We start from the raw sequence: 68,584 nt of genomic DNA on the forward strand, positions 1-68,584 counted from the left end.
AGAAAGTCAACGAGTGAGAGAGAGAGGCAGAGAAAGACAAAGAGTGAGAGAGAGAGGCAGAGAAAGACAAAGAGAGAAAGGGAGAGGCAGAGAAAGACAACGAGCGAGACAGAGAGGCAGAGAAAGACAAAGAGAGAAAGGGAGAGGCAGAGAAAGACAACGAGCGAGAGCGAGATGCAGAGAAAGACAACGAGCGAGAGAGAGAGGCAGAGAAAGACAACGAGTGAGAGAGAGGAAGAGAAAAACAAAGAGCGAGAGAGGGGGGCTGAGAAAGACAAAGAGCGAGAGAGGGAGGCAGAGAAAGACAAAGGGCGAGAGAGGGAGGCAGAGAAAGACAAAGAGCGAGAGAGAGAGAGGCAGAGAAAGACAAAGAGTGAGAGAGAGAGGCAGAGAAATACAACGAGCGAGAGAGAGAGGCAGAGAAAGACAATGAGCGAGAGAGAGAGGCAGAGAAAGACAAAGATTGAGAGAGGGAGGCAGAGAAAGACAACGAGCGAGAGAGAGAGGCAGAGAAAGACAACGAGCGAGAGAGAGAGGCAGAGAAAGACAACTATTGAGAGAGAGAGAGGCAGAGAAAGACAACGAGCGAGAGAGAGAGACAGAGAAAGACAACGAGAAAGAGAGAGAGGCAGAGAAAGACAACGAGTGAGATAGAGAGGCAGAGAAAAACAAAGAGTGAGAGAGAGAGAGGCAGGGAAAGACAAAGAGTGAGAGAGAGAGGCAGAGAAAGACAACTAGCGAGAGAGAGGCAGAGAAAGACAAAGAGAGAGAGAGAGAGGCAGAGAAAGACAACGAGCGAGAGAGAGAGGCAGAGAAAGACAACTATTGAGAGAGAGAGGCAGAGAAAGAAAAAGAGCGAGAGAGAGAGAGAGGCAGAGAAAGACAACGAGCGAGAGAGAGAGAGAGGCAGAGAAAGACAATGAGAAAGAGAGAGAGGCAGAGAAAGACAAAGAGTGAGAGAGAGAGCGGCAGAGAAATACAATGAGCGAGAGAGAGAGGCAGAGAAAGACAAAGAGTGAGAGAGAGAGGCAGAGAAAGACAAAGAGAGAGAGAGAGAGGCAGAGAAAGACAACGATCGAGAGAGAGAGGCAGAGAAAGACAACTATTGAGAGAGAGAGGCAGAGAAAGAAAAAGAGCGAGAGAGAGAGAGAGGCAGAGAAAGACAACGAGCGAGAGAGAGAGAGAGGCAGAGAAAGACAACGAGAAAGAGAGAGAGGCAGAGAAAGACAAAGAGTGAGAGAGAGAGCGGCAGAGAAATACAATGAGCGAGAGAGAGAGGCAGAGAAAGACAAAGAGTGAGAGAGAGAGAGGCAGAGGAAGACAATGAGTGAGAGAGAGAGGCAGAGAAAGAAAAAGAGTGAGAGAGAGAGGCAGAGAAAGACAACGAGTGAGAGAGAGAGGCAGAGAAAGACAAAGAGTGAGAGAGAGAGAGGCAGAGAAAGACAACGAGTGAGAGAGAGAGGCAGAGAAAGACAAAGAGTGAGAGAGAGAGAGGCAGAGAAAAACAACGAGCGAGACAGAGAGGCAGAGAAAGACAAAGAGAGAAAGGGAGAGGCAGAGAAAGACAACGAGCGAGAGCGAGATGCAGAGAAAGACAACGAGTGAGAGAGAGAGGCAGAGAAAGACAACGAGTGAGAGAGAGAGAGGAAGAGAAAAACAAAGAGCGAGAGAGGGGGGCTGAGAAAGACAAAGAGCGAGAGAGGGAGGCAGAGAAAGACAAAGGGCGAGAGAGGGAGGCAGAGAAAGACAAAGAGCGAGAGAGAGAGAGGCAGAGAAAGACAATCAGCGAGAGAGAGAGAGGCAGAGAAAGACAACGAGTGAGAGAGAGAGGCAGAGAAAAACAAAGAGTGAGAGAGAGAGAGGCAGAGAAAGACAACGAGAAAGAGAGAGAGGCAGAGAAAGACAACGAGTGAGAGAGAGAGGCAGAGAAAAACAAAGAGTGAGAGAGAGAGAGGCAGGGAAAGACAAAGAGTGAGAGAGAGAGGCAGAGAAATACAAGGAGCGAGAGAGAGAGGCAGAGAAAGACAACTAGCGAGAGAGAGGCAGAGAAAGACAAAGAGAGAGAGAGAGAGGCAGAGAAAGACAATGAGCGAGAGAGGGAGAGGCAGAGAAAGACAAAGAGTGAGAGAGAGAGAGGCAGAGAAAGACAATGAGCGAGAGAGAGAGGCAGAGAAAGACAAAGAGTGAGAGAGAGAGGCAGAGAAAGACAAAGAGAGAGAGAGAGAGGCAGAGAAAGACAACGAGTGAGAGAGAGAGGCAGAGAAAGACAAAGAGCGAGAAAGAGAGGCAAAGAAAGACAACGAGCGAGAGAGAAAGGCAGAGAAACACAACGAGTGAGAGAGAGAGGCAGAGAAAGACAAAGAGTGAGAGAGAGAGAGGCAGAGAGAGACAACGAGCGAGAGAGAGAGGCAGAGAAAGACAAAGATTGAGAGAGGGAGGCAGAGAAAGACAAAGAGTTAGAGAGAGAGAGGCAGAAAAAGACAATGAGTGAGAGAGAGAGGCAGAGAAAGACAAAGAGTGAGAGAGGGAGAGGCAGAGAAAGACAAAGTGTGAGAGAGAGAGGCAAAGAAAGACAACGAGCGAGTGAGAGAGGCAGAGAAAGACAACTATTGAGATAGAGAGGCAGAGAAAGAAAAAGAGCGAGAGAGAGAGAGGCAGAGAAAGACAACGAGAGAGAGAGGCAGAGAAAGACAACGAGAAAGAGAGAGAGGCAGAGAAAGACAAAGAGTGAGAGAGAGAGCGGCAGAGAAATACAATGAGCGAGATAGAGAGGCAGAGAAGGACAAAGAGTGAGAGAGAGAGAGGCAGAGAAAGACAATGAGTGAGAGAGAGGCAGTGAAAGACAAAGAGTGAGAGAGAGAGGCAGAGAAAGACAACGAGTGAGAGAGAGAGGCAGAGAAAGACAAAGAGTGAGAGAGAGAGAGGCAGGGAAAGACAAAGAGTGAGAGAGAGAGGCAGAGAAATACAACGAGCGAGAGAGAGAGGCAGAGAATGACAAATAGTGAGAGTGAGAGAGAGGCAGAGAAAGACAACAAGCGAGAGATAGAGGCAGAGAAAGACAAAGAGAGAGAGAGAGAGAGGCAGAGAAAGACAACGAGCGAGAGAGGGAGAGGCAGAGAAAAATACAAAGAGTGAGAGAGAGAGAGGCAGAGAAAGATAATGAGCGAGAGAGAGAGGCAGAGAAAGACAACGAGTGAGAGAGAGAGGCAGAGAAAGACAAAGAGCGAGAAAGAGAGGCAAAGAAAGACAACGAGAGAGAGAGAGAGGCAGATAAAGTCAACGAGTGAGAGAGAGAGGCAGAGAAAGACAAAGAGTGAGAGAGGGAGAGGCAGAGAGAGACAACGAGCGAGAGAGAGTGGCAGAGAAAGACAAAGAGAGAGCGAGAGAGAGGCAGAGAAAGACAACGAGCGAGAGAGAGAGGCAGAGAAAGACAACGAGCGAGAGAGAGAGGCAGAGAAAGACAAAGATTGAGAGAGGGAGGCAGAGAAAGACAAAGAGAGAGAGGGAGGCAGAGATAGACAAAGAGTGAGAGAGAGCGAGGCAGAAAAAGACAATGAGCGAGAGAGAGAGGCAGAGAAAGACAAAGAGTGAGAGAGAGAGAGGCAGAGAAAGACAAAGAGTGAGAGAGGGAGAGGCAGAGAAAGACAAAGTGTGAGAGAGAGAGGCAGAGAAAGACAACGAGCGAGAGAGAGAGGCAGAGAAAGAAAAAGAGCGAGAGAGAGAGAGAGGCAGAGAAAGACAACGAGCGAGAGAGAGAGGCAGAGAAAGACAACGTGAAAGAGAGAGAGGCAGAGAAAGACAAAGAGTGAGAGAGAGAGCGGCAGAGAAATACAATGAGCGAGAGAGAGAGGCAGAGAAAGACAAAGAGTGAGAGAGAGAGAGGCAGAGAAAGACAATGTGTGAGAGAGAGAGAGGCAGAGAAAAACAACGAGTGAGAGAGAGAGGCAGAGAAATACAAAGAGTGAGAGAGAGAGGCAGAGAAAGACAAAGAGTGAGAGAGAGAGGCAGAGAAAGACAACGAGTGAGAGAGAGAGGCAGAGAAAGACAAAGAGTGAGAGAGAGAGAGGCAGAGAAAGACAAAGAGTGAGAGAGAGAGGGAGAGAAAGACAACGAGTGAGAGAGAGAGGCAGAGAAAGACAAAGAGTGAGAGAGAGAGAGGCAGAGAAAGACAACGAGTGAGAGAGAGAGGCAGAGAAAGACAAAGAGTGAGAGAGAGAGAGGCAGAGAAAGACAACGAGTGAGAGAGAGAGGCAGAGAAAGACAAAGAGTGAGAGAGTGAGAGGCAGAGAAAGACAACGAGTGAGAGAGAGAGGCAGAGAAAGACAAAGAGTGAGAGAGAGAGAGGCAGAGAAAGACAACGAGTGAGAGAGAGAGGCAGAGAAAGACAAAGAGTGAGAGAGAGAGGCAGAGAAAGACAACGAGTGAGAGAGAGAGGCAGCGAAAGACAACGAGTGAGAGAGAGAGAGGCAGAGAAAAACAACGAGCGAGACAGAGAGGCAGAGAAAGACAAAGAGAGAAAGGGAGAGGCAGAGAAAGACAACGAGCGAGAGCGAGATGCAGAGAAAGACAACAAGCGAGAGAGAGAGGCAGAGAAAGACAACGAGTGAGAGAGAGAGGCAGAGAAAGACAACGAGTGAGAGAGAGGAAGAGAAAAACAAAGAGCGAGAGAGGGGGGCTGAGAAAGACAAAGAGCGAGAGAGGGAGGCAGAGAAAGACAAAGAGCGAGAGAGAGAGAGGCAGAGAAAGACAATCAGCGAGAGAGAGAGGCAGAGAAAGACAACGAGTGAGAGAGAGAGAGGCAGAGAAAGACAAAGAGTGAGAGAGAGAGGCAGAGAAAGACAAAGAGTGAGAGAGGGAGAGGCAGAGAAAGACAAAGTGTGAGAGAGAGAGGCAGAGAAAGACAACGAGCGAGAGAGAGAGGCAGAGAAAGACAACGAGCGAGAGAGAGAGGCAGAGAAAGACAACTATTGAGAGAGAGAGAGCCAGAGAAAGACAACGAGCGAGAGAGAGAGACAGAGAAAGACAACGAGAAAGAGAGAGAGGCAGAGAAAGACAACGAGTGAGATAGAGAGGCAGAGAAAAACAAAGAGTGAGAGAGAGAGAGGCAGGGAAAGACAAAGAGTGAGAGAGAGAGGCAGAGAAAGACAACTATTGAGAGAGAGAGGCAGAGAAAGAAAAAGAGCGAGAGAGAGAGAGAGGCAGAGAAAGACAACTAGCGAGAGAGAGGCAGAGAAAGACAAAGAGAGAGAGAGAGAGGCAGAGAAAGACAACGAGCGAGAGAGAGAGGCAGAGAAAGACAACTATTGAGAGAGAGAGGCAGAGAAAGAAAAAGAGCGAGAGAGAGAGAGAGGCAGAGAAAGACAACGAGCGAGAGAGAGAGGCAGAGAAAGACAACTAGCGAGAGAGAGGCAGAGAAAGACAAAGAGAGAGAGAGAGAGGCAGAGAAAGACAACGAGCGAGAGAGAGAGGCAGAGAAAGACAACTATTGAGAGAGAGAGGCAGAGAAAGAAAAAGAGCGAGAGAGAGAGAGAGGCAGAGAAAGACAACGAGCGAGAGAGAGAGGCAGAGAAAGACAAAGAGTGAGAGAGAGAGCGGCAGAGAAATACAATGAGCGAGAGAGAGAGGCAGAGAAAGACAAAGAGTGAGAGAGAGAGGCAGAGAAAGACAACGAGTGAGAGAGAGAGGCAGAGAAAGACAAAGAGTGAGAGAGAGAGGCAGAGAAAGACAACGAGTGAGAGAGAGAGGCAGAGAAAGACAAAGAGTGAGAGAGAGAGAGGCAGAGAAAGACAACGAGTGAGAGAGAGAGGCAGAGAAAGTCAACGAGTGAGAGAGAGAGGCAGAGAAAGACAAAGAGTGAGAGAGAGAGAGGCAGAGAAAAACAACGAGCGAGACAGAGAGGCAGAGAAAGACAAAGAGAGAAAGGGAGAGGCAGAGAAAGACAACGAGTGAGAGCGAGATGCAGAGAAAGACAACGAGCGAGAGAGAGAGGCAGAGAAAGACAACGAGTGAGAGAGAGAGAGGAAGAGAAAAACAAAGAGCGAGAGAGGGGGGCTGAGAAAGACAAAGAGCGAGAGAGGGAGGCAGAGAAAGACAAAGGGCGAGAGAGGGAGGCAGAGAAAGACAAAGAGCGAGAGAGAGAGAGGCAGAGAAAGACAATCAGCGAGAGAGAGAGGCAGAGAAAGACAACGAGTGAGAGAGAGAGGCAGAGAAAGACAACGAGCGAGAGAGAGAGGCAGAGAAAGACAAAGATTGAGAGAGGGAGGCAGAGAAAGACAGAGAGAGAGAGGGAGGCAGAGAAAGACAAAGAGTGAGAGAGCGAGGCAGAAAAAGACAATGAGCGAGAGAGAGAGGCAGAGAAAGACAACGAGCGAGAGAGAGAGGCAGAGAAAGACAACTATTGAGAGAGAGAGAGGCAGAGAAAGACAACGAGCGAGAGAGAGAGACAGAGAAAGACAACGAGAAAGAGAGAGAGGCAGAGAAAGACAAAGAGTGAGAGAGGGAGAGGCAGAGAAAGACAAAGTGTGCGAGAGAGAGGCAGAGAAAGACAACGAGCGAGAGAGAGAGGCAGAGAAAGACAACTATTGAGAGAGAGAGAGGCAGAGAAAGACAAAGAGTGAGAGAGGGAGAGGCAGAGAAAGACAAAGTGTGAGAGAGAGAGGCAGAGAAAGACAACGAGCGAGAGAGAGAGGCAGAGAAAGACAACGAGCGAGAGAGAGAGGCAGAGAAAGACAACTATTGAGAGAGAGAGAGGCAGAGAAAGACAACGAGCGAGAGAGAGAGACAGAGAAAGACAACGAGAAAGAGAGAGAGGCAGAGAAAGACAACGAGTGAGATAGAGAGGCAGAGAAAAACAAAGAGTGAGAGAGAGAGAGGCAGAGAAAGACAACGAGTGAGATAGAGAGGCAGAGAAAAACAAAGAGTGAGAGAGAGAGGCAGAGTAATACAACGAGCGAGAGAGAGAGGCAGAGAAAGACAACTGGCGAGAGAGAGGCAGAGAAAGACAAAGAAAGAGAGAGAGAGAGGCAGAGAAAGACAACGAGCGAGAGAGGGAGAGGCAGAGAAAGACAAAGAGTGAGAGAGAGAGAGGCAGAGAAAGACAATGAGCGAGAGAGAGAGGCAGAGAAAGACAAAGAGTGAGAGAGAGAGGCAGAGAAAGACAAAGAGAGAGAGAGAGAGGCAGAGAAAGACAACGAGTGAGAGAGAGAGGCAGAGAAAGACAACGAGCGAGAGAGAGAGGCAGAGAAACACAACGAGTGAGAGAGAGAGGCAGAGAAAGACAAAGAGTGAGAGAGGGAGAGGCAGAGAGAGACAACGAGTGAGAGAGAGAGAGGCAGAAAAAGACAATGAGTGAGAGAGAGAGGCAGAGAAAGACAAAGAGTGAGAGAGGGAGAGGCAGAGAAAGACAAAGTGTGTAGAGAGAGAGGCAGAGAAAGACAACGAGCGAGTGAGAGAGGCAGAGAAAGACAACTATTGAGAGAGAGGCAGAGAAAGAAAAAGAGCGAGAGAGAGAGAGGCAGAGAAAGACAACGAGCGAGAGAGAGAGGCAGAGAAAGACAAAGAGTGAGAGAGAGAGCGGCAGAGAAATACAATGAGCGAGAGAGAGAGGCAGAGAAGGACAAAGAGTGAGAGAGAGAGAGGCAGAGAAAGACAATGAGTGAGAGAGAGGCAGAGAAAGACAAAGAGTGAGAGAGAGAGGCAGAGAAAGACAACGAGTGAGAGAGAGAGGCAGAGAAAGACAAAGAGTGAGAGAGAGAGAGGCAGGGAAAGACAAAGAGTGAGAGAGAGAGGCAGAGAAATACAACGAGCGAGAGAGAGAGGCAGAGAAAGACAAAGAGTGAGAGAGAGAGGCAGAGAAAGACAACAAGCGAGAGATAGAGGCAGAGAAAGACAAAGAGAGAGAGAGAGAGGCAGAGAAAGACAACGAGCGAGAGAGGGAGAGGCAGAGAAAAATACAAAGAGTGAGAGAGAGAGAGGCAGAGAAAGATAATGAGCGAGAGAGAGAGGCAGAGAAAGACAACGAGTGAGAGAGAGAGGCAGAGAAAGACAAAGAGCGAGAAAGAGAGGCAAAGAAAGACAACGAGTGAGAGAGAGAGGCAGATAAAGTCAACGAGTGAGAGAGAGAGGCAGAGAAAGACAAAGAGTGAGAGAGGGAGAGGCAGAGAGAGACAACGAGCGAGAGAGAGTGGCAGAGAAAGACAAGGAGAGAGAGAGAGAGAGGCAGAGAAAGACAACGAGCGAGAGAGAGAGGCAGAGAAAGACAACGAGCGAGAGAGAGAGGCAGAGAAAGACAAAGAGTGAGAGAGAGAGTGGCAGAGAAAGACAAAGAGTGAGAGAGAGAGGCAGAGAAAGACAAAGAGAGAGAGGGAGGCAGAGAAAGACAAAGAGTGAGAGAGAGAGAGGCAGAAAAAGACAATGAGCGAGAGAGAGAGGCAGAGAAAGACAAAGAGTGAGAGAGAGAGTGGCAGAGAAAGACAAAGAGTGAGAGAGAGAGGCAGAGAAAGACAAAGAGTGAGAGAGGGAGAGGCAGAGAAAGACAAAGTGTGAGAGAGAGAGGCAGAGAAAGACAACGAGCGAGAGAGAGAGGCAGAGAAAGACAACTATTGAGAGAGAGAGGCAGAGAAAGAAAAAGAGCGAGAGAGAGAGAGAGGCAGAGAAAGACAACGAGCGAGAGAGAGAGGCAGAGAAAGACAACGAGAAAGAGAGAGAGGCAGAGAAAGACAAAGAGTGAGAGAGAGAGCGGCAGAGAAATACAATGAGCGAGCGAGAGAGGCAGAGAAAGACAAAGAGTGAGAGAGAGAGAGGCAGAGAAAGACAATGAGTGAGAGAGAGGCAGAGAAAGACAACGAGTGAGAGAGAGAGGCAGAGAAAGACAAAGAGTGAGAGAGAGAGAGGCAGAGAAAGACCAAGAGCGAGAGAGGGGGGCTGAGAAAGTCAACGAGTGAGAGAGAGAGGCAGAGAAAGACAAAGAGTGAGAGAGAGAGGCAGAGAAAAACAACGAGCGAGACAGAGAGGCAGAGAAAGACAAAGAGAGAAAGGGAGAGGCAGAGAAAGACAACAAGCGAGAGAGAGAGGCAGAGAAAGAGAACGAGTGAGAGAGAGAGGCAGAGAAAGACAACGAGTGAGAGAGAGAGAGGAAGAGAAAAACAAAGAGCGAAAGAGGGGGGCTGAGAAAGACAAAGAGCGAGAGAGGGAGGCAGAGAAAGACAAAGGGCGAGAGAGGGAGGCAGAGAAAGACAAAGAGCGAGAGAGAGAGAGGCAGAGAAAGACAATCAGCGAGAGAGAGAGGCAGAGAAAGACAACGAGTGAGAGAGAGAGGCAGAGAAAAATAAAGAGTGAGAGAGAGAGAGGCAGGGAAAGACAAAGAGTGAGAGAGAGAGGCCGAGAAATACAACGAGCGAGAGAGAGAGGCAGAGAAAGACAACTAGCGAGAGAGAGGCAGAGAAAGACAAAGAGTGAGAGAGAGAGAGGCAGAGAAAGACAACAAGCGAGAGAGAGAGGCAGAGAAAGACAAAGAGAGAGACAGAGAGGCAGAGAAAGACAACGAGCGAGAGAGGGAGAGGCAGAGAAAGACAAAGAGTGAGAGAGAGAGAGGCAGAGAAAGACAATGAGAGAGAGAGAGAGGCAGAGAAAGACAACGAGTGAGAGAGAGAGGCAGAGAAAGACAATGAGCGAGAAAGAGAGGCAAAGAAAGACAACGAGTGAGAGAGAGAGGCAGATAAAGTAAACGAGTGAGAAAGAGAGGCAGAGAAAGACAAAGAGTGAGAGAGGGAGAGGCAGAGAGAGACAACGAGCGAGAGAGAGAGGCAGAGAAAGACAAAGAGAGAGCGAGAGAGAGGCAGAGAAAGACAACGAGCGAGAGAGAGAGGCAGAGAAAGACAAAGAGAGAGAGGGAGGCAGAGAAAGACAAAGAGTGAGAGAGAGAGGCAGAAAAAGACAATGAGCGAGAGAGAGAGGCAGAGAAAGTCAACGAGTGAGAGAGAGAGGCAGAGAAAGACAAAGAGTGAGAGAGAGAGAGGCAGAGAAAAACAACGAGCGAGAGAGAGAGGCAGAGAAAGATAAAGATTGAGAGAGGGAGGCAGAGAAAGACAAAGAGAGAGAGAGAGGCAGAGAAAGACAAAGAGTGAGAGAGAGAGAGGCAGAGAAAGACAAAGAGTGAGAGAGAGATGGCAGAGAAAGACAAAGTGTGAGAGAGAGAGGCAGAGAAAGACAACGAGCAAGAGAGAGAGGCAGAGAAAGACCAAGAGTGAGAGAGAGAGAGGCAGAGAAAAACAACGAGCGAGAGAGAGAGGCAGAGAAAGACAACGAGCGAGAGAGAGAGCCAGAGAAAGACAACGAGTGAGAGAGAGAGGCAGAGAAAGACAACGAGTGAGAGAGAGAGAGGAAGAGAAAAACAAAGAGCGAGAGAGGGGGGCTGAGAAAGACAAAGAGCGAGAGAGGCAGGCAGAGAAAGACAAAGGGCGAGAGAGGGAGGCAGAGAAAGACAAAGAGCGAGAGAGAGAGGCAGAGAAAAACAAAGAGTGAGAGAGAGAGAGGCAGAGAAAGACAAAGAATGAGAGAGAGAGGCAGAGAAAGACAAAGAGAGAGAGAGAGAGAGGCAGAGAAAGACAAAGAATGAGAGTGAGAGGCAGAGAAAGACAAAGAATGAGAGAGAGAGACAGAGAAAGACAAAGAGTGAGAGAGAGAGGCAAAGAAAGACAACGAGCGAGAGAGAGAGAGGCAGAGAAAGACAACTAGCGAGAGAGAGAGGCAGAGAAATACAACGAGCGAGAGAGAGAGGCAGAGAAAGACAACGAGCGAGAGAGAGAGAGGCAGAGAAAGACAACTAGCGAGAGAGAGAGGCAGAGAAAGACAACGAGCGAGAGAGAGAGGCAGAGAAAGACAAAGAGTGAGAGAGAGAGAGGCAGAGAAATACAACGAGCGAGAGAGAGAGGCAGAGAAAGACAACGAGCGAGAGAGAGAGAGGCAGAGAAAGACAACTAGCGAGAGAGAGAGGCAGAGAAAGACAATGAGCGAGAGAGAGAGGCAGAGAAAGACAACGAGTGAGAGAGAGAGAGGAAGAGAAAAACAAAGAGCGAGAGAGGGGGGCTGAGAAAGACAAAGAGCGAGAGAGGGAGGCAGAGAAAGACAAAGGGCGAGAGAGGGAGGCAGAGAAAGACAAAGAGCGAGAGAGAGAGAGGCAGAGAAAGACAATCAGCGAGAGAGAGAGGCAGAGAAAGACAACGAGTGAGAGAGAGAGGCAGAGAAAAACAAAGAGTGAGAGAGAGAGGCAGAGAAAGACAACGAGTGAGAGAGAGAGGCAGAGAAAGACAAAGAGTGAGAGAGAGAGGCAGAGAAAGACAAAGAGTGAGAGAGAGAGGCAGAGAAAGACAAAGAGTGAGAGAGAGAGGCAGAGAAAGACAACGAGTGAGAGAGAGAGGCAGAGAAAGACAAAGAGTGAGAGAGAGAGGCAGAGAAAAACAAAGAGTGAGAGAGAGAGAGGCAGAGAAAGACAAAGAATGAGAGAGAGAGGCAGAGAAAGACAAAGAGAGAGAGAGAGAGAGGCAGAGAAAGACAAAGAATGAGAGTGAGAGGCAGAGAAAGACAAAGAATGAGAGAGAGAGACAGAGAAAGACAAAGAGTGAGAGAGAGAGGCAAAGAAAGACAACGAGCGAGAGAGAGAGAGGCAGAGAAAGACAACTAGCGAGAGAGAGAGGCAGAGAAATACAACGAGCGAGAGAGAGAGGCAGAGAAAGACAACGAGCGAGAGAGAGAGAGGCAGAGAAAGACAACTAGCGAGAGAGAGAGGCAGAGAAAGACAACGAGCGAGAGAGAGAGGCAGAGAAAGACAATGAGTGAGAGAGAGAGAGGCAGAGAAATACAACGAGCGAGAGAGAGAGGCAGAGAAAGACAACGAGCGAGAGAGAGAGAGGCAGAGAAAGACAACTAGCGAGAGAGAGAGGCAGAGAAAGACAATGAGCGAGAGAGAGAGGCAGAGAAAGACAACGAGTGAGAGAGAGAGAGGAAGAGAAAAACAAAGAGCGAGAGAGGGGGGCTGAGAAAGACAAAGAGCGAGAGAGGGAGGCAGAGAAAGACAAAGGGCGAGAGAGGGAGGCAGAGAAAGACAAAGAGCGAGAGAGAGAGAGGCAGAGAAAGACAATCAGCGAGAGAGAGAGGCAGAGAAAGACAACGAGTGAGAGAGAGAGGCAGAGAAAAACAAAGAGTGAGAGAGAGAGGCAGAGAAAGACAACGAGTGAGAGAGAGAGGCAGAGAAAGACAAAGAGTGAGAGAGAGAGGCAGAGAAAGACAAAGAGTGAGAGAGAGAGGCAGAGAAAGACAAAGAGTGAGAGAGAGAGGCAGAGAAAGACAACGAGTGAGAGAGAGAGGCAGAGAAAGACAAAGAGTGAGAGAGAGAGAGGCAGAGAAAAACAACGAGCGAGAGAGAGAGGCAGAGAAAGACAACGAGTGAGAGAGAGAGAGGCAGAGAAAAACAACGAGCGAGAGAGAGAGGCAGAGAAAGATAAAGATTGAGAGAGGGAGGCAGAGAAAGACAAAGAGAGAGAGAGAGGCAGAGAAAGACAAAGAGTGAGAGAGAGAGAGAGGCAGAGAAAGACAAAGAGTGAGAGAGAGATGGCAGAGAAAGACAAAGAGTGAGAGAGGGAGAGGCAGACAAAGACAAAGTGTGAGAGAGAGAGGCAGAGAAAGACAACGAGCGAGAGAGAGAGGCAGAGAAAGACAAAGAGTGAGAGAGAGAGAGGCAGAGAAAGACAACGAGTGAGAGAGAGAGGCAGAGAAAGACAAAGAGTGAGAGAGAGAGGCAGAGAAAGACAACGAGTGAGAGAGAGAGGCAGAGAAAGACAAAGAGTGAGAGAGAGAGAGGCAGAGAAAAACAACGAGCGAGAGAGAGAGGCAGAGAAAGACAACGAGCGAGAGAGAGAGCCAGAGAAAGACAACAAGTGAGAGAGAGAGGCAGAGAAAGACAACGAGTGAGAGAGAGAGAGGAAGAGAAAAACAAAGAGCGAGAGAGGGGGGCTGAGAAAGACAAAGAGCGAGAGAGGGAGGCAGAGAAAGACAAAGGGCGAGAGAGGGAGGCAGAGAAAGACAAAGAGCGAGAGAGAGAGGCAGAGAAAAACAAATTGTGAGAGAGAGAGAGGCAGAGAAAGACAAAGAATGAGAGAGAGAGGCAGAGAAAGACAAAGAGAGAGAGAGAGAGAGGCAGAGAAAGACAAAGAATGAGAGTGAGAGGCAGAGAAAGACAAAGAATGAGAGAGAGAGGCAGAGAAATACAACGAGCGAGAGAGAGAGGCAGAGAAATACAACGAGCGAGAGAGAGAGGCAGAGAAAGACAACAAGCGAGAGAGAGAGAGGCAGAGAAAGACAAAGAGCGAGAGAGGGAGGCAGAGAAAAACAAAGAGTGAGAGAGAGAGGCAGAGAAAAACAAAGAGTGAGAGAGAGAGGCAGAGAAAGACAACTAGCGAGAGAGAGGCAGAGAAAGACAAAGGGTGAGAGAGTTAGAGGCAGAGAAAGACAACAAGCGAGAGGGAGCGGCAGAGAAAGACAAAGAGAGAGAGAGAGAGGCAGAGAAAGACAAAGAGTGAGAGAGAGAGAGGCAGAGAAAGACAATGAGCGAGAGAGAGAGGCAGAGAAAGACAACGAGTGAGAGAGAGAGGCAGAGAAAGACAAAGAGCGAGAAAGAGAGGCAGAGAAAGACAACGAGTGAGAGAGAGAGGCAGATTAAGTCAACGAGTGAGAGAGAGAGGCAGAGAAAGACAAAGCGTGAGAGAGAGAGAGGCAGAGAGAGACAACGAGCGAGAGAGAGAGGCAGAGAAAGACAAAGAGAGAGCGAGAGAGAGGCAGAGAAAGACAACGAGCGAGAGAGAGAGGCAGAGAAAGACAACGAGCGAGAGAGAGAGGCAGAGAAAGACAAAGATTGAGAGAGAGAGAGGCAAAGAAAGACAAAGATTGAGAGAGGGAGGCAGAGAAAGACAAAGATTGAGAGAGGGAGGCAGAGAAAGACAAAGAGAGAGAGGGAGGCAGAGAAAGACAACAAGTGAGAGAGAGAGGCAGAGAAAGACAACGAGCGAGAGAGAGAGGCAGAGAAAGACAACTATTGAGAGAGAGAGAGGCAAAGAAAGACAAAGAGCGAGACAGAGAGAGGCAGAGAAAGACAACGAGCGAGAGAGAGAGGCAGAGAAAAACAAAGAGTGAGAGACAGAGCGGCAGAGAAATACAATGAGCGAGAGAGAGAGGCAGAGAAAGACAATGAGCGAGATAGAGAGAGGAAGAGAAAGACAAAGAGTGAGAGAGAGACAGGCAGAGAAAGACAACTAGCGAGAGAGAGGCAGAGAAAGACAACAAGCGAGAGAGAGAGGCAGAGAAAGACAAACAGTGAGAGAGAGAGGCAGAGAAAGACAAAGAGTGAGAGAGAGAGGCAGAGAAAAACAAAGAGTGAGAGAGAGAGAGGCAGAGAAAGACAACGAGCGAGAGAGAGAGGCAGAGAAAGACAACAAGCGAGAGAGAGAGAGGCAGAGAAAGACAACTAGCGAGAGAGAGAGGCAGAGAAAGACAACGAGCGAGAGAGAGAGGCAGAGAAAGACAAAGAGTGAGAGAGAGAGAGGGAGAGAAAGACAATGAGCGAGAGAGAGAGGCAGAGAAAAACAAAGAGTGAGAGAGAGAGGCAGAGAAATACAACGAGCGAGAGAGAGAGGCAGAGAAAGACAAAGAGTGAGAGAGTGAGAGGCAGAGAAAGACAACAAGCGAGAGAGAGAGGCAGAGAAAGACAAAGAGAGAGAGAGGCAGAGAAAGACAAAGAGTGAGAGAGAGAGAGGCAGAGAAAGACAATGAGCGAGAGAGAGAGGCAGAGAAAGACAAAGAGCGAGAAAGAGAGGCAGAGAAAGACAACGAGTGAGAGAGAGAGGCAGAGAAAGACAAAGAGCGAGAAAGAGAGGCAGAGAAAGACAAAGCGTGAGAGAGTGAGAGGCAGAGAGAGACAACGAGCGAGAGAGAGAGGCAGAGAAAGACAAAGCGTGAGAGAGAGAGAGGCAGAGAAAGACAACGAGCGAAAGAGAGAGGCAGAGAAAGACAACGAGCGAGAGAGAGAGGCAGAGAAAGACAAAGATTGAGAGAGGGAGGCAGAGAAAGACAAAGAGAGAGTGGGAGGCAGAGAAAGACAACAAGTGAGAGAGAGAGGCAGAGAAAGACAACGAGCGAGAGAGAGAGGCAGAGAAAGACAACTATTGAGAGAGAGAGGCAAAGAAAGACAAAGAGCGAGACAGAGAGAGGCAGAGAAAGACAACGAGCGAGAGAGAGAGGCAGAGAAAAACAAAGAGTGAGAGAGAGAGAGGCAGAGAAAGACAATGAGCAAGATAGAGAGAGGAAGAGAAAGACAAAGAGTGAGAGAGAGACAGGCAGAGAAAGACAACTAGCGAGAGAGAGGCAGAGAAAGACAACGAGCGAGAGAGAGAGGCAGAGAAAGACAAACAGTGAGAGAGAGAGGCAGAGAAAGACAAAGAGTGAGAGAGAGAGGCAGAGAAAAACAAAGAGTGAGAGAGAGAGAGGCAGAGAAAGACAACGAGCGAGAGAGAGAGAGGCAGAGAAAGACAAACAGTGAGAGAGAGAGGAAGAGAAAGACAAAGAGTGAGAGAGAGACAGGCAGAGAAAGACAACGAGCGAGAGAGAGAGGCAGAGAAAGACAACGAGCGAGAGAGAGAGGCAGAGAAAGACAATGAGCAAGATAGAGAGAGGAAGAGAAAGACAAAGAGTGAGAGAGAGACAGGCAGAGAAAGACAACTAGCGAGAGAGAGGCAGAGAAAGACAACGAGCGAGAGAGAGAGGCAGAGAAAGACAAACAGTGAGAGAGAGAGGCAGAGAAAGACAAAGAGTGAGAGAGAGAGGCAGAGAAAAACAAAGAGTGAGAGAGAGAGAGGCAGAGAAAGACAACGAGCGAGAGAGAGAGAGGCAGAGAAATACAACCAGCTAGAGAGAGAGGCAGAGAAAGACAACGAGCGAGAGAGAGAGAGGCAGAGAAAGACAAAGAGTGAGAGAGAGAGAGGCAGAGAAAGACAATCAGCTAGAGAGAGGCAGGGAAAGACAAAGAGTGAGAGAGAGAGGCAGAGAAATACAACGAGCGAGAGAGAGAGGCAGAGAAAGACAACTAGCGAGAGAGAGGCAGAGAAAGACAAAGAGTGAGAGAGAGAGAGGCAGAGAAAGACAACGAGAGAGAGAGAGAGAGGCAGAGAAAGACAAAGAGAGAGAGAGAGAGGCAGAGAAAGACAACGAGCGAGAGAGGGAGAGGCAGAGAAAGACAAAGAGTGAGAGAGAGAGAGGCAGAGAAAGACAATGAGCGAGAGAGAGGGGCAGAGAAACACAACGAGTGAGAGAGAGAGGCAGAGAAAGACAAAGAGCGAGAAAGAGAGGCAGAGAAAGACAACGAGTGAGAGAGAGAGGCAGATAAAGTCAACGAGTGAGAGAGAGAGTCAGAGAAAGACAAAGAGTGAGAGAGAAAGAGGCAGAGAAAGACAACGAGCGAGAGAGAGAGGCAGAGAAAGACAACGAGCGAGAGAGAGAGGCAGAGAAAGACAACGAGAAAGAGAGAGAGGCAGAGAAAGACAAAGAGTGAGAGAGAGAGCGGCAGAGAAATACAATGAGCGAGAGAGAGAGGCAGAGAAAGACAAAGATTGAGAGATAGAGAGGCAGAGAAAGACAATGAGTGAGAGAGAGAGGAAGAGAAAGACAAAGAGTGAGAGAGAGACAGGCAGAGAAAGACAACGAGCGAGAGAGAGAGGCAGAGAAAGACAACGAGCGAGAGAGAGAGGCAGAGAAAGACAACGAGAAAGAGAGAGAGGCAGAGAAAGACAAAAAGTGAGAGAGAGAGCGGCAGAGAAATACAATGAGCGAGAGAGAGAGGCAGAGAAAGACAAAGAGTGAGAGAGAGAGAGGCAGAGAAAAACAAAGAGTGAGAGAGAGAGAGGCAGAGAAAGAGAACGAGCGAGAGAGAGAGGCAGAGATATACAACGAGCGAGAGAGAGAGGCAGAGAAAGACAACGAGTGAGAGAGAGAGCGGCAGAGAAAGACAATGAGCGAGAGAGAGAGGCAGAGAAAGACAAAGATTGAGAGATAGAGAGGCAGAGAAAGACAATGAGTGAGAGAGAGAGGAAGAGAAAGACAAAGAGTGAGAGAGAGACAGGCAGAGAAAGACAACGAGCGAGAGAGAGAGGCAGAGAAAGACAACGAGCGAGAGAGAGAGGCAGAGAAAGACAACGAGAAAGAGAGAGAGGCAGAGAAAGACAAAGAGTGAGAGAGAGAGCGGCAGAGAAATACAATGAGCGAGAGAGAGAGGCAGAGAAAGACAAAGAGTGAGAGAGAGAGAGGCAGAGAAAAACAAAGAGTGAGAGAGAGAGAGGCAGAGAAAGACAACGAGCGAGAGAGAGAGGCAGAGATAGACAACGAGCGAGAGAGAGAGGCAGAGAAAGACAAAGAGTGAGAGAGAGAGAGGCAGAGAAAGACAATCAGCGAGAGAGAGAGGCAGAGAAAGACAACGAGTGAGAGAGGCAGAGAAAAACAAAGAGTGAGAGAGAGAGAGGCAGGGAAAGACAAAGAGTGAGAGAGAGAGGCAGAGAAATACAATGAGCGAGAGAGAGAGGCAGAGAAAGACAACAAGCGAGAGAGAGGCAGAGAAAGACAAAGAGTGAGAGAGAGAGAGGCAGAGAAAGACAACAAGCGAGAGAGAGAGGCAGAGAAAGACAAAGAGAGAGAGAGAGAGGCAGAGAAAGACAACGAGCGAGAGAGGGAGAGGCAGAGAAAGACAAAGAGTGAGAGAGAGAGAGGCAGAGAAAGACAACGAGTGAGAGAGAGAGGCAGAGAAAGACAATGAGCGAGAGAGAGAGGCAGAGAAAGACAACGAGTGAGAGAGAGAGGCAGAGAAAGACAATGAGCGAGAGAGAGAGGCAGAGAAAGACAACTAGCGAGAGAGAGGCAGAGAAAGACAAAGAGTGAGAGAGAGAGGCAGAGAAAGACAACGAGCGAGAGAGGGAGATGCAGAGAAAGACAAAGAGTGAGAGAGAGAGAGGCAGAGAAAGACAACGAGTGAGAGAGAGAGGCAGAGAAAGACAATGAGCGAGAGAGAGAGGCAGAGAAAGACAACGAGTGAGAGAGAGAGGCAGAGAAAGACAATGAGCGAGAGAGAGAGGCAGAGAAAGACAACTAGCGAGAGAGAGGCAGAGAAAGACAATGAGTGAGAGATTTCGAGGCAGAGAAAGACATCAAGCGAGAGAGAGAGGCAGAGAAAGACAAAGAGAGAGAGAGAGAGGCAGAGAAAGACATTGAGCGAGAGAGAGAGGCAGAGAAAGACAACGAGTGAGAGAGAGAGGCAGAGAAAGACAATGAGCGAGAGAGAGAGGCAGAGAAAGACAACTAGCGAGAGAGAGGCAGAGAAAGACTAAGAGTGAGAGAGAGAGGCAGAGAAAGACAACGAGCGAGAGAGGGAGAGGCAGAGAAAGACAAAGAGTGAGAGAGAGAGAGGCAGAGAAAGACAACGAGTGAGAGAGAGAGGCAGAGAAAGACAACGAGTGAGAGAGAGAGGCAGAGAAAGACAATGAGCGAGAGAGAGAGGCAGAGAAAGACAACTAGCGAGAGAGAGGCAGAGAAAGACAAAGAGTGAGAGAGAGAGGCAGAGAAAGACAATGAGCGAGAGAGAGAGGCAGAGAAAGACAACGAGTGAGAGAGAGGCAGAGAAAGACTAAGAGTGAGAGAGAGAGGCAGAGAAAGACAATGAGCGAGAGAGAGAGGCAGAGAAAGACAACGAGTGAGAGAGAGAGGCAGAGAAAGACAATGAGCGAGAGAGAGAGGCAGAGAAAGACAACGAGCGAGAGAGAGAGGCAGAGAAAGACAAAGAGAGAGAGAGAGAGAGGCAGAGAAAGACATTGAGCGAGAGAGAGAGGCAGAGAAAGAAAACGAGCGAGAGAGAGAGGCAGAGAAAGAAAAAGAGCGAGAGAGGGAGGCAGAGAAAGACAAAGAGAGAGAGGGAGGCAGAGAAAGACAACGAGTGAGAGAGAGAGGCAGAGAAAGACAACGAGCGAGAGAGAGAGGCAGAGAAAGACAACTATTGAGAGAGACAGGCAAAGAAAGACAAAGAGCGAGACAGAGAGAGGCAGAGAAAGACAAAGAGTGAGAGACAGAGCGGCAGAGAAATACAATGAGCGAGAGAGAGAGGCAGAGAAAGACAAAGAGTGAGAGAGAGAGAGGCAGAGAAAGACAATGAGTGAGAGAGTGAGGAAGAGAAAGACAAAGAGTGAGAGAGAGACAGGCAGAGAAAGACAACGAGCGAGAGAGAGAGGCAGAGAAAGACAACGAGCGAGAGAGAGAGGCAGAGTAAGACAACGAGCAAGATAGAGAGAGGAAGAGAAAGACAAAGAGTGAGAGAGAGACAGGCAGAGAAAGACAACTAGAGAGAGAGAGGCAGAGAAAGACAACAAGCGAGAGAGAGAGGCAGAGAAAGACAACAAGCGAGAGAGAGAGGCAGAGAAAGACAAACAGTGAGAGAGAGAGGCAGAGAAAGACAACGAGTGAGAGAGAGAGGCAGAGAAAAACAAAGAGTGAGAGAGAGAGAGGCAGAGAAAGACAACGAGCGAGAGAGAGAGAGGCAGAGAAAGACAACCAGCGAGAGAGAGAGGCAGAGAAAGACAACGAGCGAGAGAGAGAGGCAGAGAAAGACAAAGAGTGAGAGAGAGACAGGCAGAGAAAGACAATCAGCGAGAGAGAGAGGCAGAGAAAGACAACGAGTGAGAGAGGCAGAGAAAAACAAAGAGTGAGAGAGAGAGAGGCTGGGAAAGACAAAGAGTGAGAGAGAGAGGCAGAGAAATAGAACGAGCGAGAGAGAGAGGCAGAGAAAGACAACTAGCGAGAGAGAGAGAGGCAGAGAAAGACAACGAGAGAGAGAGAGAGAGAGGCAGAGAAAGACAAAGAGAGAGAGAGAGAGGCAGAGAAAGACAACGAGCTAGAGAGAGGGGCAGAGAAACACAACGAGTGAGAGAGAGAGGCAGAGAAAGACAAAGAGCGAGAAAGAGAGGCAGAGAAAGACAACGAGTGAGAGAGAGAGGCAGATAAAGTCAACGAGTGAGAGAGAGAGGCAGAGAAAGACAAAGAGTGAGAGAGAGAGGCAGAGAGAGACAACGAGCGAGAGAGAGAGGCAGAGAAAGACAAAGAGAGAGCGAGAGAGAGGCAGAGAAAGACAACGAGCGAGAGAGAGAGGCAGAGAAAGACAACGAGAAAGAGAGAGAGGCAGAGAAAGACAAAGAGTGAGAGAGAGAGCGGCAGAGAAAGACAAAGAGCGAGCGAGAGAGGCAGAGAAAGACAAAGATTGAGAGATAGAGAGGCAGAGAAAGACAATGAGTGAGAGAGAGAGGAAGAGAAAGACAAAGAGTGAGAGAGAGAGCGGCAGAGAAATACAAAGAGCGAGAGAGAGAGGCAGAGAAAGACAAAGATTGAGAGATAGAGAGGCAGAGAAAGACAATGAGTGAGAGAGAGAGGAAGAGAAAGACAAAGAGTGAGAGAGAGACAGGCAGAGAAAGACAACGAGCGAGAGAGAGAGGCAGAGAAAGACAACGAGCGAGAGAGAGAGGCAGAGAAAGACAACGAGAAAGAGAGAGAGGCAGAGAAAGACAAAAAGTGAGAGAGAGAGCGGCAGAGAAATACAATGAGCGAGAGAGAGAGGCAGAGAAAGACAAAGAGTGAGAGAGAGAGAGGCAGAGAAAAACAAAGAGTGAGAGAGAGAGAGGCAGAGAAAGACAACGAGCGAGAGAGAGAGGCAGAGATAGACAACGAGCGAGAGAGAGAGGCAGAGAAAGACAACGAGTGAGAGAGAGAGCGGCAGAGAAAGACAATGAGCGAGAGAGAGAGGCAGAGAAAGACAAAGATTGAGAGATAGAGAGGCAGAGAAAGACAATGAGTGAGAGAGAGAGGAAGAGAAAGACAAAGAGTGAGAGAGAGACAGGCAGAGAAAGACAACTAGCGAGAGAGAGGCAGAGAAAGACAAAGAGTGAGAGAGAGAGGCAGAGAAAGACAACGAGCGAGAGAGGGAGAGGCAGAGAAAGACAAAGAGTGAGAGAGAGAGAGGCAGAGAAAGACAACGAGTGAGAGAGAGAGGCAGAGAAAGACAATGAGCGAGAGAGAGAGGCAGAGAAAGACAACTAGCGAGAGAGAGGCAGAGAAAGACAAAGAGTGAGAGATTTCGAGGCAGAGAAAGACATCAAGCGAGAGAGAGAGGCAGAGAAAGACAAAGAGAGAGAGAGAGAGAGGCAGAGAAAGACATTGAGCGAGAGAGAGAGGCAGAGAAAGACAACGAATGAGAGAGAGAGGCAGAGAAAGACAATGAGCGAGAGAGAGAGGCAGAGAAAGACAACTAGCGAGAGAGAGGCAGAGAAAGACAAAGAGTGAGAGAGAGAGGCAGAGAAAGACAACGAGCGAGAGAGGGAGAGGCAGAGAAAGACAAAGAGTGAGAGAGAGAGAGGCAGAGAAAGACAACGAGTGAGAGAGAGAGGCAGAGAAAGACAATGAGCGAGAGAGAGAGGCAGAGAAAGACAACGAGTGAGAGAGAGAGGCAGAGAAAGACAATGAGCGAGAGAGAGAGGCAGAGAAAGACAACTAGCGAGAGAGAGGCAGAGAAAGACAAAGAGTGAGAGATTTCGAGGCAGAGAAAGACATCAAGCGAGAGAGAGAGGCAGAGAAAGACAAAGAGAGAGAGAGAGAGAGGCAGAGAAAGACATTGAGCGAGAGAGAGAGGCAGAGAAAGACAACGAGCGAGAGAGAGAGGCAGAGAAAGACAAAGATTGAGAGAGGGAGGCAGAGAAAGACAAAGAGAGAGAGGGAGGCAGAGAAAGACAACTATTGAGAGAGACAGGCAAAGAAAGACAAAGAGCGAGACAGAGAGAGGCAGAGAAAGACAAAGAGTGAGAGACAGAGCGGCAGAGAAATACAATGAGCGAGAGAGAGAGGCAGAGAAAGACAAAGAGTGAGAGAGAGAGAGGCAGAGAAAGACAATGAGTGAGAGAGTGAGGAAGAGAAAGACAAAGAGTGAGAGAGAGACAGGCAGAGAAAGACAACGAGCGAGAGAGAGAGGCAGAGAAAGACAACGAGCGAGATAGAGAGAGGAAGAGAAAGACAAAGAGTGAGAGAGAGACAGGCAGAGAAAGACAACTAGAGAGAGAGAGGCAGAGAAAGACAACGAGCGAGAGAGAGAGGCAGAGAAAGACAACAAGCGAGAGAGAGAGGCAGAGAAAGACAAACAGTGAGAGAGAGAGGCAGAGAAAGACAACGAGTGAGAGAGAGAGGCAGAGAAAAACAAAGAGTGAGAGAGAGAGAGGCAGAGAAAGACAACGAGCGAGAGAGAGAGAGGCAGAGAAAGACAACCAGCGAGAGAGAGAGGCAGAGAAAGACAAAGAGTGAGAGAGAGACAGGCAGAGAAAGACAATCAGCGAGAGAGAGAGGCAGAGAAAGACAAAGAGTGAGAGAGAGAGAGGCTGGGAAAGACAAAGAGTGAGAGAGAGAGGCAGAGAAATAGAACGAGCGAGAGAGAGAGGCAGAGAAAGACAACTAGCGAGAGAGAGAGAGGCAGAGAAAGACAACGAGAGAGAGAGAGAGAGAGGCAGAGAAAGACAAAGAGAGAGAGAGAGAGGCAGAGAAAGACAACGAGCTAGAGAGAGGGGCAGAGAAACACAACGAGTGAGAGAGAGAGGCAGAGAAAGACAAAGAGCGAGAAAGAGAGGCAGAGAAAGACAACGAGTGAGACAGAGAGGCAGATAAAGTCAACGAGTGAGAGAGAGAGGCAGAGAAAGACAAAGAGTGAGAGAGAGAGGCAGAGAGAGACAACGAGCGAGAGAGAGAGGCAGAGAAAGACAAAGAGAGAGCGAGAGAGAGGCAGAGAAAGACAACGAGCGAGAGAGAGAGGCAGAGAAAGACAACGAGCGAGAGAGAGAGGCAGAGAAAGACAACGAGAAAGAGAGAGAGGCAGAGAAAGACAAAGAGTGAGAGAGAGAGCGGCAGAGAAAGACAAAGAGCGAGCGTGAGAGGCAGAGAAAGACAAAGATTGAGAGATAGAGAGGCAGAGAAAGACAATGAGTGAGAGAGAGAGGAAGAGAAAGACAAAGAGTGAGAGAGAGAGCGGCAGAGAAATACAAAGAGCGAGAGAGAGAGGCAGAGAAAGACAACGAGAAAGAGAGAGAGGCAGAGAAAGACAAAGAGTGAGAGAGAGAGCGGCAGAGAAATACAAAGAGCGAGAGAGAGAGGCAGAGAAAGACAACGAGAAAGAGAGAGAGGCAGAGAAAGACAAAGAGAGAGAGAGAGAGGCAGAGAAAGACAAAGAGCGAGAGAGAGAGGCAGAGAAAGACAACGAGAAAGAGAGAGAGGCAGAGAAAGACAAAGAGTGAGAGAGAGAGGCAGTGAAAGACAAAGAGCGAGAGAGAGAGGCAGAGAAAGACAACGAGAAAGAGAGAGAGAGGCAGAGAAAGACAAAGAGTGAGAGAGAGAGCATCAGAGAAATACAATGAGCGAGAGAGAGAGGCAGAGAAAGACAATGAGTGAGAGAGAGAGGCAGAGAAAGACAAAGATTGAGAGAGAGAGGCAGAGAAAGACAACAAGTGAGAGAGAGAGGCAGAGAAAGACAAAGAGTGAGAGTGAGAGAGGCAGAGAAAGACAACGAGTGAGAGAGAGAGGCAGAGAAAGACAAAGAGTGAGAGTTAGAGAGGCAGAGAAAGACAAAGAGTGAGAGAGAGAGAGGCAGAGAAAGACAACGAGTGAGAGAGAGAGGCAGAGAAAGACAAAGAGTGAGAGAGAGAGAGGCAGATAAAGACAACCAGCGAGAGAGAGAGGCAGAGAAATACAACGAGCGAGAGAGAGAGGCAGAGAAAGACAAAGAGTGAGAGAGAGAGAGGCAGAGAAAGACAATCAGCGAGAGAGAGAGGCAGAGAAAAACAAAGTGAGAGAGAGAGAGGCAGAGAAAGAAAACAAGCGAGAGAGAGAGGCAGAGAAAGACAAAAAGAGAGAGAGGCAGAGAAAGACAAAGAGTGAGAGAGAGAGAGGCAGAGAAAGAAAACAAGCGAGAGAGAGAGGCAGAGAAAGACAAAAAGAGAGAGAGGCAGAGAAAGACAACGAGCGAGAGAGCGAGAGGCAGAGAAAGACAAAGAGTGATAGAGAGAGGCAGAGAAAGACAACGAGTGAGAGAGAGAGGCAGAGAAAGACAAAGAGAGAGAGGCAGAGAGAGACAACGAGCGAGAGAGAGAGGTAGAGAAAGACAAAGAGAGAGCGAGAGAGAGGCAGAGAAAGAAAACGAGCGAGAGAGAGACGCAGAGAAAGACAAAGATTGAGAGAGGGAGGCAGAGAAAGACAAAGAGTGAGAGAGGGAGAGGCAGAGAAAGACAAAGTGTGAGAGAGAGAGGCAGAAAAAGACAATGATCGAGAGAGAGAGGCAGAGAAAGACAAAGAGTGAGAGAGAGAGACACAGAAAGACAAAGAGTGAGAGAGAGAGGCAGAGAAAGACAAAGAGTGAGAGAGGGAGAGGCAGAGAAAGACAAAGTGTGAGAGAGAGAGGCAGAGAAAGATAACGAGCGAGAGAGAGAGGCAGAGAGAGACTACAATTGAGAGAGAGAGGCAGAGAAAGACAAAGAGCGAGAGAGAGAGGCAGAGAAAGACAACGAGAAAGAGAGAGAGGCAGAGAAAGACAAAGAGTGAGAGAGAGAGCGGCAGGGAAATACAACGAGCGAGAGAGAGAGGCAGAGAAAGACAAAGATTGAGAGAGAGAGGCAGAGAAAGACAACGAGTGAGAGAGAGAGGCAGAGAAAGACAAAGAGTGAGAGAGAGAGAGGCAGAGAAAGACAACGAGTGAGAGAGAGAGGCAGAGAAAGACAAAGAGTGTGAGAGAGAGAGGCAGAGAAAGACAACGAGTGAGAGAGAGAGGCAGAGAAAGACAAAGAGTGAGAGAGAGAGAGGCAGAGAAAAACAACGAGCGAGAGAGAGAGGCAGAGAAAGACAAAGAGAGAAAGGGAGAGGCAGAGAAAGACAACGAGCGAGAGCGAGATGCAAAGAAAGACAACGAGCGATAGAGAGAGGCAGAGAAAGACAACGAGTGAGAGAGAGAGAGGAAGAGAAAAACAAAGAGCGAGAGAGGGGGGCTGAGAAAGACAAAGAGCGAGAGAGGGAGGCAGAGAAAGACAAAGGGCGATAGAGGGAGGCAGAGAAAGACAAAGAGCGAGAGAGAAAGGCAGAGAAAGACAACGAGTGAGAGAGGGAGGCAGAGAAAGACAAAGAGTGAGAGAAAGAGGCAGAGAAAGACAGAGCGAGGGAGGGAGGCAGAGAAAGACAAAGAGCGAGAGATAGAGAGGCAGAGATAGACAAAGAGCGAGAGAGAGAGGCAGAGAAAGACAACGAGTGAGAGAGAGAGGCAGAGAAAGACAACGAGTGAGAGAGAGAGAGGAAGAGAAAAACAAAGAGCGAGAGAGGGGGGCTGAGAAAGACCAAGAGCGAGAGATAGAGAGGCAGAGATAGACAAAGAGCGAGAGAGAGACAGGCAGAGAAAGACAAAGAGCGAGAGAGGGAGGCAGAGAAAGACAAAGAGTGAGAGAGAGAGGCAGAGAAAGACAAAGAGCGAGAGAGAGAGGCAGAGAAAGACAACGAGCGAGAGAGAGAGGCAGAGAAAGACAAAGAGTGAGAGAGAGAGAGGCAGAAAAAGACATCGAGCGAGAGAGAGAGGCAGAGAAAGACAACGGGCGAGAGAGAGAGGCAGAGAAAGACAACTAGCGAGAGAGAGGCAGAGAAAGACAAAGAGCGAGTGAGAGAGGCAGAGAAAGACAACGAGCGAGAGAGAGAGGCAGAGAAAGACAACGAGAAAGAGAGAGAGGCAGTGAAAGACAAAGAGTGAGAGAGAGAGAGGCAGAGAAAGACAATGAGCGAGAGAGAGAGGCAGAGAAAGTCAATGAGTGAGAGAGAGAGAGGCAGAAAAAGACAACGAGCGAGAGAGAGAGGCAGAGAAAGACAACGAGTGAGAGAGAGGCAGAGAAAGACAAAGAGCGAGTGAGAGAGAGGCGGAGAAAGACAACGAGCGAGAGAGAGAGGCAGAGAAAGATAAAGAGCGAGAGAGGGAGGCAGAGAAAGACAAAGGGCGAGAGAGGGAGGCAGAGAAAGACAAAGAGCGAGAGAGAAAGAGGCAGAGAAAGACAAAGAGCGAGAGAGGGAGGCAGAGAAAGACAACGAGTGAGAGAGGGAGGCAGAGAAAGACAAAGAGTGAGAGAAAGAGGCAGAGAAAGACAAAGAGCGAGAGATAGAGAGGCAGAGATAGACAAAGAGCGAGAGAGAGACAGGCAGAGAAAGACAAAGAGCGAGAGAGGGAGGCAGAGAAAGACAAAGAGTGAGAGAGAGAGGCAGAGAAAGACAAAGAGCAAGAGAGAGAGAGGCAGAGAAAGACAAAGAGCGAGAGAGAGAGTCAGAGAAAGACAACGAGCGAGAGAGAGAGGCAGAGAAAGACAAAGAGTGAGAGAGAGAGAGGCAGAAAGACAACGAGCGAGAGAGAGAGGCAGAGAAAGACAACGGGCGAGAGAGAGAGGCAGAGAAAGACAACTAGCGAGAGAGAGGCAGAGAAAGACAAAGAGCGAGTGTGAGAGAGGCAGAGAAAGACAACGAGCGAGAGAGAGAGGCAGAGAAAGACAATGAGAAAGAGAGAGAGGCAGAGAAAGACAAAGATTGAGAGAGGGAGGCAGAGAAAGACAAAGAGAGAGAGGGAGGCAGAGAAAGACAACTATTGAGAGAGAGAGGCAAAGAAAGACAAAGAGCGAGACAGAGAGAGGCAGAGAAAGACAACGAGCGAGAGAGAGAGGCAGAGAAAGACAAAGAGTGAGAGACAGAGCGGCAGAGAAATACAATGAGCGAGAGAGAGAGGCAGAGAAAGACAAAGAGTGAGAGAGAGAGAGGCAGAGAAAGACAATGAGTGAGAGAGTGAGGAAGAGAAAGACAAAGAGTGAGAGAGAGAGGCAGAGAAAGACAAAGAGCGAGAGATAGAGAGGAAGAGAAAGACAAAGAGTGAGAGAGAGACAGGCAGAGAAAGACAACTAGAGAGAGAGAGGCAGAGAAAGACAACGAGCGAGAGAGAGAGGCAGAGAAAGACAACGAGCGAGAGAGCGAGAGGCAGAGAAAGACAAAGAGTGATAGAGAGAGGCAGAGAAAGACAATGAGTGAGAGAGAGAGGAAGAGAAAGACAAAGAGTGAGAGAGAGAGCGGCAGAGAAATACAAAGAGCGAGAGAGAGAGGCAGAGAAAGACAACGAGAAAGAGAGAGAGGCAGAGAAAGACAAAGAGAGAGAGAGAGAGGCAGAGAAAGACAAAGAGCGAGAGAGAGAGGCAGAGAAAGACAACGAGAAAGAGAGAGAGGCAGAGAAAGACAAAGAGTGAGAGAGAGAGGCAGTGAAAGACAAAGAGCGAGAGAGAGAGGCAGAGAAAGACAACGAGAAAGAGAGAGAGAGGCAGAGAAAGACAAAGAGTGAGAGAGAGAGCATCAGAGAAATACAATGAGCGAGAGAGAGAGGCAGAGAAAGACAATGAGTGAGAGAGAGAGGCAGAGAAAGACAAAGATTGAGAGAGAGAGGCAGAGAAAGACAACAAGTGAGAGAGAGAGGCAGAGAAAGACAAAGAGTGAGAGTGAGAGAGGCAGAGAAAGACAACGAGTGAGAGAGAGAGGCAGAGAAAGACAAAGAGTGAGAGTTAGAGAGGCAGAGAAAGACAAAGAGTGAGAGAGAGAGAGGCAGAGAAAGACAACGAGTGAGAGAGAGAGGCAGAGAAAGACAAAGAGTGAGAGAGAGAGAGGCAGATAAAGACAACCAGCGAGAGAGAGAGGCAGAGAAATACAACGAGCGAGAGAGAGAGGCAGAGAAAGACAAAGAGTGAGAGAGAGAGAGGCAGAGAAAGACAATCAGCGAGAGAGAGAGGCAGAGAAAAACAAAGTGAGAGAGAGAGAGGCAGAGAAAGAAAACAAGCGAGAGAGAGAGGCAGAGAAAGACAAAAAGAGAGAGAGGCAGAGAAAGACAAAGAGTGAGAGAGAGAGAGGCAGAGAAAGAAAACAAGCGAGAGAGAGAGGCAGAGAAAGACAAAAAGAGAGAGAGGCAGAGAAAGACAACGAGCGAGAGAGCGAGAGGCAGAGAAAGACAAAGAGTGATAGAGAGAGGCAGAGAAAGACAACGAGTGAGAGAGAGAGGCAGAGAAAGACAAAGAGAGAGAGGCAGAGAGAGACAACGAGCGAGAGAGAGAGGTAGAGAAAGACAAAGAGAGAGCGAGAGAGAGGCAGAGAAAGAAAACGAGCGAGAGAGAGACGCAGAGAAAGACAAAGATTGAGAGAGGGAGGCAGAGAAAGACAAAGAGTGAGAGAGGGAGAGGCAGAGAAAGACAAAGTGTGAGAGAGAGAGGCAGAAAAAGACAATGATCGAGAGAGAGAGGCAGAGAAAGACAAAGAGTGAGAGAGAGAGACACAGAAAGACAAAGAGTGAGAGAGAGAGGCAGAGAAAGACAAAGAGTGAGAGAGGGAGAGGCAGAGAAAGACAAAGTGTGAGAGAGAGAGGCAGAGAAAGATAACGAGCGAGAGAGAGAGGCAGAGAGAGACTACAATTGAGAGAGAGAGGCAGAGAAAGACAAAGAGCGAGAGAGAGAGGCAGAGAAAGACAACGAGAAAGAGAGAGAGGCAGAGAAAGACAAAGAGTGAGAGAGAGAGCGGCAGGGAAATACAACGAGCGAGAGAGAGAGGCAGAGAAAGACAAAGATTGAGAGAGAGAGGCAGAGAAAGACAACGAGTGAGAGAGAGAGGCAGAGAAAGACAAAGAGTGAGAGAGAGAGAGGCAGAGAAAGACAACGAGTGAGAGAGAGAGGCAGAGAAAGACAAAGAGTGTGAGAGAGAGAGGCAGAGAAAGACAACGAGTGAGAGAGAGAGGCAGAGAAAGACAAAGAGTGAGAGAGAGAGAGGCAGAGAAAAACAACGAGCGAGAGAGAGAGGCAGAGAAAGACAAAGAGAGAAAGGGAGAGGCAGAGAAAGACAACGAGCGAGAGCGAGATGCAAAGAAAGACAACGAGCGATAGAGAGAGGCAGAGAAAGACAACGAGTGAGAGAGAGAGAGGAAGAGAAAAACAAAGAGCGAGAGAGGGGGGCTGAGAAAGACAAAGAGCGAGAGAGGGAGGCAGAGAAAGACAAAGGGCGATAGAGGGAGGCAGAGAAAGACAAAGAGCGAGAGAGAAAGGCAGAGAAAGACAACGAGTGAGAGAGGGAGGCAGAGAAAGACAAAGAGTGAGAGAAAGAGGCAGAGAAAGACAGAGCGAGGGAGGGAGGCAGAGAAAGACAAAGAGCGAGAGATAGAGAGGCAGAGATAGACAAAGAGCGAGAGAGAGAGGCAGAGAAAGACAACGAGTGAGAGAGAGAGGCAGAGAAAGACAACGAGTGAGAGAGAGAGAGGAAGAGAAAAACAAAGAGCGAGAGAGGGGGGCTGAGAAAGACCAAGAGCGAGAGATAGAGAGGCAGAGATAGACAAAGAGCGAGAGAGAGACAGGCAGAGAAAGACAAAGAGCGAGAGAGGGAGGCAGAGAAAGACAAAGAGTGAGAGAGAGAGGCAGAGAAAGACAAAGAGCGAGAGAGAGAGGCAGAGAAAGACAACGAGCGAGAGAGAGAGGCAGAGAAAGACAAAGAGTGAGAGAGAGAGAGGCAGAAAAAGACATCGAGCGAGAGAGAGAGGCAGAGAAAGACAACGGGCGAGAGAGAGAGGCAGAGAAAGACAACTAGCGAGAGAGAGGCAGAGAAAGACAAAGAGCGAGTGAGAGAGGCAGAGAAAGACAACGAGCGAGAGAGAGAGGCAGAGAAAGACAACGAGAAAGAGAGAGAGGCAGTGAAAGACAAAGAGTGAGAGAGAGAGAGGCAGAGAAAGACAATGAGCGAGAGAGAGAGGCAGAGAAAGTCAATGAGTGAGAGAGAGAGAGGCAGAAAAAGACAACGAGCGAGAGAGAGAGGCAGAGAAAGACAACGAGTGAGAGAGAGGCAGAGAAAGACAAAGAGCGAGTGAGAGAGAGGCGGAGAAAGACAACGAGCGAGAGAGAGAGGCAGAGAAAGATAAAGAGCGAGAGAGGGAGGCAGAGAAAGACAAAGGGCGAGAGAGGGAGGCAGAGAAAGACAAAGAGCGAGAGAGAAAGAGGCAGAGAAAGACAAAGAGCGAGAGAGGGAGGCAGAGAAAGACAACGAGTGAGAGAGGGAGGCAGAGAAAGACAAAGAGTGAGAGAAAGAGGCAGAGAAAGACAAAGAGCGAGAGTTAGAGAGGCAGAGATAGACAAAGAGCGAGAGAGAGACAGGCAGAGAAAGACAAAGAGCGAGAGAGGGAGGCAGAGAAAGACAAAGAGTGAGAGAGAGAGGCAGAGAAAGACAAAGAGCAAGAGAGAGAGAGGCAGAGAAAGACAAAGAGCGAGAGAGAGAGTCAGAGAAAGACAACGAGCGAGAGAGAGAGGCAGAGAAAGACAAAGAGTGAGAGAGAGAGAGGCAGAAAGACAACGAGCGAGAGAGAGAGGCAGAGAAAGACAACGGGCGAGAGAGAGAGGCAGAGAAAGACAACTAGCGAGAGAGAGGCAGAGAAAGACAAAGAGCGAGTGTGAGAGAGGCAGAGAAAGACAACGAGCGAGAGAGAGAGGCAGAGAAAGACAATGAGAAAGAGAGAGAGGCAGAGAAAGACAAAGATTGAGAGAGGGAGGCAGAGAAAGACAAAGAGAGAGAGGGAGGCAGAGAAAGACAACTATTGAGAGAGAGAGGCAAAGAAAGACAAAGAGCGAGACAGAGAGAGGCAGAGAAAGACAACGAGCGAGAGAGAGAGGCAGAGAAAGACAAAGAGTGAGAGACAGAGCGGCAGAGAAATACAATGAGCGAGAGAGAGAGGCAGAGAAAGACAAAGAGTGAGAGAGAGAGAGGCAGAGAAAGACAATGAGTGAGAGAGTGAGGAAGAGAAAGACAAAGAGTGAGAGAGAGAGGCAGAGAAAGACAAAGAGCGAGAGATAGAGAGGAAGAGAAAGACAAAGAGTGAGAGAGAGACAGGCAGAGAAAGACAACTAGAGAGAGAGAGGCAGAGAAAGACAACGAGCGAGAGAGAGAGGCAGAGAAAGACAACGAGCGAGAGAGCGAGAGGCAGAGAAAGACAAAGAGTGATAGAGAGAGGCAGAGAAAGACAACGAGTGAGAGAGAGAGGCAGAGAAAGACAAAGAGAGAGAGGCAGAGAGAGACAACGAGCGAGAGAGAGAGGTAGAGAAAGACAAAGAGAGAGCGAGAGAGAGGCAGAGAAAGAAAACGAGCGAGAGAGAGACGCAGAGAAAGACAAAGATTGAGAGAGGGAGGCAGAGAAAGACAAAGAGTGAGAGAGGGAGAGGCAGAGAAAGACAAAGTGTGAGAGAGAGAGGCAGAAAAAGACAATGATCGAGAGAGAGAGGCAGAGAAAGACAAAGAGTGAGAGAGAGAGACACAGAAAGACAAAGAGTGAGAGAGAGAGGCAGAGAAAGACAAAGAGTGAGAGAGGGAGAGGCAGAGAAAGACAAAGTGTGAGAGAGAGAGGCAGAGAAAGATAACGAGCGAGAGAGAGAGGCAGAGAGAGACTACAATTGAGAGAGAGAGGCAGAGAAAGACAAAGAGCGAGAGAGAGAGGCAGAGAAAGACAACGAGAAAGAGAGAGAGGCAGAGAAAGACAAAGAGTGAGAGAGAGAGCGGCAGGGAAATACAACGAGCGAGAGAGAGAGGCAGAGAAAGACAAAGATTGAGAGAGAGAGGCAGAGAAAGACAACGAGTGAGAGAGAGAGGCAGAGAAAGACAAAGAGTGAGAGAGAGAGAGGCAGAGAAAGACAACGAGTGAGAGAGAGAGGCAGAGAAAGACAAAGAGTGTGAGAGAGAGAGGCAGAGAAAGACAACGAGTGAGAGAGAGAGGCAGAGAAAGACAAAGAGTGAGAGAGAGAGAGGCAGAGAAAAACAACGAGCGAGAGAGAGAGGCAGAGAAAGACAAAGAGAGAAAGGGAGAGGCAGAGAAAGACAACGAGCGAGAGCGAGATGCAAAGAAAGACAACGAGCGATAGAGAGAGGCAGAGAAAGACAACGAGTGAGAGAGAGAGAGGAAGAGAAAAACAAAGAGCGAGAGAGGGGGGCTGAGAAAGACAAAGAGCGAGAGAGGGAGGCAGAGAAAGACAAAGGGCGATAGAGGGAGGCAGAGAAAGACAAAGAGCGAGAGAGAAAGGCAGAGAAAGACAACGAGTGAGAGAGGGAGGCAGAGAAAGACAAAGAGTGAGAGAAAGAGGCAGAGAAAGACAGAGCGAGGGAGGGAGGCAGAGAAAGACAAAGAGCGAGAGATAGAGAGGCAGAGATAGACAAAGAGCGAGAGAGAGAGGCAGAGAAAGACAACGAGTGAGAGAGAGAGGCAGAGAAAGACAACGAGTGAGAGAGAGAGAGGAAGAGAAAAACAAAGAGCGAGAGAGGGGGGCTGAGAAAGACAAAGAGCGAGAGATAGAGAGGCAGAGATAGACAAAGAGCGAGAGAGAGACAGGCAGAGAAAGACAAAGAGCGAGAGAGGGAGGCAGAGAAAGACAAAGAGTGAGAGAGAGAGGCAGAGAAAGACAAAGAGCGAGAGAGAGAGGCAGAGAAAGACAACGAGCGAGAGAGAGAGGCAGAGAAAGACAAAGAGTGAGAGAGAGAGAGGCAGAAAAAGACATCGAGCGAGAGAGAGAGGCAGAGAAAGACAACGGGCGAGAGAGAGAGGCAGAGAAAGACAACTAGCGAGAGAGAGGCAGAGAAAGACAAAGAGCGAGTGAGAGAGGCAGAGAAAGACAACGAGCGAGAGAGAGAGGCAGAGAAAGACAACGAGAAAGAGAGAGAGGCAGTGAAAGACAAAGAGTGAGAGAGAGAGAGGCAGAGAAAGACAATGAGCGAGAGAGAGAGGCAGAGAAAGTCAATGAGTGAGAGAGAGAGAGGCAGAAAAAGACAACGAGCGAGAGAGAGAGGCAGAGAAAGACAACGAGTGAGAGAGAGGCAGAGAAAGACAAAGAGCGAGTGAGAGAGAGGCGGAGAAAGACAACGAGCGAGAGAGAGAGGCAGAGAAAGATAAAGAGCGAGAGAGGGAGGCAGAGAAAGACAAAGGGCGAGAGAGGGAGGCAGAGAAAGACAAAGAGCGAGAGAGAAAGAGGCAGAGAAAGACAAAGAGCGAGAGAGGGAGGCAGAGAAAGACAACGAGTGAGAGAGGGAGGCAGAGAAAGACAAAGAGTGAGAGAAAGAGGCAGAGAAAGACAAAGAGCGAGAGATAGAGAGGCAGAGATAGACAAAGAGCGAGAGAGAGACAGGCAGAGAAAGACAAAGAGCGAGAGAGGGAGGCAGAGAAAGACAAAGAGTGAGAGAGAGAGGCAGAGAAAGACAAAGAGCAAGAGAGAGAGAGGCAGAGAAAGACAAAGAGCGAGAGAGAGAGTCAGAGAAAGACAACGAGCGAGAGAGAGAGGCAGAGAAAGACAAAGAGTGAGAGAGAGAGAGGCAGAAAGACAACGAGCGAGAGAGAGAGGCAGAGAAAGACAACGGGCGAGAGAGAGAGGCAGAGAAAGACAACTAGCGAGAGAGAGGCAGAGAAAGACAAAGAGCGAGTGTGAGAGAGGCAGAGAAAGACAACGAGCGAGAGAGAGAGGCAGAGAAAGACAATGAGAAAGAGAGAGAGGCAGAGAAAGACAAAGATTGAGAGAGGGAGGCAGAGAAAGACAAAGAGAGAGAGGGAGGCAGAGAAAGACAACTATTGAGAGAGAGAGGCAAAGAAAGACAACGAGCGAGACAGAGAGAGGCAGAGAAAGACAACGAGCGAGAGAGAGAGGCAGAGAAAGACAAAGAGTGAGAGACAGAGCGGCAGAGAAATACAATGAGCGAGAGAGAGAGGCAGAGAAAGACAAAGAGTGAGAGAGAGAGAGGCAGAGAAAGACAATGAGTGAGAGAGTGAGGAAGAGAAAGACAAAGAGTGAGAGAGAGAGGCAGAGAAAGACAAAGAGCGAGAGATAGAGAGGAAGAGAAAGACAAAGAGTGAGAGAGAGACAGGCAGAGAAAGACAACTAGAGAGAGAGAGGCAGAGAAAGACAACGAGCGAGAGAGAGAGGCAGAGAAAGACAACAAGCGAGAGAGAGAGGCAGAGAAAGACAAACAGTGAGAGAGAGAGGCAGAGAGAGACAACGAGCGAGAGAGAGAGGTAGAGAAAGACAAAGAGAGAGCGAGAGAGAGGCAGAGAAAGAAAACGAGCGAGAGAGAGACGCAGAGAAAGACAAAGATTGAGAGAGGGAGGCAGAGAAAGACAAAGAGTGAGAGAGGGAGAGGCAGAGAAAGACAAAGTGTGAGAGAGAGAGGCAGAAAAAGACAATGATCGAGAGAGAGAGGCAGAGAAAGACAAAGAGTGAGAGAGAGAGACACAGAAAGACAAAGAGTGAGAGAGAGAGGCAGAGAAAGACAAAGAGTGAGAGAGGGAGAGGCAGAGAAAGACAAAGTGTGAGAGAGAGAGGCAGAGAAAGATAACGAGCGAGAGAGAGAGGCAGAGAGAGACTACAATTGAGAGAGAGAGGCAGAGAAAGACAAAGAGCGAGAGAGAGAGGCAGAGAAAGACAACGAGAAAGAGAGAGAGGCAGAGAAAGACAAAGAGTGAGAGAGAGAGCGGCAGGGAAATACAACGAGCGAGAGAGAGAGGCAGAGAAAGACAAAGATTGAGAGAGAGAGGCAGAGAAAGACAATGAGTGAGAGAGAGAGAGGCAGAGAAAGACAACGAGTGAGAGAGAGAGGCAGAGAAAGACAAAGAGTGAGAGAGAGAGAGGCAGAGAAAGACAACGAGTGAGAGAGAGAGGCAGAGAAAGACAAAGAGTGTGAGAGAGAGAGGCAGAGAAAGACAACGAGTGAGAGAGAGAGGCAGAGAAAGACAAAGAGTGAGAGAGAGAGAGGCAGAGAAAAACAACGAGCGAGAGAGAGAGGCAGAGAAAGACAAAGAGAGAAAGGGAGAGGCAGAGAAAGACAACGAGCGAGAGCGAGATGCAAAGAAAGACAACGAGCGATAGAGAGAGGCAGAGAAAGACAACGAGTGAGAGAGAGAGAGGAAGAGAAAAACAAAGAGCGAGAGAGGGGGGCTGAGAAAGACAAAGAGCGAGAGAGGGAGGCAGAGAAAGACAAAGGGCGATAGAGGGAGGCAGAGAAAGACAAAGAGCGAGAGAGAAAGGCAGAGAAAGACAACGAGTGAGAGAGGGAGGCAGAGAAAGATAAAGAGCGAGAGAGGGAGGCAGAGAAAGACAAAGGGCGAGAGAGGGAGGCAGAGAAAGACAAAGAGCGAGAGAGAAAGGCAGAGAAAGACAACGAGTGAGAGAGGGAGGCAGAGAAAGACAAAGAGTGAGAGAAAGAGGCAGAGAAAGACAAAGAGCGAGAGATAGAGAGGCAGAGATAGACAAAGAGCGAGAGAGAGACAGGCAGAGAAAGACAAAGAGCGAGAGAGGGAGGCAGAGAAAGACAAAGAGTGAGAGAGAGAGAGGCAGAGAAAGACAAAGAGCGAGAGAGAGAGTCAGAGAAAGACAACGAGCGAGAGAGAGAGGCAGAGAAAGACAAAGAGTGAGAGAGAGAGAGGCAGAAAGACAACGAGCGAGAGAGAGAGGCAGAGAAAGACAAAGAGCAAGAGAGAGAGAGGCAGAGAAAGACAAAGAGCGAGAGAGAGAGTCAGAGAAAGACAACGAGCGAGAGAGAGAGGCAGAGAAAGACAAAGAGTGAGAGAGAGAGAGGCAGAAAGACAACGAGCGAGAGAGAGAGGCAGAGAAAGACAACGGGCGAGAGAGAGAGGCAGAGAAAGACAACTAGCGAGAGAGAGGCAGAGAAAGACAAAGAGCGAGTGAGAGAGAGGCAGAGAAAGACAACGAGCGAGAGAGAGAGGCAGAGAAAGACAATGAGAAAGAGAGAGAGGCAGAGAAAGACAAAGATTGAGAGAGGGAGGCAGAGAAAGACAAAGAGAGAGAGGGAGGCAGAGAAAGACAACGAGCGAGAGAGAGAGGCAGAGAAAGACAACGAGCGAGAGAGAGAGGCAGAGAAAGACAACTATTGAGAGAGAGAGGCAAAGAAAGACAAAGAGCGAGACAGAGAGAGGCAGAGAAAGACAACGAGCGAGAGAGAGAGGCAGAGAAAGACAAAGAGTGAGAGACAGAGCGGCAGAGAAATACAATGTGCGAGAGAGAGAGGCAGAGAAAGACAAAGAGTGAGAGAGAGAGAGGCAGAGAAAGACAATGAGTGAGAGAGTGAGGAAGAGAAAGACAAAGAGTGAGAGAGAGAGGCAGAGAAAGACAAAGAGCGAGAGATAGAGAGGAAGAGAAAGACAAAGAGTGAGAGAGAGACAGGCAGAGAAAGACAACTAGAGAGAGAGAGGCAGAGAAAGACAACGAGCGAGAGAGAGAGGCAGAGAAAGACAACAAGCGAGAGAGAGAGGCAGAGAAAGACAAACAGTGAGAGAGAGAGGCAGAGAAAGACAACGAGTGAGAGAGAGAGGCAGAGAAAAACAAAGAGTGAGAGAGAGAGAGGCAGAGAAAGACAACGAGCGAGAGAGAGAGAGGCAGAGAAAGACAACCAGCGAGAGAGAGAGGCAGAGAAAGACAACGAGCGAGAGAGAGAGGCAGAGAAAAACAAAGAGTGAGAGAGAGACAGGCAGAGAAAGACAATCAGCGAGAGAGAGAGGCAGAGAAAGACAACGAGTGAGAGAGGCAGAGAAAAACAAAGAGTGAGAGAGAGAGAGGCTGGGAAAGACAAAGAGTGAGAGAGAGAGGCAGAGAAATAGAACGAGCGAGAGAGAGAGGCAGAGAAAGACAACTAGCGAGAGAGAGGCAGAGAAAGACAAAAAGTGAGAGAGAGAGAGGCAGAGAAAGACAACGAGAGAGAGAGAGAGAGGCAGAGAAAGACAAAGAGAGAGAGAGAGAGGCAGAGAAAGACAACGAGCGAGAGAGGGAGAGGCAGAGAAAGACAATGTGTGAGAGAGAGAGAGGCAGATAAAGACAATGAGCGAGAGAGAGGGGCAGAGAAACACAACGAGTGAGAGAGAGAGGCAGAGAAAGACAAAGAGCGAGGAAGAGAGGCAGAGAAAGACAACGAGTGAGAGAGAGAGGCAGATAAAGTCAACGAGTGAGAGAGAGAGGCAGAGAAAGACAAAGAGTGAGAGAGAGAGAGGCAGAGAGAGACAACGAGCGAGAGAGAGAGGCAGAGAAAGACAAAGAGAGAGCGAGAGAGAGGCAGAGAAAGACAACGAGCGAGAGAGAGAGGCAGAGAAAGACAACGAGTGAGAGAGAGAGCGGCAGAGAAAGACAAAGAGCGAGCGAGAGAGGCAGAGAAAGACAAAGATTGAGAGATAGAGAGGCAGAGAAAGACAATGAGTGAGAGAGAGAGGAAGAGAAAGACAAAGAGTGAGAGAGAGAGCGGCAGAGAAATACAAAGAGCGAGAGAGAGAGGCAGAGAAAGACAACGAGAAAGAGAGAGAGGCAGAGAAAGACAAAGAGTGAGAGAGAGAGCGGCAGAGAAATACAAAGAGCGAGAGAGAGAGGCAGAGAAAGACAACGAGAAAGAGAGAGAGGCAGAGAAAGACAAAGAGTGAGAGAGAGAGGCAGAGAAAGACAAAGAGCGAGAGAGAGAGGCAGAGAAAGACAACGAGAAAGAGAGAGAGGCAGAGAAAGACAAAGAGTGAGAGAGAGAGCATCAGAGAAATACAATGAGCGAGAGAGAGAGGCAGAGAAAGACAATGAGTGAGAGAGAGAGGCAGAGAAAGACAAAGATTGAGAGAGAGAGGCAGAGAAAGTCAACGAGTGTGAGAGAGAGGCAGAGAAAGACAAAGAGTGAGAGAGAGAGGCAGAGAAAGACAAAGAGTGGGAGAGAGAGGCAGAGAAAGTCAACGAGTGAGAGAGAGAGAGGCAGAGAAAGACAACGAGTGAGAGAGAGAGAGGCAGAGAAAGACAATGAGCGAGAGAGAGAGGCAGAGAAAAACAAAGTGAGAGAGAGAGAGGCAGAGAAAGAAAACAAGCGAGAGAGAGGCAGAGAAAGACAAAGAGTGAGAGAGAGAGAGGCAGAGAAAGAAAACAAGCGAGAGAGAGAGAGGCAGAGAAAGACAATGAGCGAGAGAGAGAGGCAGAGAAAGACAACGAGTGAGAGAGAGAGGCAGAGAAAGACAAAGAGAGAGAGGCAGAGAGAGACAAAGAGAGAGCGAGAGAGAGGCAGAGAAAGAAAACGAGCGAGAGAGAGAGAGGCAGAGAAAGACAAAGAGAGAGAGAGGCAGAGAAAGACAAAGAGTGAGAGAGAGAGACGCAGAGAAAGACAAAGATTGAGATAGGGAGGCAGAGAAAGACAAAGAGAGAGAGGGAGGCAGAGAAAGACAAAGAGTGAGAGAGAGAGAGGCAGAAAAAGACAATGATCGAGAGAGAGAGGCAGAGAAAGACAAAGAGTGAGAGAGAGAGACACAGAAAGACAAAGAGTGAGAGAGAGAGGCAGAGAAAGACAAAGAGTGAGAGAGGGAGAGGCAGAGAAAGACAAAGTGTGAGAGAGAGAGGCAGAGAGAGACTACAATTGAGAGAGAGAGGCAGAGAAAGACAAAGAGCGAGAGAGAGAGGCAGAGAAAGACAACGAGAAAGAGAGAGAGGCAGAGAAAGACAAAGAGTGAGAGAGAGAGCGGCAGGGAAATACAATGAGCGAGAGAGAGAGGCAGAGAAAGACAAAGAGTGAGAGAGAGAGGCAGAGAAAGACAAAGAGTGAGAGAGAGAGGCAGAGAAAGACAACGAGTGAGAGAGAGAGAGGCAGAGAAAGACAACGAGTGAGAGAGAGAGGCAGAGAAAGACAAAGAGTGTGAGAGAGAGAGGCAGAGAAAGACAACGAGTGAGAGAGAGAGGCAGAGAAAGACAAAGAGTGAGAGAGAGAGATGCAAAGAAAGTCAACGAGCGAGAGAGAGAGGCAGAGAAAGACAACGAGTGAGAGAGAGAGAGGAAGAGAAAAACAAAGAGCGAGAGAGGGGGGCTGAGAAAGACAAAGAGCGAGAGAGGGAGGCAGAGAAAGACAAAGGGCGAGAGAGAGAGGCAGAGAAAGACAAAGAGCGAGAGAGAAAGGCAGAGAAAGACAACGAGTGAGAGAGGGAGGCAGAGAAAGACAAAGAGTGAGAGAAAGAGGCAGAGAAAGACAGAGCGAGGGAGGGAGGCAGAGAAAGACAAAGAGCGAGAGATAGAGAGGCAGAGATAGACAAAGAGCGAGAGAGAGAGGCAGAGAAAGACAACGAGTGAGAGAGAGAGGCAGAGAAAGACAACGAGTGAGAGAGAGAGAGGAAGAGAAAAACAAAGAGCGAGAGAGGGGGGCTGAGAAAGACAAAGAGCGAGAGAGGGAGGCAGAGAAAGACAAAGAGCGAGAGAGAAAGGCAGAGAAAGACAAAGAGTGAGAGAAAGAGGCAGAGAAAGACATAGAGCGAGGGAGGGAGGCAGAGAAAGACAAAGAGCGAGAGATAGAGAGGCAGAGATAGACAAAGAGCGAGAGAGAGACAGGCAGAGAAAGACAAAGAGCGAGAGAGGGAGGCAGAGAAAGACAAAGAGTGAGAGAGAGAGGCAGAGAAAGACAAAGAGCAAGAGAGAGAGAGGCAGAGAAAGACAACGAGCGAGAGAGAGAGGCAGAGAAAGACAAAGAGTGAGAGAGAGAGAGGCAGAAAAAGACATCGAGCGAGAGAGAGAGGCAGAGAAAGACAACGGGCGAGAGAGAGAGGCAGAGAAAGACAACTAGCGAGAGAGAGGCAGAGAAAGAGAAAGAGCGAGTGAGAGAGAGGCAGAGAAAGACAACGAGAAAGAGAGAGAGGCAGTGAAAGACAAAGAGTGAGAGAGAGAGAGGCAGAGAAAGACAATGAGCGAGAGAGAGAGGCAGAGAAAGTCAACGAGTGAGAGAGAGAGAGGCAGAAAAAGACAACGAGCGAGAGAGAGAGGCAGAGAAAGACAACTAGTGAGAGAGAGGAAGAGAAAGACAAAGAGCGAGTGAGAGAGAGGCGGAGAAAGACAACGAGCGAGAGAGAGAGGCAGAGAAATATAAAGAGCGAGAGAGGGAGGCAGAGAAAGACAAAGGGCGAGAGAGGGAGGCAGAGAAAGACAAAGAGCGAGAGAGAAAGGCAGAGAAAGACAACGAGTGAGAGAGGGAGGCAGAGAAAGACAAAGAGTGAGAGAAAGAGGCAGAGAAAGACATAGAGCGAGGGAGGGAGGCAGAGAAAGTCAAAGAGCGAGAGATAGAGAGGCAGAGATAGACAAAGAGCGAGAGAGAGACAGGCAGAGAAAGACAAAGAGCGAGAGAGGGAGGCAGAGAAAGACAAAGAGTGAGAGAGAGAGGCAGAGAAAGACAAAGAGCAAGATAGAGAGAGGCAGAGAAAGACAAAGAGCGAGAGAGAGAGTCAGAGAAAGACAACGAGCGAGAGAGAGAGGCAGAGAAAGACAAAAAGTGAGAGAGAGAGAGGCAGAAAGACAACGAGCGAGAGAGAGAGGCAGAGAAAGACAACGGGCGAGAGAGAGAGGCAGAGAAAGACAACTAGCGAGAGAGAGGCAGAGAAAGACAAAGAGCGAGTGAGAGAGAGGCAGAGAAAGACAACGAGCGAGAGAGAGAGGCAGAGAAAGACAACGAGAAAGAGAGAGAGGCAGAGAAAGACAAAGAGTGAGAGAGAGAGAGGCAGAGAAAGACAATGAGCGAGAGAGAGAGGCAGAGAAAGACAAAGAGAGATAGGGAGAGGCAGAGAAAGACAACGAGCGAGAGAGAGAGTCAGAGAAAGACAACGGGCGAGAGAGAGAGGCAGAGAAAGACAAAGAGTGAGAGAGAGAGAGGCAGAGAAAGACAACGAGCGAGAGAGAGAGGCAGAGAAAGACAACGAGAAAGAGAGATAGGGAGAGAAAGTCAACGACTGAGAGAGAGATAGGCAGAGAAAGACAAAGAGTGAGAGAGAGAGGCAGTGAAAGACAATGAGCGAGAGAGAGAGGCAGAGAAAGTCAACGACTGAGAGAGAGAGAGGCAGAGAAAGACAACGAGCGAGAGAGAGAGGCAGAGAAAGACAAAGAGGGAGAGGGAGAGGCAGAGAAAGACAACGAGCGAGAGCGAGGCAGAGAAAGACAACGAGTGAGAGAGAGAGGCAGAGAAAGACAACGAGTGAGAGAGAGAGAGGAAGAGAAAAACAAAGAGCGAGAGAGGGGGGCTGAGAAATACAAAGGGCGAGAGAGGGAGGCAGAGAAAGACAAAGAGTGATAGAGGGAGAGGCAGAGAAAGACAAAGTGTGAGAGAGAGAGGCAGAGAAAGATAACGAGCGAGAGAGAGAGGCAGAGAAAGACTACAATTGAGAGAGAGAGGCAGAGAAAGACAAAGAGCGAGAGAGAGAGGCAGAGAAAGACAACGAGAAAGAGAGAGAGGCAGAGAAAGACAAAGAGTGAGAGAGAGAGCGGCAGAGGAATACAATGAGCGAGAGAGAGAGGCAGAGAAAGACAAAGAGTGAGAGAGAGAGAGGCAGAGAAAGACAATGAGTGAGAGAGAGAGGCAGAGAAAGACAAAGATTGAGAGAGAGAGGCAGAGAAAGACAACGAGTGAGAGAGAGAGGCAGAGAAAGTCAACGAGTGAGAGAGAGAGAGGCAGAGAAGACAACGAGTGAGAGAGAGGCAGAGAAAGAAAAAGAGTGAGAGAGAGAGAGGCAGAGAAGACAACGAGTGAGAGAGAGAGGCAGAGAAAGACAAAGAGTGAGAGAGAGAGAGGCAGAGAAGACAACGAGTGAGAGAGAGAGAGGCAGAGAAGACAACGAGTGAGAGAGAGAGAGGCAGAGAAAGACAAAGAGTGAGAGAGAGAGAGGCAGAGAAAAACAACGAGCGAGAGAGAGAGGCAGAGAAAGACAACGAGCGAGAGCGAGATGCAAAGAAAGACAACGAGCGAGAGAGAGAGGCAGAGAAAGACAACGAGTGAGAGAGGGAGGCAGAGAAAGACAAAGAGTGAGAGAAAGAGGAAGAGAAAAACAAAGAGCGAGGGAGGGAGGCAGAGAAAGACAAAGAGCGAGAGATAGAGAGGCAGAGATAGACAAAGAGCGAGAGAGAGACAGGCAGAGAAAGACAAAGAGCGAGAGAGGGAGGCAGAGAAAGACAAAGAGTGAGAGAGAGAGGCAGAGAAAGACAAAGAGCAAGAGAGAGAGAGGCAGAGAAAGACAAAGAGCGAGAGAGAGAGGCAGAGAAAGACAACGAGCGAGGGAGAGAGGCAGAGAAAGACAAAGAGTGAGAGAGAGAGAGGCAGAAAAAGACAAAGAGCGAGAGAGAGAGGCAGAGAAAGACAACGAGCGAGAGAGAGAGGCAGAGAAAGACAAAGAGTGAGAGAGAGAGAGGCAGAAAAAGACAACGGGCGAGAGAGAGAGGCAGAGAAAGACAACTCGCGAGAGAGAGGCAGAGAAAGACAAAGAGCGAGTGAGAGAGAGGCAGAGAAAGACAACGAGCGAGAGAGAGAGAGGCAGAGAAAGACAACGAGAAAGAGAGAGAGGCAGAGAAAGACAAAGAGTGAGAGAGAGAGAGGCAGAGAAAGACAATGAGCGAGAGAGAGAGGCAGAGAAAGTCAACGAGTGAGAGAGAGAGAGGCAGAAAAAGACAACGAGCGAGAGAGAGAGGCAGAGAAAGACAACGGGCGAGAGAGAGAGGCAGAGAAAGACAACGGGCGAGAGAGAGGCAGAGAAAGACAAAGAGCGAGTGAGAGAGAGGCGGAGAAAGACAACGAGCGAGAGAGAGAGGCAGAGAAAGACAAAGAGCGAGAGAGGGAGGCAGAGAAAGACAAAGGGCGAGAGAGGGAGGCAGAGAAAGACAAAGAGCGAGAGAGAAAGGCAGAGAAAGACAACGAGTGAGAGAGGGAGGCAGAGAAAGACAAAGAGTGAGAGAAAGAGGCAGAGAAAGACATAGAGCGAGGGAGGGAGGCAGAGAAAGACAAAGAGCGAGAGATAGAGAGGCAGAGATAGACAAAGAGCGAGAGAGAGACAGGCAGAGAAAGACAAAGAGCGAGAGAGGGAGGCAGAGAAAGACAAAGAGCAAGAGAGAGAGAGGCAGTGAAAGACAAAGAGCCAGAGAGAGAGGCAGAGAAAGACAACGAGCGAGAGAGAGAGGCAGAGAAAGACAAAGAGTGAGAGAGAGAGAGGCAGAAAGACAACGAGCGAGAGAGAGAGGCAGAGAAAGACAACGGGCGAGAGAGAGAGGCAGAGTAAGACAACTAGCGAGAGAGAGGCAGAGAAAGACAAAGAGCGAGTGAGAGAGGCAGAGAAAGACAACGAGAAAGAGAGAGAGGCAGAGAAAGACAAAGAGTGAGAGAGAGAGAGGCAGAGAAAGACAATGAGCGAGAGAGAGAGGCAGAGAAAGTCAACGAGTGAGAGAGAGAGAGGCAGAGAAAGACAACGAGCGAGAGAGAGAGGCAGAGAAAGACAACGAGAAAGAGAGAGAGGCAGAGAAAGACAAAGAGTGAGAGAGAGAGAGGCAGAGAAAGACAATGAGCGAGAGAGAGAGGCAGAGAAAGTCAACGAGTGAGAGAGAGAGAGGCAGAGAAAGACAACGAGCGAGAGAGAGAGGCAGAGAAAGACAAAGAGAGAGAGGGAGCGGCAGAGAAAGACAACGAGCGAGAGAGAGAGGCAGAGAAAGACAACGGGCGAGAGAGAGAGGCAGATAAAGACAAAGAGTGAGAGAGAGAGAGGCAGAGAAAGACAACGATCGAGAGAGAGAGGCAGAGAAAGACAACGAGAAAGAGAGATAGGGAGAGAAAGAGAAAGAGTGAGAGAGAACGAGGCAGAGAAAGACAATGAGCGAGAGAGAGAGGCAGAGAAAGTCAACGACTGAGAGAGAGAGAGGCAGAGAAAGACATAGAGCGAGAGAGAGGCAGAGAAAGACAAAGAGCGAGAGAGAGACAGGCAGAGAAAGACAACGAGCGAGAGAGAGAGGCAGAGAAAGACAACGAGAAAGAGAGATAGGCAGAGAAAGACAAAGAGTGAGAGAGAGAGAGGCAGTGAAAGACAATGAGCGAGAGAGAGAGGCAGAGAAAGTCAACGACTGAGAGAGAGAGAGGCAGAGAAAGACAACGAGCGAGAGAGAGAGGCAGAGAAAGACAAAGAGAGAGAGGGAGAGGCAGAGAAAGACAACGAGCGAGAGCGAGGCAGAGAAAGACAACGAGTGAGAGAGAGAGAGGCAGAGAAAAACAAAGAGCGAGAGAGAGAGAGGCAAAGAAAGACAAAGATGGAGAGAGAGAGAGGCAAAGAACGACAAAGAGCGAGAGAGGGAGGCAGAGAAAGACAACGAGCGAGAGAGAGAGAGGCAGAGAAAGACAAAGAGTGAGAGAGAGAGGCAGAGAAAGACAAAGAGAGAGAGGGAGGCAGAGAAAGACAAAGAGCGAGAGAGAGAGAGGCAGGGAAAGACAAAGAGTGAGAGAGAGAGGCAGAGAAATACAAGGAGCGAGAGAGAGAGGCAGAGAAAGACAAAGAGTGAGAGAGAGAGGCAGAGAAAGACAAAGAGAGAGAGGGAGGCAGAGAAAGACAAAGAGCGAGAGAGAGAGAGGCAGGGAAAGACAAAGAGTGAGAGAGAGAGAGGCAGAGAAATACAACGAGCGAGAGAGAGAGGCAGAGAAAGACAAAGAGTGAGAGAGAGAGAGGCAGAGAAAGACAAAGAGTGAGAGAGGGAGGCAGAGAAAGACAACAAGCGAGAGAGAGAGGCAGAGAAAGACAAAGAGAGAGAGGTAGAGGCAGAGAAAGACAAAGAGTGAGAGAGAGAGAGGCAGAGAAAGACAACTAGCGAGAGAGAGAGGCAGAGAAAGACAAAGAGCGAGAGAGAGAGGGGCAGAGAAAGACAAAAAGTGAGAGAGGGAGGCAGAGAAAGACAAAGCTTGTGAGAGAGAGGCAGAGAAAGACAAAGAGCGAGAGAGGGAGGTAGAGAAAGACAAAGAGCGATGGAGGGAGGCAGAGAAAGACAAAGAGCGAGAGAGGGAGGTGGAAAAAGACAAAGAGCGAGAGAGAGAGGCAGAGAAAGACAAAGAGTGTGAGAGAGAGGCAGAGAAAGACAAAGAGCGAGAGAGGGAGGTAGAGAAAGACAAAGAGCGAGAGAGGGAGGTAGAGAAAGACAAAGAGCGAGAGAGAGAGAGGCAGAGAAAGACAAAGAGCGAGAGAGAGAGGCAGAGAAAGACAAAGAGCAAGAGAGAGAGAGGCAGAGAAAGACAAAGAGCGAGAGAGAGAGGCAGAGAAAGACAATGAGCGAGAGAGAGAGGCAGAGAAAGACAACGAGTGAGATAAATAGGCAGAGAAAGACAAAGAGCGAGAGAGAGAGGCAGAGAAAGACAAAGAGTGAGAGAGAGAGGCAGAGAAAGACAAAGCGCGAGAGAGAGTCAGAGAAAGACAAAGAGTGAGAGAGAGAGGCAGAGAAAGACAAAGAGCGAGAGAGAGAGAGGCAGAGAAAGACAAAGAGCGAGAGAGAGAGGCAGAGAAAGACAACGAGTGAGATAAATAGGCAGAGAAAGACAAAGAGCGAGAGAGAGAGGCAGAGAAAGACAAAGAGTGTGAGAGAGAGGCAGAGAAAGACAAAGAGTGATAGAGAGAGGCAGAGAAAAACAAAGAGTGAGAGGGGGAGAGGCAGAGAAAGACAAAGAGGGAGAGAGAGAGGCAGAGAAAGACAAAGTGCGAGAGAGGGAGGTAGAAAAAGACAAAGAGAGAGAGAGAGGCAGAGAAAGACAAAGAGCGAGAGAGAGAGAGGCAGAGAAAGACAATGAGCGAGGGAGGGAGTCAGAGAAAGACAAGGAGCGAGAGACTGAGGCAGAGAAAGACAAAGAGTGAGAGAGAGAGAGAGGCAGAGAAAGACAAAGAGTGAGAGAGAGAGGTTGAGAAAGGCAACGAGTGAGAGAGAGAGGCAGAGAAAGACAAAGAGTGAGAGAGGGAGCAGAGAAAGATAAAGAGTGAGAGAGAGAGAGGCAGAGAAAGACAAAGAGCGAGAGAGGGAGGTAGAGAAAGACAAAGAGAGAGAGAGAGGCAGAGTAAGACAAAGAGCGAGAGAGAGAGAGGCAGAGAAAGACAAAGAGCGAGTGAGGGAGGTAGAGAAAGACAAAGAGAGAGAGAGAGGCAGAGTAAGACAAAGAGCGAGAGAGAGAGAGGCAGAGAAAGACAAAGAGCGAGAGAGAGAGAGAGGCAGAGAAAGACAAAGAGTGAGAGAGAGAGGCAGAGAAAGACAAAGAGTGAGAGAGAGAGAGGCAGAGAAAGACAAAGATGAGAGAGAGAGAGGCAGAGAAAGACAAAGAGTGAGAGAGAGAGAGGCAGAGAAAGACAAAGAGTGAGAGAGAGAGAGGCAGAGAAAGACAAAGAGTGAGAGAGAGAGCCAGAGAAAGACAAAGAGTGAGAGAGAGAGCCAGAGAAAGACAAAGAGTGAGAGGGGGAGAGGCAGAGAAAGACAAAGAGTGAGAGAGAGAGCCAGAGAAAGACAAAGAGTGAGAGAGGGAGGCAGAGAAAACAAAGAGTGAGAGAGGGAGGCAGAGAAAGACAAAGAGCGAGAGAGAGAGGCAGAGAAAGACAAAGAGCGAGAGAGTGAGGCAGAGAAAGACAAAGAGTGAGAGAGAGAGAGAGGCAGAGAAAGACAAAGAGTGAGAGAGTGAGGCAGAGAAAGACAAAGAGTGAGAGAGAGAGAGAGGCAGAGAAAGACAAAGAGTGAGAGAGAGAGGCAGAGAAAGACAAAGAGCGAGAGAGAGAGGCAGAGAAAGACAAAGAGCGAGAGAGAGAGGCAGAGAAAGACAAAGAGCGAGAGAGAGAGGCAGAGAAAGACAAAGAGCGAGAGAGTGAGGCAGAGAAAGACAAAGAGTGAGAGAGAGAGAGAGGCAGAGAAAGACAAAGAGTGAGAGAGAGAGGCAGAGAAAGACAAAGAGCGAGAGAGAGAGGCAGAGAAAGACAAAGAGCGAGAGAGTGAGGCAGAGAAAGACAAAGAGTGAGAGAGAGAGAGAGGCAGAGAAAGACAAAGAGTGAGAGAGAGGCAGAGAAAGACAAAGAGTGAGAGGGGGAGGCAGAGAAAGACAAAGATTGAGAGAGAGAGAGGCAGAGAAAGACAAAGAATGAGAGAGAGAGGCAGAGAAAGACAAAGAGTGAGAGAGGGAGGCAGAGAAAAACAAAGGGTGAGAGGGGGAGGCAGAGAAAGACAAAGATTGAGAGAGAGAGAGGCAGAGAAAGACAAAGAGAGACAGAGAGGCAGAGAAAGACAATGAGCGAGAGAGGGAGGCAGAGAAAGACAAAGAGCGAGAGAGAGAGGCAGAGAAAGATATAGAGTGAGAGAGGGAGGCAGAGAAGGACAAAGAGCGAGAGAGAGAGAGGCAGAGAAAGACAACGAGTGAGAGAGAGAGGCAGAGAAGGACAAAGAGCGAGAGAGAGAGAGGCAGAGAAACACAACGAGTGAGAGAGAGAGAGGCAGAGAAAGACAAAGAGAGAGAGAGAGAGGCAGAGAAAGACAATGAGCGAGAGAGGGAGGCAGAGAAAGACAAAGAGCGAGGGAGTGAGGCAGAGAAAGACAAAGAGCGAGAGAGGGAGGTAGAGAAAGACAAAGAGCGAGGGAGGGAGGCAGAGAAAGACAAAGAGCGAGAGAGAGAGGCAGAGAAAGACATAGAGTGAGAGAGGGAGGCAGAGAAAGACAACGAGCGAGAGAGAGAGGCAGAGAAAGACAAAGAGCGAGAGAGGGAGGCAGAGAAAGACAAAGAGCGAGAGAGAGAGGCAGAGAAAGACATAGAGTGAGAGAGGGAGGCAGAGAAAGACAACGAGCGAGAGAGAGAGGCAGAGAAAGACAAAGAGCGAGAGAGGGAGGCAGAGAAAGACAAAGAGCGAGAGAGGGAGGCAGAGAAAGACAAAGAGTGTGAGAGAGAGAGGCAGAGAAAGACAAAGAGTGAGAGAGAGAGGCAGAGAAAGACAAAGAGTGAGAGAGAGAGAGACAGAGAAAGACAAAGAGTGAGAAAGAGGCAGAGAAAGACAAGAAGTGAGAGAGAGAGGCAGAGAAAGACAAAGAATGAGAGAGAGAGAGGCAGAGAAAGACAAAGAGTGAGTGAGGGAGGCAGAGAAAGACAAAGAGTGAGAGAAAGAGAGAGGCAGAGAAAGACAAAGAGTGAGAGAGAGAGAGGCAGAGAAAGACAAAGAGTGAGTGAGGGAGGCAGAGAAAGACAAAGAGTGAGAGAGAGATAGGCAGAGAAAGACGAAGAGTGTGAGAGAGAGGCAGAGAAAGACAAAGAGCGAGAGAGGGAGCCAGAGAAAGACAAAGAGTGAGAGAAAGAGAGAGGCAGAGAAAGACAAAGAGTGAGAGAGAGAGAGGCAGAGAAAGACAAAGAGTAAGAGAGAGAGAGGCAGAGAAAGACAAAGAGCGAGAGAGAGAGAGGCAGAGTAAGACAACCAGAGAGAGAGAGAGAGAGAGGCAGAGAAAGACAAAGAGTGAGAGAGGGAGGCAGAGAAAGACAAGGAGTGAGAGAGAGAGAGGCAGAGAAAGACCAAGAGCGAGAGAGAGAGAGAGAGGCAGAGAAATAGAAAGAGTGAGGGAGAGAGGCAGAGAACGACAAAGAGCGAGAGAGGGAGGCAGAGAAAGACAAAGGGCGAGAGAGAGAGAGGCAGAGAATCACAACGAGTGAGAGATAGAGAGGCAGAGAAAGACAAAGTGCGAGAGAGAGAGAGGCAGAGAAAGACTAAGAGCGAAGGAGGGAGGCAGAGAAAGACAAAGAGTGAGAGAGGGAGGTAGAGAAAGACAAAGAGCGAGGGAGGGTGGCAGAGAAAGACAACGAGCGAGAGAGAGAGGCAGAGAAAGACAAAGAGCGAGAGAGAGAGGCAGAGAAAGACAAAGAGTGAGAGAGAGAGGCAGAGAAAGACAAAGAGTGAGAGAGAGAGAGAGGCAGAGATAGACAAAGAGCGAGAGAGAGCGAGGCAGAGAAAGTCAAAGAGCGAGAGAGGGAGAGAGGCAGAGAAAGACAAAGAGTGAGAGAGGGAGGCAGAGAATGACAAAGTATGTGAGAGAGAGGCAGAGAAAGAAAAGAGCGAGAGAGAGAGGCAGAGAAAGACAAAGAGCGAGAGAGTGAGGTAGAGAAATACAAAGAGCGAGAGAGAGAGAGGCAGAGAAAGAGAAAGAGTGAGGGAGGGAGGCAGAGAAAGACGAAGAGTGAGAGTGGGAGGCAGAGAAAGACAAAGAGTGAGAGAGAGAGGTAGAGAAAGACAAAGAGTGAGAGAGAGAGGCAGAGAAAGACAAAGAGTGAGAGAGAGAGAGGCAGAGGAAGACAAAGAGTGAGAGAGAGTGAGGCAGAGAAAGACAAAGATGAGAGAGAGAGAGGCAAAGAAAGACAAAGAGTGAGAGAGAGATCGGCAGAGAAAGACAAAGAATGAGAGAGAGAGGCAGAGAAAGACAAAGAGTGAGAGGGGGAGGCAGAGAAAGACAAAGATTGAGAGAGAGAGAGGCAGAGAAAGACAACGAGTGAGAGAGAGAGGCAGAGAAAGACAAAGAGTGAGAGAGAGTGAGGCAGAGAAAGACAAAGAGTGTGAGAGAGAGGCAGAGAAAGAAAAATTGTGAGAGGGAGAGGTAGAGAAAGACAATGAGTGAGAGAGAGAGAGGCAGAGAAAGACAAAGAGTGAGAGAGAGAGGCAGAGAAAGACAATGAGTGAGAGAGAGAGAGGCAGAGAAAGACAAAGAGCGAGAGAGAGAGGCAGAGAAACACAACGAGTGAGAGAGAGAGAGGCAGAGAAAGACAAAGAGTGAGAGAGAGAGGCAGAGAAAGACAAAGAGTGAGAGAGAGAGAGGCAGAGAAAGACAAAGAGCGAGAGAGAGAGGCAGAGAAACACAACGAGTGAGAGAGAGAGAGGCAGAGAAAGACAAAGAGCGAGAGAGAGAGGCAGAGAAAGACAAAGAGAGACAGAGAGGCAGAGAAAGACAATGAGCGAGAGAGAGAGGCAGAGAAGGACAAAGAGCGAGAGAGAGAGAGGCAGAGAAACACAACGAGTGAGAGAGAGAGAGGCAGAGAAAGACAAAGAGAGAGAGAGAGAGGCAGAGAAAGACAATGAGCGAGAGAGGGAGGCAGAGAAAGACAAAGAGCGAGGGAGTGAGGCAGAGAAAGACAAAGAGAGAGAGAGAGAGGCAGAGAAAGACAATGAGCGAGAGAGGGAGGCAGAGAAAGACAAAGAGCGAAGGAGGGAGGCAGAGAAAGACAAAGAGTGAGAGAGGGAGGTAGAGAAAGACAAAGAGCGAGGGAGGGTGGCAGAGAAAGACAACGAGCGAGAGAGAGAGGCAGAGAAAGACAAAGAGCGAGAGAGAGAGGCAGAGAAAGACAAAGAGTGAGAGAGAGAGGCAGAGAAAGACAAAGAGTGAGAGAGAGAGAGAGAGAGAGAGGCAGAGATAGACAAAGAGCGAGAGAGAGCGAGGCAGAGAAAGTCAAAGAGCGAGAGAGGGAGAGAGGCAGAGAAAGACAAAGAGTGAGAGAGGGAGGCAGAGAATGACAAAGTATGTGAGAGAGAGGCAGAGAAAGAAAAGAGCGAGAGAGAGAGGCAGAGAAAGACAAAGAGCGAGAGAGTGAGGTAGAGAAATACAAAGAGCGAGAGAGAGAGAGGCAGAGAAAGAGAAAGAGTGAGGGAGGGAGGCAGAGAAAGACGAAGAGTGAGAGTGGGAGGCAGAGAAAGACAAAGAGTGAGAGAGAGAGGTAGAGAAAGACAAAGAGTGAGAGAGAGAGGCAGAGAAAGACAAAGAGTGAGAGAGAGAGAGGCAGAGGAAGACAAAGAGTGAGAGAGAGTGAGGCAGAGAAAGACAAAGATGAGAGAGAGAGAGGCAAAGAAAGACAAAGAGTGAGAGAGAGATCGGCAGAGAAAGACAAAGAATGAGAGAGAGAGGCAGAGAAAGACAAAGAGTGAGAGGGGGAGGCAGAGAAAGACAAAGATTGAGAGAGAGAGAGGCAGAGAAAGACAACGAGTGAGAGAGAGAGGCAGAGAAAGACAAAGAGTGAGAGAGAGTGAGGCAGAGAAAGACAAAGAGTGTGAGAGAGAGGCAGAGAAAGAAAAATTGTGAGAGGGAGAGGTAGAGAAAGACAATGAGTGAGAGAGAGAGAGGCAGAGAAAGACAAAGAGTGAGAGAGAGAGGCAGAGAAAGACAATGAGTGAGAGAGAGAGAGGCAGAGAAAGACAAAGAGCGAGAGAGAGAGGCAGAGAAACACAACGAGTGAGAGAGAGAGAGGCAGAGAAAGACAAAGAGTGAGAGAGAGAGGCAGAGAAAGACAAAGAGTGAGAGAGAGAGAGGCAGAGAAAGACAAAGAGCGAGAGAGAGAGGCAGAGAAACACAACGAGTGAGAGAGAGAGAGGCAGAGAAAGACAAAGAGCGAGAGAGAGAGGCAGAGAAAGACAAAGAGAGACAGAGAGGCAGAGAAAGACAATGAGCGAGAGAGAGAGGCAGAGAAGGACAAAGAGCGAGAGAGAGAGAGGCAGAGAAACACAACGAGTGAGAGAGAGAGAGGCAGAGAAAGACAAAGAGAGAGAGAGAGAGGCAGAGAAAGACAATGAGCGAGAGAGGGAGGCAGAGAAAGACAAAGAGCGAGGGAGTGAGGCAGAGAAAGACAAAGAGAGAGAGAGAGAGGCAGAGAAAGACAATGAGCGAGAGAGGGAGGCAGAGAAAGACAAAGAGCGAGGGAGTGAGGCAGAGAAAGACAAAGAGCGAGAGAGGGAGGTAGAGAAAGACAAAGAGCGAGGGAGGGAGGCAGAGAAAGACAAAGAGCGAGAGAGAGAGGCAGAGAAAGACATAGAGTGAGAGAGGGAGGCAGAGAAAGACAACGAGCGAGAGAGAGAGGCAGAGAAAGACAAAGAGCGAGAGAGGGAGGCAGAGAAAGACAAAGAGCGAGAGAGGGAGGCAGAGAAAGACAAAGAGCGAGAGAGAGAGGCAGAGAAAGACAAAGAGTGTGAGAGAGAGAGGCAGAGAAAGACAAAGAGTGAGAGAGAGAGGCAGAGAAAGACAAAGAGTGAGAAAGAGGCAGAGAAAGACAAGAAGTGAGAGAGAGAGGCAGAGAAAGACAAAGAATGAGAGAGAGAGAGGCAGAGAAAGACAAAGAGTGAGTGAGGGAGGCAGAGAAAGACAAAGAGTGAGAGAAAGAGATAGGCAGAGAAAGACGAAGAGTGTGAGAGAGAGGCAGAGAAAGACAAAGAGCGAGAAAGAGGTAGAGAAAGACAAAGAGCGAGGGAGGGAGGCAGAGAAAGACAAAGAGCGAGAGAGAGAGGCAGAGAAAGACATAGAGTGAGAGAGGGAGGCAGAGAAAGACAACGAGCGAGAGAGAGAGGCAGAGAAAGACAAAGAGCGAGAGAGGGAGGCAGAGAAAGACAAAGAGCGAGAGAGGGAGGCAGAGAAAGACAAAGAGCGAGAGAGAGAGGCAGAGAAAGACAAAGAGTGTGAGAGAGAGAGGCAGAGAAAGACAAAGAGTGAGAGAGAGAGGCAGAGAAAGACAAAGAGTGAGAAAGAGGCAGAGAAAGACAAGAAGTGAGAGAGAGAGGCAGAGAAAGACAAAGAATGAGAGAGAGAGAGGCAGAGAAAGACAAAGAGTGAGTGAGGGAGGCAGAGAAAGACAAAGAGTGAGAGAAAGAGATAGGCAGAGAAAGACGAAGAGTGTGAGAGAGAGGCAGAGAAAGACAAAGAGCGAGAGAGGGAGCCAGAGAAAGACAAAGAGTGAGAGAGAGAGAGGCAGAGAAAGACAAAGAGTAAGAGAGAGAGAGGCAGAGAAAGACAAAGAGCGAGAGAGAGAGAGGCAGAGAAAGACAACCAGAGAGAGAGAGAGAGAGAGGCAGAGAAAGACAAAGAGTGAGAGAGGGAGGCAGAGAAAGACAAGGAGTGAGAGAGAGAGAGGCAGAGAAAGACAAAGAGCGAGAGAGAGAGAGAGAGGCAGAGAAATAGAAAGAGTGAGGGAGAGAGGCAGAGAACGACAAAGAGCGAGAGAGGGAGGCAGAGAAAGACAAAGGGCGAGAGAGAGAGAGGCAGAGAATCACAACGAGTGAGAGATAGAGAGGCAGAGAAAGACAAAGTGCGAGAGAGAGAGAGGCAGAGAAAGACTAAGAGCGAAGGAGGGAGGCAGAGAAAGACAAAGAGTGAGAGAGGGAGGTAGAGAAAGACAAAGAGCGAGGGAGGGTGGCAGAGAAAGACAACGAGCGAGAGAGAGAGGCAGAGAAAGACAAAGAGCGAGAGAGAGAGGCAGAGAAAGACAAAGAGTGAGAGAGAGAGGCAGAGAAAGACAAAGAGTGAGAGAGAGAGAGAGAGAGAGAGGCAGAGAAAGACAAAGAGCGAGAGAGAGCGAGGCAGAGAAAGTCAAAGAGCGAGAGAGAGAGAGAGGCAGAGAAAGACAAAGAGTGAGAGAGGGAGGCAGAGAATGACAAAGTATGTGAGAGAGAGGCAGAGAAAGAAAAGAGCGAGAGAGAGAGAGAGGCAGAGAAAGACAAAGAGTGAGAGAGAGAGGCAGAGAATGACAAGGAGTGAGAGGGAGGGAGGCAGAGAAAGACGACGAGTGAGAGACAGTGGCAGGGAGAGAGGCAGAGAACGACAAAGAGCGAGAGGGAGGCAGAGAAAGACAAAGAGTGAGAGAGAGAGGCAGAGAAAGACAAAGAGTGAGAGAGGGAGGCAGAGAAAGACAAAGAGCGAGAGAGAGAGGCAGAGAAATACAAAGAGCGAGGGAGGGAGGCAGAGAAAGACAAAGAGCGAGAGAGAGAGATGCAGAGAAAGAGAAAGTGTGAGGGAGGGAGTCAGAGAAAGACGAAGAGTGAGAGAGGGAGGCAGAGAAAGACAAAGAGTGAGAGAGGGAGGCAGAGAATGACAAAGAGCGAGAGAGAGAGATGCAGAGAAAGAGAAAGTGTGAGGGAGGGAGTCAGAGAAAGACGAAGAGTGAGAGAGGGAGGCAGAGAAAGACAAAGAGTGAGAGAGAGGCAGAGAAAGACAAAGAGTGAGAGAGAGGCAGAGAAAGACAAAGAGTGAGAGAGAGAGAGGCAGAGAAAGACAAAGAGTGAGAGAGAGAGAGGCAGAGGGGGTGACACCTTTGTTTATCATGGATGGAATCTGATTCAGATGAATGGGCAGCTGTGACAGTATTCTTGGAATAGTCAATTTCCAAACCTGCACTGGATTTATCTATAATAGGTGTGAGTGTGGGAGAAAGGGACGGTGCCACGTGCGAGAGAGAGAGAGAGAGGACGCAAACGAGAGAGAGAGAGAGAGGGCGCACACGAGAGATGGAGAGAGAGATAGGGCGCACACGAGAGAGAGAGAGAGAGAGGGTGCACACGAGAGAGAGAGAGAGGGATAGGGCGCAAACGAGAGAGAGAGGCAGAGGGCGCACACGAGAGAGAGAGAGAGAGAGAGCGGATGTGCACGATAGAGAGCAGGCGTGCACGATAGAGAGAGAGAGAGGGGATGCTCACAAGAGAGAGAGGGAGAGGATGCGCACTAGAGAGAGAGCGTGGACGTGCACGATAGAGGGAGAGAGAGGGGACGCGCACGAGAGAGAGGGAGAGAAGGGATGCGCACGAGAGGGAGGGAGAGAGGGGATGCACACGAGGGAGAGGGAGAGGGGGATACGCATGAGAGAGAGGGAGAGAGAGGATGCGCATGCGAGAGAGGGAGAGAGGGGATGTGCACGAGAGAGAGAGGACACGCACGAGAGAGAGAGAGAGGACACGCACGAGAGAGAGAGAGAGGGGACGCGCACGAGAGAGAGGGGACGTGCACGAGAGAGAGAGAGAGAGGACGCGCACGATAGAGAGAGAGAGGGGGGATGCGCACGAGAGAGAGAGGACGTGCACGAGAGAGAGCGAGAGAGAGGGGATGCGCACGAGAGAGCGGGGACTCACACGAGAGAGAGAGAGAGGGGATGCGCACGAGAGAGAGAGCAAGAGACAGAGAGAGATAGTGTGTGCACAAGAGAGAGAGAAAGAGAGAGAGAGGATGTGCACGATAGAGAGAGAGAGAGGGGATACGCACGAGAGAGAAAGAGAGAGAGGGGACACGCACGAGAGAGAGAGAGAGGATGCGCATGATAGAGAGGGAGAGAGAGAGGGGATGCGCACGAGAGAGAGAGGGAGAGAGGGAGAGAGGGGATGCGCATGAGAGAGAGAGAGAGAGAGAAGAAGTGCATGAGAGAGAGAGAGAAAGAGAGAGAGAGAGGATGTGCACAAGAGAGAGAGAGAGGATGTGCACGAGAGAGAGAGAGAGAGAGAGAGAGAGATAGGACGTGCATGAGAGGGAGAGAGAGAGAAAGAAAGAGGACATGCACGAGAGAGAGAGAGAGAGGTCGTGCACGAGAGAGAGAGAGAGGGGTCGTGCACGAGAGAGAGAGAGGATAGAGCACGAGAGAGAGGGGACACGCCCGAGAGAGAGAGAGAGGTTGGGGATGCGCACGAGAGAGAGAGCGGGAAGACTTCATGAGAGAGAGAGAGGACGCGCAGGAGAGAGATAGAGAGAGCGAGAGAGGGGACAGGCACGAGAGAGAGAGAAAGAGAGAGCGAGGACGCGCACGAGAGAGAGAGAGGGGAGACGTGCACGAGGGAAAGAGAGAGAGAGAGAGAGGACGTGCATGATAGGGAGAGAGAGGGGGCGTGCACGAGAGAGAGAGAGAGGGGGACGCGCTCGAGAGAGAGAGAGAGAAGACGTGCATGAGAGAGAGAGAAGACGTGCACGAGAGAAAGAGAGAGAGAGCTGATGCGCACGATCGAGAGAGAGAGGGGACGTGCATGAGAGAGAGAGGGGGACGCGCTTGAGAGAGAGAGAGAAGACGTGCATGAGAGAAAGAGAGAGAGAGCTGATGCGCACGATCGAGAGAGAGAGAGGGGACGGGCACGAGAGAGACGACGCACACGAGAGAGAGAGAGAGAGAGGGGATGGGCACGAGAGAGAGAGAGAGGGTGTGCACGAGAGAGAGAGAGAGAGAGGACGTGCACGAGAGAGAGAGAAAGAGAGAGAGGATGTGCATGAGAGAGAAAGAGAGAGAGGACGTGCACGAGAGAGAGAGAGAGAGAGAGGATATGCACGAGAGAGAGAGAGAGGACGTGCACGAGGGAGAGAGAGGGAACGCGCACGAGAGAGAGAGGGGACGTGCACGAGAGAGAGAGAGGGGGACGCACTTGAGAGAGAGAGAGAGAGAGAAGACGTGCACGAGAGAAAGAGAAAGAGAGCTGATGCGCACGATCAAGAGAGAGAGGGGACGGGCACGAGAGAGACGACGCACATGAGAGAGAGAGAGAGAGGGGATGGGCACGAGAGAGAGAGAGAGAGGGTGTGCACGAGAGAGAGAGAGAGGACGTACACGAGAGAAAGAGAGAGAGAGCTGATGCGCACGATCGAGAGAGAGGGGACGTGCACGAGAGAGAGAGAGGGGGACGCGCTTGAGAGAGAGAGAGAGAGAGAGAAGACGTGCATGAGAGAAAGAGAGAGAGAGCTGATGCGCACGATCGAGAGAGAGAGAGGGGACGGGCACGAGAGAGACGATGCACACGAGAGAGAGAGAGAGAGGATGGGCACGAGAGAGAGAGAGAGGGTCTGCACGAGAGAGAGAGAGAGAGAGAGAGGACGTGCACGAGAGAGAGAGAAAGAGAGAGAGGACGTGCATGAGAGAGAAAGAGAGAGAGGACGTGCACGAGAGAGAGAGAGAGAGAGAATATGCACGAGAGAGAGAGAGGACGTGCACGAGGGAGAGAGAGAGGGAACGCGCACGAGAGAGAGAGAGAGGGGGACGCACTTGAGAGAGAGAGAGAGAAGACGTGCACGAGAGAAAGAGAGAGAGAGCTGATGCGCACGATCGAGAGAGAGGGGACGGGCACGAGAGAGACGACGCACATGAGAGAGAGAGAGAGAGGGGATGGGCACGAGAGAGAGAGAGAGGGTGTGCACGAGAGAGAGAGAGAGAGAGGACGTGCACGAGAGAGAGAGAAAGAGAGAGAGGATGTGCATGAGAGAGAGAGAAAGAGAGAGAGGACGTGCACGAGAGAGAGAGAGAGAGAGAGAGGATATGCACGAGAGAGAGAGAGAGGACGTGCATGAGGGAGAGAGAGAGAGGACGTGCACGAGGGAGAGAGAGAGAGAGAGAGGACGCGCACAAGAGAGAGAGAGATGACGCGCATGAGTGAGAGAGAGATGTCACGCACGAGAAAGAGAGAGAGAGAGAGAGAGAGAGGACGTGCACGAGAGAGAGAGAAAGAGAGAGAGGACGTGCATGAGAGAGAAAGAGAGAGAGGACGTGCACGAGAGAGAGAGAGAGAGAGGATATGCACGAGAGAGAGAGAGGACGTGCACGAGGGAGAGAGAGAGGGAACGCGCACGAGAGAGAGAGAGAGGGGACGTGCACAAGAGAGAGAGGGGGACGCACTTGAGAGAGAGAGAGAGAAGACGTGCACGAGAGAAAGAGAGAGAGAGCTGATGCGCACGATCGAGAGAGAGAGAGGGGACGGGCACGAGAGAGACGACGCACATGAGAGAGAGAGAGAGAGGGGATGGGCACGAGAGAGAGAGAGAGGGTGTGCACGAGAGAGAGAGAGAGAGAGAGAGAGAGGACGTGCACGAGAGAGAGAGAAAGAGAGAGAGGATGTGCATGAGAGAGAGAGAAAGAGAGAGAGGACGTGCACGAGAGAGAGAGAGAGAGAGAGAGGATATGCACGAGAGAGAGAGAGGACGTGCACGAGGGAGAGAGAGAGAGGACGTGCACGAGGGAGAGAGAGAGAGAGAGAGGACGCGCACAAGAGAGAGAGAGATGACGCGCATGAGTGAGAGAGAGATGTCACGCACGAGAAAGAGAGAGAGAGAGAGGTCGTGCATAAAAGAGAGAGAGAGAGAGGACGCGCACGAGAGAGAGAACGAGAGAGAGGGGACGCGCATGAGAGAGAGAGGATGCGCACGCGAGAGAGAGAGAGAGAGAAGACGCGCGTGAGGGAAAGAGAGAGAGAGAGAGCACGCGCACGATAGGGAGAGAGGGGGCGACGCGGACGAGAGAGAGAGAGAGAAACGACGTGCACAAGAGAGAGAGGAGACATGCATGATAGAGAGAGAGAGTGAGAACATGCACGAGAGCGAGAGAGGGGATGTGCACGAGAGAGAGAGGGGACGCGCACGAGAGAGAGGGAGAGGGGACGCTCACGAGAGAGAGAGAGGATGCGCACAAGAGAGAGAGAGAGAGAGAGACGACGTGCACGAGAGAGAGCGAGAGAGAGAGAGAACGCGCACGAGAGAGAGAGAGGATGTGCACGAGAGAGAGAGAGGACGTGCACGAGAGAGAGAGCGGATGTGCACGAGAGAGAGGACGTGCACGAGAGAGAGAGAGAGAGAGGTCCTGCACGAGAGAGTGATCGAGAGAGAGGATGCGCACGAGAGAGAGAGAGACGACGCACACGAGAGAGAGAGAGAGAAGACACGGATGAGAGGGAGAGAGAGAGGACGCGCACGAGAGAGAGAGAGAGACGATGCGCACGAGAGAGAGAGAGAGAAGACACGCATTAGTGAGAGAGAGAGAGAGGACGCGCACGAGAGAGAGAGAGACGATGCGCATGAGAGAGAGAAGACTCGCACGAGAGAGATAGAGAAGACACGCACGAGAGAGAGAGAGAAGACACGCACGAGAGGGAGAGAGAAGACACGCACGAGAGGGAGAGAGAGAGAGGACACGCCGACAGGGAAAGAGGGAGAGAGAGAGGACGCGCACGAGAGGGAGAGTGGGAGGACGAGCACGAGTGAGAGAGGGAGAGAGAGGACGCGCACAATAGAGACAGAGAGGGGACGCGCACGAGAGAGAGGATGCGCACGAGAGAGAGAGGGCGAGGACACGCATGAGAGAGAGAGAGGGAGAGAGAGAGGACGCGCATGAGAGAGAGAGAGGGAGGGAGAGAGGACGCGCACGAGAGAGAGAGAGAGGACGCGCACGAGAGATAAGGAGAGAGAGAGGGAGAGGACGTGCACGAGAGAGAGAGAGAGGACGTGCACAAGAGAGAGAAAACACGCATGAGAGAGAGATGACGCGCACGAGAGAGAGAAAGAGATGAGACGCGTCGAGAGAGAGAGGGAGAGGACGCGCACGAGAGAAAGAGAGAGAGGGGATGCGCACGAGAGAGAGAGAGAGAGAAGACGCGCACGAGAGAGAGAGAGGGGACGCGCATGAGAGAGGGAGAGAGGGTGCGCAAGAGAGAGAGGGGGCGGGGGAGGATGTTCATGAGAGGGAGAGAATGTGCACGAGAGGAAGAGAGAGAGAGAGAGAGAAGGGATGCGCACGAGAGAGAGAGAGAGGACGTGCACAAGAGAGCGAGAGTGAGAGAAGACGCGCACGAGATAGAGAGAGAGAGAGAAGACACGCGTGAGAGAGAGAGAGAGGATGCGCACGAGAGAGAGAGAGACGACGCACACGACAGAGAGAGAGAGAAGACACGGATGAGAGGGAGAGAGAGAGGACGCGCACGAGAGAGAGAGAGAGACGATGCGCACGAGAGAGAGAGAGAGAGAGAGAAGACACGCATGAGTGAGAGAGAGAGAGAGGACGCGCACGAGAGAGAGAGAGACGATGCGCATGAGAGAGAGAGAGAAGACTCGCACGAGAGAGAGAGAAGACGCGCAGGAGAGAGAGAGAAGACACGCACGAGAGAGATAGAGAAGACACGCACGAGAGAGAGAGAGAAGACACGCACGAGAGGGAGAGAGAAGACACGCACGAGAGGGAGAGAGAGAGAGGACACGCCGACAGGGAAAGAGGGAGAGAGAGAGGACGCGCACGAGAGGGAGAGTGGGAGGACGAGCACGAGTGAGAAAGGGAGAGGGGACGCGCATGAGAGAGGGAGAGAGGGTGCGCAAGAGAGAGAGGGGGGGGGAGGATGTTCATGAGAGGGAGAGAATGTGCACGAGAGGAAGAGAGAGAGAGAGAGAGAAGGGATGCGCATGAGAGAGAGAGAGAGGACGTGCACAAGAGAGCGAGAGTGAGAGAAGACGCGCACGAGATAGAGAGAGAGAGAGAAGACACGCGTGAGAGAGAGAGAGAGGATGCGCACGAGAGAGAGAGAGACGACGCACACGACAGAGAGAGAGAGAAGACACGGATGAGAGGGAGAGAGAGAGGACGCGCACGAGAGAGAGAGAGAGAGACGATGCGCACGAGAGAGAGAGAGAGAGAGAAGACACGCATGAGTGAGAGAGAGAGAGAGGACGCGCACGAGCGAGAGAGAGACGATGCGCATGAGAGAGAGAGAGAAGACTCGCACGAGAGAGAGAGAGAGAAGACGCGCAGGAGAGAGAGAGAAGACACGCACGAGAGAGATAGAGAAGACACGCACGAGAGAGAGAGAGAAGACATGCACGAGAGGGAGAGAGAAGACACGCACGAGAGGGAGAGAGAGAGAGGACACGCCGACAGGGAAAGAGGGAGAGAGAGAGAGGACGCGCACGAGAGGGAGAGTGGGAGGACGAGCACGAGTGAGAGAGGGAGAGAGAGGACGCGCACAATAGAGACAGAGAGGGGACGCGCAGGAGAGAGAGGATGCGCACGAGAGAGAGAGGGCGAGGACACGCATGAGAGAGAGAGAGAGGGAGAGAGAGAGGACGCGCATGAGAGAGAGGGAGGGAGAGAGGACGCGCACGAGAGAGAGAGAGAGGACGCGCACGAGAGATAGGGAGAGAGAGAGGGAGAGGACGTGCACGAGAGAGAGAGAGAGGACGTGCACAAGAGAGAGAGAAAACACGCATGAGAGAGAGATGACGCGCACGAGAGAGAGAAAGAGATGAGACGCGTCGAGAGAGAGAGGGAGAGGACGCGCACGAGAGAAAGAGAGAGAGGGGATGCGCACAAGAGAGAGAGAGAGAGAAGATGCGCACGAGAGAGAGAGAGAGAGGGGACGCGCATGAGAGAGGGAGAGAGGGTGCGCAAGAGAGAGAGAGAGAGAGGGGGGGGGAGGATGTTCATGAGAGGGAGAGAATGTGCAAGAGAGGGAGAGAGAGAGAGAGAGAGAGAAGGGATGCGCACGAGAGAAAGAGAGAGAGGACGTGCACAGAGAGAGAGAGAGAGAGGACGTGCACAAAAGAGAGAGAGTGAGAGAAGACACGCATGAGAGAGAGAGAGAGAGAGAGGACGCGCGTAAGAGAGAGAGAGAGAGGATGCGCACGAGAGAGAGAGAAGACACGCATGAGAGAGAGAGAGAGAGGACGCGCACGAGAGAGAGAGAGAACACGCATGAGAGAGAGATGATGCGCACGAGAGAAAGAGAGAGAGGGGATGCGCACGAGAAAGAGAGAGAGAAGACGCGCACGAGAGAGAGAGAAGAGAGGGGACGCGCACGAGAGAGAGAGAGAGGGGACACGCACGAGAGAGAAAGAGGGGGACGCGCTCGAGAGAGAGAGGGAGAGAAGACGCGCACGAGAGAGAGAGAGAGAGAGGGGACGCGCACGAGAGAGAGAGAGAGAAGACGCGCACGAGAGAGAGAGAGAGAGAAGACGCGCACGAGAGAGAGAGAGAGAAGACACGCACGAGAGAGAGAGAGTGTGGACGCGCAGGAGAGAGAGAGAAGACACGCACGAGAGAGATAGAGAAGACACGCACGAGAGAGAGAGAGAAGACGCGCACGAGAGAAAGAGAGCGAGGGGACGCGCACGAGAGAGAGAGAGAAGATGCGCACGAGAGAGAGAGAGAGGGGGACGTGCACGAGAGGGAGAGAGAGAGGGGACACGCACGAGAGAGAAAGAGTGGGACGCGCTCGAGAGAGAGAGGGAGAGAAGACGCGCACGAGAGAGCGAGAGAGAGGGAACGCGCACGAGAGAGAGAGAAGACGCGCACGAGAGAGAGAGAAGACGCGCACGAGAGAGAGAGAGAGGGGACACGCACGAGAGAGAGAGAGGGGGACGCGCTCGAGAGAGAGAGAGAGAGAAGACGTGCACGAGAGAAAGAGAGAGAGAGCAGATGCGCACGATCGAGAGAGAGCGAGAGGGGACAGGCACGAGAGAGAGAGAGAGACGATGCGCATGAGAGAGAGAGAGAGAAGACGCGCACGAGAGAGAGAGAGAGAGAGAGGGGACGCGCATGAGAGAGAGAGAGAGACGACGCGCATGAGAGAGAGAGTGGGAGGACGAGCACGAGTGAGAGAGGGAGAGAGAGGACGCGCACAATAGAGACAGAGCTGGGACGCGCACGAGAGAGAGGATGCGCACGAGAGAGAGAGGGCGAGGACACGCATGAGAGAGAGAGAGGGAGAGAGAGAGGACGCGCATGAGAGAGAGGGAGGGAGAGAGGATGCGCACGAGAGAGAGAGAGAGGACGCGCACGAGAGATAGGGAGAGAGAGAGGGAGAGGACGTGCACGAGAGAGAGGGAGGGAGAGAGAGAGAGGGAGAGGGAGGAAGCGCACGAGAGAGAGCGAGAGAGAAAGGACACGCACGAGAGAGAGAGAGGGGGGAAGAGGATGTTCATGAGAGGGAGAGAATGTGCACGAGAGGGAGAGAGAGAGACAGAGAGAAGGGATGCGCACGAGAGAGAGAGAGAGGACGTGCACAAGAGAGAGAGAGGGAGAGGATGTGCACAAGAGAGCGAGAGTGAGAGAAGACGCGCATGAGTGAGAGAGAGAGGACGCGCACGAGAGGGAGAGAGACGATGCGCATGAGAGAGAGAGAGAGAAGACACGGATGAGAGGGAGAGAGAGAGGACGCGCACGAGAGAGAGAGAGACGATGCGCACGAGAGAGAGAGAGAGAGAGAGAAGACACGCATGAGTGAGAGAGAGAGAGAGGACGCGCACGAGAGAGAGAGAGACGATGCGCATGAGAGAGAGAGAGAGAAGACTCGCACGAGAGAGAGAGAGAGAAGACGCGCAGGAGAGAGAGAGAAGACACGCACGAGAGAGATAGAGAAGACACGCACGAGAGAGAGAGAGGGAGAGAGAGAGGACGCGCATGAGAGAGAGAGAGGGAGGGAGAGAGGACGCGCATGAGAGAGAGAGAGAGAGGATGCGCACGAGAGATAGGGAGAGAGAGAGGGAGAGGACTGCGCACGAGAGAGAGAGAGGAGAGAGGGAGAGGACGTGCACGAGAGAGCGAGAGAGAGGGAACGCGCACGAGAGAGAGAGAAGACGCGCACGAGAGAGAGAGAAGACGCGCACGAGAGAGAGAGAGAGGGGACACGCACGAGAGAGAGAGAGGGGGACGCGCTCGAGAGAGAGAGAGAGAGAAGACGTGCACGAGAGAAGAGAGAGAGAGCAGATGCGCACGATCGAGAGAGAGCGAGAGGGGACAGGCACGAGAGAGAGAGAGAGACGATGCGCATGAGAGAGAGAGAGAGAGAAGACGCGCACGAGAGAGAGAGAGAGAGAGAGGGGACGCGCATGAGAGAGAGAGAGAGACGACGCGCATGAGAGAGAGAGTGGGAGGACGAGCACGAGTGAGAGAGGGAGAGAGAGGACGCGCACAATAGAGACAGAGCTGGGACGCGCACCGAGAGAGAGGATGCGCACGAGAGAGAGAGGGCGAGGACACGCATGAGAGAGAGAGAGGGAGAGAGAGAGGACGCGCATGAGAGAGAGGGAGGGAGAGAGGATGCGCACGAGAGAGAGAGAGAGGACGCGCACGAGAGATAGGGAGAGAGAGAGGGAGAGGACGTGCACGAGAGAGAGGGAGGGAGAGAGAGAGAGGGAGAGGGAGGAAGCGCACGAGAGAGAGCGAGAGAGAAAGGACACGCACGAGAGAGAGAGAGGGGGGAAGATGATGTTCATGAGAGGGAGAGAATGTGCACGAGAGGGAGAGAGAGAGACAGAGAGAAGGGATGCGCACGAGAGAGAGAGAGAGGACGTGCACAAGAGAGAGAGAGGAGAGGATGTGCACAAGAGAGCGAGAGTGAGAGAAGACGCGCATGAGTGAGAGAGAGAGGACGCGCACGAGAGGGAGAGAGACGATGCGCATGAGAGAGAGAGAGAGAAGACACGGATGAGAGGGAGAGAGAGAGGACGCGCACGAGAGAGAGAGAGACGATGCGCACGAGAGAGAGAGAGAGAGAGAAGACACGCATGAGTGAGAGAGAGAGAGAGGACGCGCACGAGAGAGAGAGAGACGATGCGCATGAGAGAGAGAGAGAGAAGACTCGCACGAGAGAGAGAGAGAGAAGACGCGCAGGAGAGAGAGAGAAGACACGCACGAGAGAGATAGAGAAGACACGCACGAGAGAGAGAGAGGGAGAGAGAGAGGACGCGCATGAGAGAGAGAGAGGGAGGGAGAGAGGACGCGCATGAGAGAGAGAGAGAGAGGATGCGCACGAGAGATAGGGAGAGAGAGAGGGAGAGGACGCGCACGAGAGAGAGAGAGGGAGAGAGGGAGAGGACGTGCACGAGAGAGAGGGAGGGAGAGAGAGAGAGGAGAGGGAGGAAGCGCACGAGAGAGAGCGAGAGAGAAAGGACACGCACGAGAGAGAGAGAGGGACGGAGAGAGGACGCGCACTAGAGAGAGGGAGAGAGAGAGGGAGAGGACGCGCACAAGAGAGAGAGAGAGGGAAAGAGAGAGGATGTGCACGAGAGAGAGAGAGAGAGACGTGCACGAGAGAGAGAGAGAGGACGTGCACGAGAGAGAGAGAGAGGATGAGCACGAGAGGGAGAGAGAGAGAGGACGTGCACGAGAGAGAGAGAGAGAGAGAGGACGTGCACGAGAGAGAGAGAGAGGACGTGCACAAGAGAGAGAGAGAACGCGCATGAGAGAGGGAAGAGGACGCATACGAGAGAGAGAGAGAGATGACGCACACGAGAGCGAGAAATAGATGGGACGCGCCGAGAGAGAGAGGGAGAGGACGCGCACGAGAGAAAGAGAGAGAGGGGACGCGCACGAGAGAGAGAGAGAGAGAAGACGCGCACGAGAGAGGGAGAGCGAGGGGACGCGCACGAGAGAGAGAGAGAGAAGACGCGCACGAGAGAGAGAGAGAGAAGATGCGCACGAGAGAGAGAGAGAGAGCGAAGACGCGCACAAGAGAGAGAGAGAGGGGATGCGCACGAGAGAGAGAGAGAGGGGACACGCACGAGAGAGAGAGAGAGAGGGGATGCGCACGAGAGAGAGAGAGAGGGGACATGCACGAGAGAGAGAGAGGGGGACGCGCTCGAGAGAGAGAGAGAGAGAAGACGTGCACGAGAGAAAGAGAGAGAGAGCTGATGCGCACGATCGAGAGAGAGAGAGAGGGGACAGGCACGAGAGAGAGAGAGAGACGACGCGCACGAGAGAGAGAGGAGAGAGAGAGAGAAGACGCGCACGAGAGGGAGAGAGAGAGGGGACGCGCATGAGAGAGAGAGAGAGACGACGCGCATGAGAGAGAGAGAGAGAGAGAGAAGACACGCACGAGAGAGAGAGGGGATGGGCACGAGAGAGAGAGAGAGAGAGGACGGCATGATAGAGAGTGAGATAGAGGACGCGCACGAGAGAGAGAGAGCGAGAGGACGCGCACGAGAGAGAGAGAGGATGAGAGGGGACGCACAAAAGAGAGAGAGAGAGAAGACGTGCACCAGAGAGAGAGAGAGAGGATGCACACGAGAGAGAGCGAGAGAGAAAGAGGGGACGCGCACGAGAGAGAGAGAGAGAGAGGATGCACACGAGAGAGAGCGGGAGAGAAAGAGGGGACGCGCACGAGAGAGGGGATGCGCACGAGAGAGAGAGAGGGGACACGCACGAGAGAGAGAGAGGACGCACAAGAGAGAGAGAGAGAAGACGTGCACGAGAGAAAGAGAGAGAGAAGACGTGCACGAGAGAAAGAGAGAGAGAGCTGATGCGCACGATCGAGAGAGAGAGAGAGGGGACAGGCACGAGAGAGAGAGAGAGACGACGCGCATGAGAGAGAGAGAGAGAAGATGTGCACGAGAGAGAGAGAGAGGGGATGGGCACGAGAGAGAGAGAGAGAGAGAGAGGACGGCACGATAGAGAGAGAGGACGAGAGAGGACGCACAAGAGAGAGAGAGAGAGAAGACGTGCACCAGAGAGAGAGAGAGAGGATGCACACGAGATAGCGAGAGAGAAAGAGGGTACGCGCACGAGAGAGGGGATGCGCACGAGAGAGAGAGAGGGGACACGCACGAGAGAGAGAGAGGACGCACAAGAGAGAGAGAGAGAAGACGTGCACCAGAGAGAGAGAGAGAGAGGATGCACACGAGAGAGAGCGAGAGAGAAAGAGGGGACGCGCACGAGAGAGAGAGAGAGGGCGCGCATGAGAGAGAGAGAGAGGGTGCGCACGAGAGAGAGAGGGGGGGGGAGAGGATGTTCATGAGAGGGAGAGAATGTGCACGAGAGGGAGAGAGAGAGAGAGAGAGAGAGAAGGGATGCGCACGAGAGAGAGAGAGAGAGAGGACGTGCACAAGAGAGAGAGAGAGAGGACGTGCACAAGAGAGAGAGAGTGAGAGAACACACGCATGAGAGAGAGAGATAGAGGACGCGCGTGAGAGAGAGAGAGAGAGGATGCGCACGAGAGAGAGAGAGAAGACACGCATGAGAGAGAGAGAGAAAGGACGCGCACGAGAGAGAGAGAGAGAAGACGCGCACGAGAGAGAGAGCGAGAAGACGCGCACGAGAGAGAGAGAGAGAAGACGCGCATGAGAGAGAGAGAGAGAAGATGCGCACGAGAGAGAGAGAGGGGACGCGCACGAGAGAGAGGGGACACGCACGAGAGAGAAAGAGGGGGACGCGCTCGAGAGAGAGAGAGGGAGAGAAGACGCGCACGAGAGAGAGAGAGAGAGGGGACGCGCATGAGAGAGAGAGAAGACGCGCACGAGAGAGAGAGAGAGAGAGAGGGGACGCGCACGAGAGAGAGAGAAGACGCGCACGAGAGAAAGAGAGCGAGGGGGACGCGCACGAGAGAGAGAGAGAAGATGCGCACGAGAGAGAGAGAGAGGGGGACGTGCACGAGAGGGAGAGAGAGAGGGGACACGCACGAGAGAGAAAGAGTGGGACGCGCTCGAGAGAGAGAGGGAGAGAAGACGCGCACGAGAGAGCGAGAGAGAGGGAACGCGCACGAGAGAGAGAGAAGACGCGCACGAGAGAGAGAGAAGACGCGCACGAGAGAGAGAGAGAGGGGACCCGCACGAGAGAGAGAGAGAGGGGACACGCACGAGAGAGAGAGAGGGGGACGCGCTCGAGAGAGAGAGAGAGAGAAGACGTGCACGAGAGAAAGAGAGAGAGAGCAGATGCGCACGATCGAGAGAGAGAGAGAGGGGACAGGCACGAGAGAGAGAGAGAGACGACGCGCACGAGAGAGAGAGAGAGAAGACGCGCACGAGAGAGAGAGAGAGAGAGGGGACGCGCATGAGAGAGAGAGAGAGACGACGCGCATGAGAGAGAGAGTGGGAGGACGAGCACGAGTGAGAGAGGGAGAGAGAGGACGCGCACAATAGAGACAGAGAGGGGACGCGCACGAGAGAGAGGATGCGCACGAGAGAGAGAGGGCAAGGACACGCATGAGAGAGAGAGAGGGAGAGAGAGAGGACGCGCATGAGAGAGAGTGAGGGAGGGAGAGAGGACGCGCACGAGAGAGAGAGAGAGGACGCGCACGAGAGATAGGGAGAGAGAGAGGGAGAGGACGTGCACGAGAGAGAGGGAGGGAGAGAGAGAGAGGGAGAGGGAGGAAGCGCACGAGAGAGAGCGAGAGAGAAAGGACACGCACGAGAGAGAGAGAGGGACGGAGAGAGGACGCGCACTAGAGAGAGGGAGAGAGAGAGGGAGAGGACGCGCACAAGAGAGAGAGAGAGGGAAAGAGAGAGGACGTGCACGAGAGAGAGAGAGAGAGGACGTGCACGAGAGAGAGAGAGAGGACGTGCACGAGAGAGAGAGAGAGGACGTGCACGAGAGGGAGAGAGAGAGAGGACGTGCACGAGAGAGAGAGAGAGAGAGAGAGAGGACGTGCACGAGAGAGAGAGAGAGGACGTGCACAAGAGAGAGAGAGAACGCGCATGAGAGAGAGGGAGAGGACGCATACGAGAGAGAGAGAGAGATGACGCACACGAGAGCGAGAAATAGATGGGACGCGCCGAGAGAGAGAGGGAGAGGACGCGCACGAGAGAAAGAGAGAGAGGGATGCGCACGAGAGAGAGAGAGAGAGAAGACGCGCACGAGAGAGGGAGAGCGAGGGGACGCGCACGAGTGAGAGAGAGAATACGCGCACGAGAGAGAGAGAGAGAAGACGCGCACGAGAGAGAGAGAGAGAGAGAAGACGCGCACAAGAGAGAGAGAGAGGGGATGCGCACGAGAGAGAGAGAGAGGGGGACACGCACGAGAGAGAGAGAATGAGGGGACGCGCACGAGAGAGAGAGAGAGGGGACACGCACGAGAGAGAGAGAGGGGGACGCGCTCGAGAGAGAGAGAAGACGTGCACGAGAGAAAGAGAGAGAGAGCTGATGCGCACGATCGAGAGAGAGAGAGAGGGGACAGGCATGAGAGAGAGAGAGAGACGACGCGCACGAGAGAGAGAGAGAGAGAGAGAGAGAAGACGCGCACGAGAGGGAGAGAGAGAGGGGACGCGCATGAGAGAGAGAGAGAGGACGTGCACAAGAGAGAGAGAGAGAGAGGACGTGCACAAGAGAGAGAGAGAGAGAGGACGTGCACAAGAGAGAGAGAGAGAGAGAGGACG

This window comes from Heptranchias perlo, chromosome 13 (assembly GCF_035084215.1).
Source record: "Heptranchias perlo isolate sHepPer1 chromosome 13, sHepPer1.hap1, whole genome shotgun sequence".
NCBI lineage: Eukaryota > Metazoa > Chordata > Chondrichthyes > Hexanchiformes > Hexanchidae > Heptranchias > Heptranchias perlo.